Genomic DNA, 72,089 nt, shown 5'->3' on the forward strand with positions numbered 1-72,089 from the left:
GGCATCCGGAGAAATAACAGGAACAGCCAAAGTAGAAAGGATCCTCTGCCGCTTGACTTTCAAGTCTTGTAAAACTTTGTGAGTATGAGCCAAAGCTTCCTCAGCAACAACTATCTCAGTGTCTATACTCTTGAATGATTGCCTTTGAAACAGCATATGAGCCAGCAGACGCAAGTGATCTAGCAGAAAAGACAAATTAAACTTGGCCTCTAGAAGGTCCTGCACCACCCCTCTCCACTCCAGAAGCTTTTCTTCAGACAAGGAATCTACAGAGGAATTCCTTAGGGAAATCAACACAGCACACAACAACTCCATCAAAATATTGCCTAGAAAAACGCCTCCCCTAAAGCCGCTGGTAAAATCCCCGTGACTCTTGAGCAGGCTCTCTAGCAGCGGCAGGCCTTCCACAGGAACAGAGAAGCGCAGGAAGCTGCCATAAGAAGACCCAAAAACATGAAAGTGGCTGGCAGGAAGACTGTTGAATTCCAAAAGATCAAAGCGAGCCAGGAAAGAGGAAAGCTTTGAATCAAGATCTGAGGCAGCCATCTTCGAGGCATTCCCCATCGCCGTGTCACCACTTCCAGAGACAGGAGGACTTGCAGCCTTTTGCTCTGGATGAAGGTCAGCAACTTCAACAGGTCTCACAATTCCTTCAGGGATAACAGGCTCAGAACCTGTAAAGCCTGTATCAGTATTCAAAAAAAAAAGAAAGAAGGAAAAGAAAAGGAAGAACAGATTTAGTTTTTTTTAAGAGAGAAAAAGAAGAACAAACCGGTTTCAGTTTCTTGGGGCAGAACCTCTTCTTCCTGATCTCCTGACATCCCCGAAGATTCTGGGAAGGAACATAAAGCAAGTTGAAGAAAAGGTGAAGGACCAATGGCAAAGTGGCTGAAGGAAGGGATAGATGCAGGGGGCTTCGCCATATAAAAAAAGGGGGGGGGGGAAGAAAAAGGAAACACGATGGGAACAGCTTGCACTCACCTTCTGAGCTCTCTGATTCTAAAGAAGAGGCAACACTGGGAGCAGATTTCTCACTGGTTTGACCTAAAGGAAAAGGAAAAAGAGGAATTCAAGAAAAACTGGAAAAGAAAGTAAAAAAATATAAGGCTATTTCAAGGAAACAAGGTTTACCTGTTTGTTTGGATAGAGGAGTGTCTCCCAAAGCACCTTTATCTGACAAGGATTGAGGAAACACAGTCCTGATAGGACTAGGAGTGCGTTCAAGATGGGGACTTTGAGATGATGGGATCCTAGAAGCTTTGGGATCCTGAGAATCCTGGGAACCTTGCATCGGTTGCCCGGTTTCCTCAGCGGGATCATCAGTAGGGGGCTCCTCACCTATAACAGGAAAAACGACAGAAAGAGCTGTGACAGTTTCCTCCCCCAGAGCCTTGTCAGTCACAGGAGGGGATACCTCCACCTAAAGGAAGAAGAAGCGGAGAAGGCAATACCAAGTAAAAAAAAGAAAAAACGCAACAGCAGGAAATGCTAACAGCACAATGTCAGAACAAAAGGGAAAGAACAAAAGAAGGGGGACACATACGTACCACGTCGTCTCCAGAAGATTGGCTCTTACCCTTCTTGTGATCAGACTTGCGCTTGGACTGCAAAGGAAATCACCACTCGTCAGCAAAATAAAAATGAGTGCAACAAGGTGAACAAAAAAAAAAGAGAGAAAAAGGAAAGAAGTCTTGCCCTTCTCTCTCTCTCTACAAATTCTCTGGAAGTCTTTTGCTTACTACGAGTACGCCCAGAGGGTCCTAAAGGAGGCTGGGATACCAAACCAGAGGATCCTAAAGAACCATGGACTGAAGCAGTCACAGGAACCTGGGGAAAAGAAGACTCTACCTTGGTCTTCTTCCGGGTCCTTGAAACTAAAGGTTCCCTGACATCCTTGCCTTCCTGAGATGCCAAGTGTGCTTGAGATTTCCCCGTTTTCCTTCTTTTCGCCTCAGAGCCTATCTCCACACCCCCTGTACTTTCACCAACATCAGCAGCTTTCATTTTCTTCGACTTAACATCCTTACCTTTAGCAGTGGCAGCACTTATTGTCTCTGTTGCACCCTTTTTGATGGGCACCCCAGAGGAAGCACCAATGATGAGACTATCACCCAGCCAGGCCTCAGGAAAATCCTGTCCATAAGCCACCCAACCTCCCCTGGAGGCATGCCACTCTGCAAACCCAGTCTTGCTGCTTGCAGCAGCAGAAACAATCCCAACAGTAGGAAGGGATAAACGTCTATTGGCTGTCGGAGCAGAAACAATGCTAGAATTCGGGACTTCCCGAACTGTACCAGTGCCAACATAGTCAACAAAAGATTTTTGCACTCTTCTCCAATAACTGGTATAGTCACTGGAAGCAAAGACTCCTCTCTGGGAGTTAGGCACTACAAACTGGGGGCTCCTCCGTGACCAATAAGAAAAGGCCTGTAGCCTCAAGAAAGGATCCAAGGAAGGAAGGGATGGCACCACATCCTTAAAAACTGGCGGAATGTCCTGATCAAAACCAAACTGTCGGAGCACCCGGTGTGCTGAATAATGAGTATACTTTGGGCCACTTGAAGAAGGCACAGGAAGCCTGGAGGGGCTAATGCAGGCAAGATAAGCCAGACTGCCCTCATCACCACGGTGCAAGTCAAAGGTATTACCTGTAGAAGATAAAAAAGAAGACAACACAGAATCACATGCAAAGCCAGGACCAAACTCACGAGAGGATCTCCAATATAAGCTCCCTGCTTGGTCAAACAACTCCACAAGATTGAGGCCACCACCTTTCAAGCTAATCCAACGAAAAATAATGGGAAATGCATCAGTAGAATTGCCACAAAGACCCTTCACTATGTCGGGGGATCCTTGGAACTTGTCCTTCACAAATTTCAAATTTCTACACTTAGCCAAAGTAGCTGCAGAACGGTCCCACATGAAAATCTGAAGAATGGCACAGTGAAGAGATGAAGTGATCACATAGCAAGAGTCACCCTCAGCCTCATCTCCATGAAGCTGGTCCAGTTGAGAATAAACATGACCCAAAAACAGAGGGGCCAAAGGATATTGGGTACCTCGAGCCAACTTGATTGCCAACGGAAAAAATGAAGACTTAACTCCGTACCCAGGGAACTCACTAAACAAAAATTTACTAAGCCAAAAGGCCAAGAAACCGGCCCACCTCACTTCCTTATCCTTTTCACGAGAGAGGGTCATCACCCATCTCCCCATCCTAGCCGGCTTACCACCAGGAGAGGCGGAGCGACCACCAAAATGACCAAATAATTTCTCTTCTACCACGAGATCCTCACCAGAAAGATCAATATCAAAGGGATTTTCTTCACCAAACACCGGGAGGAGGAAGTTATTAACCACATCCTCCAAGGTGACCGTCAATTCACCAGTAGAAAAGAAAAAAGTATGAAGGGAAGGACACCAACGACGTACCAGATGCCTGAGCCCTTTGGCGTCTCTGAAACCCTCAAGGTTTCTGGAAATAGCCACTGCCTTTAGGATGCCGGCGCGCTCCAAACGACCCACAAACTCAGCATCAGACAGTTCCTTGTCTACCCATATGGGCCAACCCTGAATCTTTCCAGGAACAAAATCAAAGAAAATAGGAACCGCCTCTCGGATTCCTTGTCTGATCTGGAGATCGAAAATCTCTCTAGGGTCAGGAACCTGGGCGGAACCAGCAAAACCCGCTTGGCTAGAAAATAGCCAAACGTGAGGGGATGGAGGAGCCTCACCATGAGATATATGAGGAAAAAATAAACTGAGAGAATACCAAGGATCCCGTAAAGGGAAGGCCGGACATTCAGCAACCTCGTGAGAATCGCTCGGAGCAGAACCAAAAGAACCTTCACCCTCAGAAGGACTGGGAGTACGCTCTCTCCTCTTTCGAGAAGAAGAAGAAGCCATGGAAACAACACACACTATGAGAAGAAAAGAGATTGAAGGTGCGAAAGGGAGGAAGACCAGAGTAACAGAGAAGAAGTGAAAAAGAAAGAGAAACACAAAGAGTGAAAAACTCAGAGAAGCAAAGTGATAAGATGAAACGGCTACAATAAAGGCGCAAATAGCAGTTGGGGAAAACAGTTTATGGAAAGACACGCCAGTTGCCAAAGAATTTAATTTGAAGTAGGGATTACAGCAGTTATTAATGAGAAATAACGGGAAACGAGGAAAGTGGGTGGAGGAGTTTTACCTCAAATACCCAACTGCCACGTCCCGTATAAAGAGGAAGCTGCAAAAAAGTAAGGGAATACAACACGCAAAAAGGAGGTGACTAGAAGCAGCAGAAAAGAGCCGGGGTCCCAAGTAAAGAGGAAGGGAACCCAGTAGAAGTTGAAAAAAAAAAAAAAAAGAAGGGGGGATACCACGAAAATCTTAGGAAACCTAAATCACTCACGCGTGGGTTTCAGGCAACCCACGAGCTCGGGGGGCTAAATGTTGAGGTCTAAAAAAAAAAAGAGAGATCACAGTAAAATAAGCCCAAGAAAGAATAAGCTAAGCCCAAAAAGAATGAGTTGAGCCCAGAAGCCAAGTCCAAAGGGATTATACGAAAGGCCCAGAGGATCCCGAAGCCCAGAAAAGAAAAGCATCCAGAAAAAAAGAAAGGATCACGGCAAAATATAAGAAGCAAGGATCCTCAGGCACCATCAATAAGCGCGGATCCTTTCAGGCACAAAGAAGAAGGAAGATCGGGACAGCTCGATAGAAAGAAGACAGAGAAAAGAAAAAAAGAAAACAAGAAAAACAAAAAGCGCGAGCGACTTCTCACGGCACAGACAGAGGAGTCCTCGGGGAACCAAGACAGGGAAGAAGGATGACAACAAACGATATTTAAAAAGGCAGGATGGGATTCCGCCCAAATAGGAAAGAAAAGGAAAAGCTGAAGGCACCAGAAGTGGGGATGCCGAGAAGGGCATACCTCAGCACTCCCAAAGAAGATAGCCAACAAGAAGCTTTCAAAAGAATCAGAACTGAGAGAAGGAAAGAATGAGAAGAAGAGGAAAAGGGACTTACCAAGACAACAGGGACAAGACGTGCTCTGTTCGCAGGAAAGCAAAACAGGGGAACCAATGGTTCCCCAGGACGCCTAGAAAACTCCATTATAAAAGGAGGGGATGGGTTGTGAAGAAAGCAGCGAGAAAAAAAAGAAAGAAACACAAGAAAGAAGAGATTCTCTAGGAAAAACTATAAGAAAATCTGTGCAGAAAGAAAATACTAAGGGAAAACAAATACTGCTTCCCGATATCCTGTAAAAGCAACTATGACACATACTCGGATCCAACGAGAATCAAACTTCGCAAGTTTTGAAGGCTGAAATAGCCATTCAAGGCTGCAATTTTTTAGCTTGATTGGACCTTGTATCACGTCCTAGTGAGCTTTCTGTAATCAAACAGATAATGCCTTAATGAAATACTGTTTCATGATTCCCAGGATCCCCACATTTTTTTTTTATCGTCTTGCTAATCCTGCTTTTTCTTTCTTTCTGAACTTACGTTGTTAATTTTTGGCACTCCTCGATATCCTTGTTTGTCATTTTTTCTGTATGTTGTCAGGAGTATTCTCTGCATTCACTTGATTCTTAAACAGCCATTTAGCTGCGGTGAGTCAAGGCCCAGTCCGCCAAATCCTTTCTTTCTCATTCAGGCTCGGGATCCTTGGGCCTGAGTATCCCGAAAAAGACAACTCTCACATGGTGTTGTGTTATTTTTCAGCACAGGCTTCTTTGCTTGGACAGGCTTTTTTACACTGGTTACCTTTAGTGGGCCCGTATTAAAGGAATCTTTTTCTGTCTTAGCATAAGTGCCCAAGCCCATTGTTGAGCCCACCTTTATTTCCTCCTCTGGGTTTGGGTCCATTCCTTTTGTATCTCTACTAGCCCGAGCCTTCACCACATCAACTTTCCCTCCTTTGAATTCAAAACTATCACCTGTACTCTTCGTATCTTCTGTCTTGGTCAGAGATCCCAAGATACCTGTTGCAGCAGTCACATTCTTCCCCAACTCCTCATTGATTTCTGCTAGTGTCTTTTCAAACATATCTCCATTACCCACTGACATTGATGTCCTCGTATTTTTCGACGTATTTTTAGTTTCGTGTTGGCTACGTTTTGCATCTTCCATCTCCGCCGTGACTTCCACCTCCATTCCACCTGCCACCTCCGTCTCATTCCTACTCTGATCTCCATCCTTCGTTGTGATGATCTCCATGGGCCTTTCACCAGAGCTGCTAGCCTTCCCTTTCTCCCTATTATTGACTTGTACCCTCTGAGGGTGTTGGAGATTATCTGGTTTCGCCCTTAACCATGCTCCATATTGCTAGTCATGTGGCTGTAGTGTGCCTCGACTTCATAGCCATATCCTACAGTCTTTTTCATCATGATTCAGTTTGCCACACCAGTAGCAAAAGATCGGCAACCGTTCATATTTAAACGATACCCATACCGATGTTGGTCCTCCAAATTTAACTAGTCTTCCTCGACACAAAGGTTGAGTGGTATCCACTTTCACACGGACCCTAATATATTTACCGAAGAGATTTGCCGTCGCTGGGATGTCCACCTCTTCAGCTTCGCCCAACATCCTGCCGATCCTCTCTCCGGTTTCCTTTGTCATTCTTCTAGCTGGGATGTCATGAAGCTGAACCCAGAAACTAACCTTATCAAAACTAATATTTTGTATCTGCTCCTCCTCACCCAACTTGTGTACTGCTAAAAGATACTTGTCAAACGACCATGGGCCATTTGTTAAAACACGAATCATGTCTGTCTCATCTTCAAATAGAAAGATTGCTTTATTTCTCGCCAAGATCACGAACCTCAAAACTTAGGTCCGTCCTCCATGCACTTTTTAGTGTATTTGCCACAGCTCCAAGGTTGACCCTCCTTTTCGTGAAGAACTTTGCCACAGCTCCAAGGTGCCCCCTCTTGCGCCCTCCCCCCCCCCCCCCGACACAAAAGACCAAAAAAAAAAAAAAAAAAATCAATTCACGATACCTTTTCTTAGTAAACTTCTCCTCCTACTACAATTCTAATATATAAAACCAATGGGTCCCATTTAATAATGATTAAAAAAAAAATCTCTACATTGAATAGGATAAGAGTCTGAACACACTACACAGTAGCTTGATGGACTTTTAAAAACAAAAATGTACAACTATAATATAAAACAATGGGTCCCACTTGGTAATGATTAAAAAAATAAATAAATAAAAAACATGTTTCATATTCATTAGTTTACTCATTAGTGACTTTGGCATTGATCTTACTAGTTGCAATAGCTACTGTTGAAATAGCTTTTTCGGCAATGAACATAATTAAAAATCGATTATGTAATCAAATAGGAGATTAATAGATGAATGATTGCTTAATCACATATATTGAGAAAAATATATTCAAGACTATTGAGTGTGAAGAAATCATGCAGCGGTTTCAAAATATGAAACATTATCGAGGGCAATTGAGTAAAATAAGCTAGGTGTAAAAAAATAAATTAAAGTTTACATTTTATATTAGATTCTGTATGACAATTACATTATAATATAGTAGTTTATTTATTTTGTTATTAATATTGATTAATTTTTTTAGATTAATTTTTTACTTTCAATCTTATCTTTTAATCTTGCCCCCCTAACCTAAATTCCTGGCTCCGCCACTGGCTCCAAGGTTGACCCTCCTAATACTATATAGTATATGTATACTAAAAGTATTGGAGAATCTAATTTCTGTAAAGATAAAGATTTTTTGATACCACATAAAGAACAACTTCACATTAGCTAACAACATGAGCCATACTAGGCCAACAGTACTGAATTGGCATATTTGTAGCCATCCCGGCTAACTGCCAAACATTAGAAAGGACAAGCTTAGGTACAAAAATCAGCTTATAAACTAATCCCATCTGCTGAAGATGTGAAAGGTCTGCCATCATAATACTTTCCTTCCAATCCGGAGTTCTCCACCTACTGCAGACTTGGACCAGCTTTTTGCAACAACTTAGCAACAAAATTTGCTGATATCCTAGGCTACTAGCTTTGATGGAAGCTTCCACTAAGGCTTCTTGAAGTGCATCAGCCACAGAGATTGCAGCACAGCTCCTGATGCCCTTGAACACTATCTCACCACCTCTGTTCTTAGCTTCAAAGGCATAAGCAGTACCAAACTTTTTCCTCCTCCTTGCACTTGCAATTTTAATGATAATCTGCCAAGTCCTTCCAGCTGAGCTTTGAGTAATGGAACAATTGTGGCTCTGAAAATGCTGAGATTCGTCTTTAATAAAGGCATTCTGGTACCTGCAATATAGATTTTGAGTCATTAGAACTACATCCAAGGGGTTAGGCTGTAAACCATCATGGACCACCAAGTTCCTATGGTACCAAATGGACCATAAGGTAGTGAACAGAATCTGCAGAAAATTCATAGTGTCAGGAGTCATCCGTTTATGTCTGAGTAACAATGAGCTAATCCATTCTTGAACTGGGATGTTGTTCAAGTTAGATGTTGATAGAGTTTTCTATATCAGTTGTTGAGACTCTTTATACAGCTTATTTGCAAGTGTTGTGTATAAGCACAGGCTTGAAAAACAGGTTCAGACATATTTTGGAGAATGACTTGCACCTCATGTTATTACACTTAGAAGCTCTATTATACACCTTTTGAGTTTTTTGCCTTCTTAAGCAATACACCTTTGGAGCTTGATCAAATAAACAATTGTGTATGTGTATCTGTGGTACAAGTGTGTGTGTGTTGGTGCTTATGAGCTCAGCTTACTTGACAGAGACTCTGAAATCACTACCCACAACCTATAGACTAGGACCAAACTCAAACATACCACATAAGTGTACAATCAAAACAGTACTCAATCCATCCCTCTAGGGAGACACCAGAAAAAAAAAGATTTTGAAGAAAATTTTATAAAATAATTTTACGGTTACTGGAAGTACATGGATGCATGGTTCAAAGTGTTTTATATTCAGAATAAAGAAATGACTAATGAGCCATTCTTGGTACAACCATTTCGATACAAGAATGCCTAAAATATGCCTCTTCCTAATTAGTTTCTTGAATGGTGGACTATTTTTGCCCCTATCCAAAAAATTCTTGACCATGTCCATGGATCTTAAATTATTGAGGCTTTTCAAAAATGGGCCTCTGGTTCATTTAATCTATCATCAATTTACAAAAATCTCCCATCTCTTTTCAAATTTTATTTGAACTTTACTCTCCCATGAATTCCCCCATTGGAATTATGTAATCATTCCAAATTCACCATTAATAAATATTAGTCTCAAGAGAAATTCATGGTAAAATGGTGGGATACATTCAAAATTGCCAGAGTACTCAATTTTATTCAACAGCCAACAACTTCCCAAGCAAACAATCTCAATTTTTAATTGAAAGATCAAATATTCAATCAGAATTTTACCAAACATTCTCCAAGAAAGTGGTAAAGTAAAAACTGAAGGGTGCCCTCTCTCAGCTCAGTGGAGAAAATGACAAAAACAGTGACCAAGAAAGTTCAAGTGCAGCACCTCGAAATTGAACCCCCGGCTAGGCTATAGATTCACATTCACAACATCCAATTTACTATTGCTGACTGAATGACTATTAGCAATTCAATCAATCAAAACATGGCCTAAAGATCAAAACTTTGTAAAAAGAAATCAAATGAATCCATTAACAAGAACTGAAATTCCAGCAAATGAATAGAGAGGACTAAACTAGCACTCCATCAAATCAAATGAACTAAATTCCAGCAAATGAAAAGAAACCCATTAACAAGAACTAGAATTCAAACAAAACAGGATAGAAAATAGTGAAAAAAAATTTGAGAACACTCACCTTAGGGAAGTGGGTTTCGCTTTTTCTTGCTTCTGGTTTTTGAGCTCAGGCTAATTCAGCTTCTCTTTCACATGTATCCCAGTTCCCAACTGCCATTCATTTCAAGTTTCAAGGAGTTTCAAATTTAAATAATCACTAATATGGGAAGAAATATTAGGAGTTTCAAAAAAAATGTTTAATAATAGTATAGATTAAAGTATTGACTCCATCAGGAATACCTTGACCAATTCTTTCATAAAAAATGGGTAGACCATCATCATCTTTTTTAATAGCCTTTTTGATGGATTCTCTAGACTCTTTCGTGAGATATTTTTCCCACCAACCACAAAGGGTTCCAAAAAAATCGGTAGTAAGAAGATCAACAATTTTAGCATAGTCAAGATTATGGTTGGTAATATAAGCATTAGCAACCATAGACATATGACCCATTTTATTAATAATTTATTGTTCAAGTAAGCCATCAATGTTCCATTCATAAAGCTTATTAGCATAAACATAAAACTAGGTTTGAAAAAATCTTTCTTCAAACTGCATATCAGGAGGGGTAGGTTTTGAATACAAGTTTTTTTGTAAAAGACATGGAATTGGGTTTTCTGACAAATCTTTTAATTTCAAGTAATTCAAAAACAATTTCAGAATCCAGAGTAGAAGATGAGGAGCCAGAATCTGAATCTTCAAAAAAAAAATCCTTTTCTATTTTCTTGGAAATGGCAAGGGCAGTACTAGTAGAAGTAGTATTCTGCTCAATTTTTATTTTTCGTAAATCAAGAAGCATTTATTCAAATTTTCCAATAGTTTTAATCTGGGTGGTCTTAAGGCTCAAGTTTTTCCTTTGACTACGTAAATCAATCAAAGGTTTCTCAGTTTTTGAAGAAGAAGTGGGTTTTTCAAAATTTTTTTTTCAATAGTCTTTTTTGTTTTAGTAGAAATAGGGGTGTTAACATCAATTATTTCAACATTTTTGAAAGGGGAGGCATTTATCTCATTCCCTTTATAGTTAATAATAAACGTATCAAGGGGCGGATGACTAGACAAAACAATAGTTTTATCTTCTTTAACAAAATTTGATTTTTTTTTTTACCTTATTCAAACTGTTTTTTGAAATATTTTTTGAAACATAATAGTTTTTAATGAAATCAAATAAACAAAATATTTTTTTGCAATTCATGCATTTTTTCTTTCCATTTTCTTTTAACACGATCTTTTTCTTTTTGTTTAAAAGTAGCATGATAGGAATTTTTTTTTCTTTGTTTTTTGCAGATTTAAACTCATCAAATAAAGCTTCCTTATCAATAACAAAGGCATTGTTTAAAACTCTTAGTTGGCTATGAATAATAGAGGTTTGAAAATCAGTGGCAGTAGAAGCTTGAAAGTCAAAAGCAGCTGGAGACCTAGATTCAATCTCTTTTTCTTCAATGACATGCTTGCCATGTTTAGAAGGATGCTTCGTTTTTCGTGGAATAATATACAGTGCTTACTTGGGAGTTATCACTTGCAACTCCTTTCAGCTTTAAATCAGGTTTTCCAAAATTCTTTTGTAAGAAATCACTGAGATCTTAATCTCATTTTGAAATGTCTTCAAAAACAGTAGATCCAGCAAAAGAATGTCTTCCTTCTTTAATCATAAGAGGTTTGTTATCATCAAAACTTAATTTAATAGTTCCGTCAAGATATTGTTGGATATGGTTAAGATTTAACTCATCAAAAACAAACTTAGTAGGCTGAGCTTCTAGTTCCAACAACCATTCTTTGGGAAGCTTAATATCTTTCCATTGAATCATTTTTAGAATTTGAACCTTAGCATCAAGAGTGGAACATTGGATTAACAAAGTTTTTTCACTAGAGTCTTTTAGTTTAGCATGAGGATTAAGAGTAGTTTTTATCAATCTATAATAAATGCAATAAATGATAGCAAGGGGTTCACTGCCTTCATCCATATCATTACCAGGCCTCAAGATATTTAAAGTTAAAGCTTTAATGATATTATGATCATCCAAAGCAAGAGTATCAAGATAGCAGTTAAAATAAACAGGACTATCAAACAGAGATGAGGTAATCATGCCAAGAATACTAGTACGAAAATCTTTAAATCTATCATCTCTTAAGCACATAAGCACAAAAACATTAATACCTTTTTGAGTAAGGGGTTTAACAACAACTTGAACCAAACCAATATGCAAATAATTGAATCTTTTAGCAAGAAAATCATTAATGCTTTTTCTATTAAATAAATAACATTTTTCATGAGTTCTTGATATAGAATATTGTTAGGACATATGTGTTTCGTATGTTAAGAACATATGTCATGATTTTATGTAATTGGCTTATCTTTTGACAAAACGCACTTTACTTGTAATTTGGTAGATCTGGGATGTTTTTAATACTTCAAAAAACAAGGTTTCAAGATCAAGTGTTGAAGTCATTAAGTCTGTCCAAGAAACAAGCTGAGAAGTGCAAATTCATTAAAGCTCGACAGTTGCATCTATCGAGCTTAAGAAAGCTGTTTTAAGCCCCGTGTGCTCGACACCTGCTCGACACCTCCTATCTGTCGAGATTTACAAAAACAGAATTTTTGATCTGTTTTCTTGGGATCCGTGAATGTGTCTTTGGGCTTTCTTTTCTCTTAACCCTAGACATATAAAAGGATTGTTTTAAGGGCCGTAAAACAGTTCACAAGTTGCACAAGCATTGAGTAAACTCTGTTCAAGCAATTAACTAGAGAAGAAGTTCTTGCCCTAGTTCATCTCTTTCTCTTGAAGAAGTTGCTGTGTATGTGCACCGTAGGGTTTTGTAACCAAGCATCTTCTTGATCTTCATCGTGTGGATGAACTGAAGAACTTTGCAGCCAACAACCTTCTTAGTTGGTGATTAAAGTCGTGTACTGGGATCTACGCAATTGGTTTGTCACGTACTTGGGAGCCGTGCATCGAAAGGGGAACTGTCACTACAGAACAAGTCCAATTCGGTATTGGGGTAAGGGTTCAACTGTAGGTTGGTAAGATACTTGGGATTCTTTCACTTGTAACTGCTTGTTGTGATAATAGTGGAGTTTCGGGAGTGGTGACCTGAAAATCACCCGGTGGGGTTTTTGCCGTTAGGTTTTCCCCATTCGTAAACAAATCACCGTGTTATTTATTTTCCACTGCATTATTAGTTTATTGGTGATTTGTTTGTGCTACCACGCGTTTGCATGATAAATTTGTTTTTATCAATTTTAGGAATGCGCCATTTCTTAAAATCAGTGAAACCAATTTTTTCAACAGAGTAATCTTCTTCATTTATAATATCAAGAGGGATACTAGATCGGAGCTAACAGAGGAATTGGATCCAAATAATCTATCCATTCTATCCTAGGTTCAACACTTACTTGTTATGTTTATTCTGATAACCATTGCATTTCATAACACATACCTTAATCAACCCTCTACCTTGCATATCCTAACGCTTTCCTAGCTGAATAGGCCTTACTATTTGACTTAGGGAATTCACTTTCCGACAAGGATGGCGCCAACAGAGATAAGAACAAAGACACAACGAAGAAAGCATCAAAAGATTGTTTTTAATTATTACAATTCGAAATGTTTTTAGTCTAACGTAACTAATATAACATAAAGTTATAAAAGCTACTGTTGTAATTTATTAAACTAGTAACAATCAAGGAATCTCATAAAAAATATATATATATTACATTTTTCTACCCTAAATAATATGTCACTTAATGCTTTGTCCCCTAAACACACACGTGCAGGCACACAAACAAGTTGAATTAAAATTATCACTTGAAATCACAATTTCAATTCAAACTGTATTTTATGGTTGTGTGAAATAGATGAATGTAATACTCTTAAAATAATTTATTTTCTACCCATACCAACTACAACCCATGGCCTAACCCAGTGCAATCACCAACTCTAACCTAGCAACAACACACATTGATGGCCAAAGCACAAAACCAAATCCATCTCCAACAAAACTGAAACCGGTAACATGACCACCACAAAACCAAAGCCACCTCATGGACAACCCTAAGGCCACTACCATGACAACCTCAAAATTGCTGCTACGACAAACACTGACAATCCACCCTAGCCACGACGCCAACCACCAAAACCAAGCCTAGCAACACCAGTTCCAACAAGCCACCCCAGCCACAGTAACCATTGTCGCCACTACTAACCACCCAAATATGAAATAATGACCTAAATACGACAATGACAAGTGACAACAGACCAATGATGAGAGAGCTGAGGAGTGATAGCGAAGAAGTAAGAGAGAGAGAAGAGTGAATAAACAAATGGGAAAAATGATATAGATGTTACTATAGTAACATTTATATTTTGATGTATTTGTAGCATGTTGTAAAATATTTTGAAAAATGGTTCAAAAGATGGAGGGTTTTTATGTATTTTTGTGAATGGTGTTCTCTATTTTTTTGTGAATGGTGTTATCTATTTACATTTTTTTAAAGGACTTTTGCATGTTCTTAATTAGCTTAGCTAGGATAAAACAGCTATGATCATCACATTCTTTTATTTTCCACGGAAGGTCAACAATGCTTTATAAAAATATAATAAAAAATAGAAAGGTCTATGTGGCATGGACCCATGGCCATGTGCGCTTAAAGCGGTGAGTTTTTTTTTTTTTTGGTGGTTATTCTTTGTCTTTAGCGTTTGGCAAGAATAAAGAACAAGACAGAGACACCCACGTTGGATGAGCAAGATTGGTGAAGTTTTGGAATAGGAAAAGTATTGTCTTATAGTAGCTGAGAAAGAGTGCCTGAGACCACTTAGCAAACAATGAAGATCCAAGAAATTATAAAAGCATGCCTTATGGCTAGTCCTGATGACCACCAGCTCCACCTCCAATCCAGAATCCGAATATTTCAATCACCATGCGTTTGGGCGTTGGGGACGTGGGTCAGTCTTTGCTTGTGTTTGTCTCATTTATATTTTTTATGCTTGCGCAAATTTAGCGGTTTATTCATATCCAGTAGTCAGTAGAATATACTCAAAATAGACCTATGACTAGTCGTCACGACGCCAAGCAGTTCACGTAACAATAACAAAACAAAATGTGTCGAAGCAAATCGGTTGGAGCGGAATCATGAATGGGTGGAAAGGGGGATAAAAGTTGAAAGTTGAATATGCAAAATACAGATCATGTAGGCTTTTTTCGTAATCCCAAAATCCAATAATTATCAAGATTGGATTTTGGTTTTGGAGTGGAATACACTTTTTGCAAATCTTATACTAATAGTACAATATAAATATATAATTATCCTAAACTAATAAATAAAAGTATTCTAGGTAGTATTAATTAAAGTTCACTTAACAACAATAATTTATATATTCATTGTATTCAGAAATGATAAATGATTTTCAAGATTTAATTTTAGCAACAATAATTAGTATGTTCATTATATAAAGAAACAATATGTCTAATAAACTTATAGTTCATCTTTTATTTTCATGCTAGTCCATCCTATGGAAAAATTTGAAATAAGCTCATAGATTACAATATTTATCTCTTACCCAAGATTCATCTTTTCCCTGACTCCATAAAAAAATATCATGGAGCTGCTACCGTGACTATGGTCTTAAAAAGGTATAATTTTTTTCAAGTTACACCAAGTGAACTTGTATAAACGAGCGGATTTTATTAAAAGAAAGAGTTTTCATAATGTAAGGTTGAATTTAATCAACCATCTTGTTGGTTTTATTCTGTGTCAAATTTGCTTGTATTTCAGCAATTAGTAACCCTGTATTTAGGTGGGTTTGTTGTAAGGGTAGTGAATGAGATAGAGTGTTGAATGTTCAAGAGTGTACAAGAAAACAGAGTCTCGCGGCTAGATCTCGCGAGTGACTCGCAGCTGCAAGCCGCCAGAAGTAGCACACGTGCCAAGCATGCCAGAAGTTGAAGCGCCATGCTAGTTGGAGTACTACAGGACAAAATAAGACAACTGGCCGTTCTGTTATTTCGTGGCTGGATCTCGCGACTCAGTCAAGCCGCGAGCCAGCCCTGTTTTGAAAAACCTGACATTTCACATTCCATTCTCACCCTAGTATAAATACCCCTCATACCCGCGAAAGAATGAGAGCTTCCAGAGAGAATTTTGAGAGAGAAAACCTAGAGTAAAATAAGATTGATTCATCAACAATTTTTACATAAGAAACTCTTCAAATTCCTCAACTCTCTTCCTCTCCATTGTTAAATCCTTGAGAGGCATTTTACCAAAACATTTTCTCACCATATCCATTACTGTGAGAGGGCTGTTTGGTGTTCTGTGAAACAGTTTGGAAGGAACCAATTTACATTGGTTGATGCTATGGTCAAGTAGTGGAATCTGGGAAGCTAGAAAAGAAATAGGTTCGGCGTAACCTCATTAGAGCAAAAAGCTTGAAGGGCTTAGGTACATTGGGTAGATTAGGTTTGGAGGGTCTATTGCTGTTCATGTATCCCACCTACATTTTCTAGTGGATTGTTTGCCGATTGGAGGGCGGCGGAGAGGTTTTACGCCGAGGGCTTCGGTTTTCTCTTCGATAACACATCGTATGTTATCCTTGTGTTTGCATCTCTCTTCCTTTTATCTTTGCCTTTTATTTTCTGCTGTGGATGTGATTTTAATTGGCATAGATTGTTTACCAATTCTGTATTAAGCTTTTGTTCATGTTCTGCACATTAATTGTTTGATATAAAGCTTGAATTGGTAATTTGTAAATTGGGGGTCTAAACGTTCAAAGGTGTTTTTACACTATTTGAACTTTCAATTGGTATCAGAGCGGGTACACTTTTGTTGGTTTCATTACCATAGTGTGATCCTTGACCCTTTTTAATATGAACCGGTCTCAATCCCTAAATGTACCTCCATATTTTGATGGTAGTAATTATGCTTTTTGGAAGGTTCGTATGAGAGCATTTTTATGTTCCATTGAAGAATTTGTTTAGGATGCGGTTGAGATAGGCTGGACCAGACCTGAGGCAGCCAAATCCACATGGGATAAGGCAGCACTCGCCACATCTAATGCTAATAGTAAAGCACTCAATGCTATTTTCTATGGTGTGTCTCCAGATGAATTTCACAGGATCTCTCACATTACCATTGCCAAAGAAGCATGGGAGATATTGGAGACCACTTACGAAGGCATGAAGAAAGTAAAAGACACCAAGCTGCAAATGCTGACCACTCGGTTTGAGGAGCTCAAAATGAGTGAGGATAAGTCATTTGACTCTTTCTATAGCAAGCTGAATGAGGTGGTTGTCAGCAAGTTCAATTTGGGGGAGAAAATGGGAGATTCTAAAATAGTAAGGAAGATCCTTCGATCATTGCCGAAAAGCTTTCGTGCCAAAGTAACAGCAATTGAAGAGAGTAAGGACCTTGATGATATCAACGTCCAGGAGCTGGTTGGTTCTCTTCAGACTTATGAAATGTCGCTGCCAAATCAACGGAGGAGCAAATCTCTTGCTCTTAAGACCATTAATGAGAAGGTATAAGTCCATGACTCATCGGATGAAGATGTGGTTGACAAGGATGTTGCATACCTTGTGAAAAATTTCCGAAAATTCTTGAAATTCAAGAATAATGGTAAATTTTGGGACAAAGGAAAATTTCAAAGTTCAGGAAGGGAGAAAAGGGAATTTAAAAAGAAAGATGGAAAAGAATCCCAATCTACACAAGGTGTCACTTGTTCTGAATGCAACGGGCATGGACACTTTAAGAAAGAATGTCCAAATTATTTGAAATCAAAAGGCAAGGTGTATGCCACGACACTGAGTGACTCGGATTCATCCAACTCTGATTCTGAGGAAAGCTGTGACGGAGAAGGGAATTACTCTGCTTTTATGACTATTGCTCATGTTGATTCTTCAGACGAGTTGAATTTGCTTGTACAAGAGCTTGGAGTACATAGTGATGAAGAATCATTTTGAGCTGTTGAGGAATCAGATGCAGAAGAAGATGAAAACACAGCCAATCTTTAAGACAATTATAACTCACTCCTGGAGAGGTCGGGTGAGTACACAAGGGTGGCAAAGGCAGTTGTGAGAAAGATGAAGAAGGCAGAGGAGGACTATAAAAGTCTCCTAATTCGCTATAGGGAAGCCAAGTGTGAGATAGAAACACTGAATGGTGAGCTGTTAAAAGCCTACACAAAAGTGAAATTTCTTGAGCAAGAGGTTTTGCAAGCAAATGCTAAGATACAGAGGGTCTCCACCAAGAAGCTAGATGATGTTATTTCATCTCAAAAGCATTTTTCAGACAAATCCGAGTTGGGATATACCGAAGGGAGTAACTCGTCTGGTAATATCACAAAAGAAGTGAAGTTTATAAAGACCAAAGAGCCAGTTGAAGTTGGCCCTACTACTGAGAAGCCCAAGATAGAGGAGAAGAGGAATGTGGAGAATGAACGGTTGTTGAATCCCTATAATCAATCTGTAGGCAGATCTGAATCCCGAGCCAAGTCTCGTCCACGACCACAAAGAGATCCTAGATCAAATTATGTGTGTCATCACTGCAGACTTCAAGGGCATACTCGACCAAATTGTCAAAAGCTGAGAGCAATGAATAGTGCAACTCCTCAAAGGTCACGATGACCTAGAAATAATAGGAGAAATTGGGCTGGTGAACCATCAAGAAATCAAAACGGTGATCCCGAAATGATGGACGTGATGAAGATGATTGGTGCATTCACCAACTGCTTGGAAAGCTTCACACGAAGGCTTGAAAGCCCTAACTCCCGTACCCAATCCTATAAGGAAATCACCCTAAACGCAAGTAACGTGTGGGTGAAAAAGGGTACTCATGCATAAGCATTACAACATGTCCATGCATCAATACTTCCTATGCTTTATGACTGTGTTTGGTTGTTTGCTTATTGATTATGTTGGTGGCTGTTTGTTTGTCTGTTTGTGCATACTTTTGTTCTTTTTTGTTTTTGATCAATCTTTTTCTTCTTATGTGTCAAAAATCCAAAAACCACATAAAAATAGAAAATCAAAAAGTTTGATTGACATTGTTGAAGTTTTGTCTCAAAACTTATTTTGCCTTGTACATTTGTGCTAATGGCTTTGTGCATTTACGAGTATAACTTGTTTCTTTGCACTCTTATCACTGTGGAAGAAATCTTGAAATCTATGTGACTATTGTAAATAGATCTTCAAACTTGTCATGAATGATTAGTGAATGGTTATGTTGATCTTAAGACATGCATAGACTTATGCCTATATATCTTCCCACTCTTTATTTTTGTTTTTGCTAAAAAGTGCTCACCAAATGTAAATTTCCAAATGAAAAAAGATATTGAACTACAAAAGCCTGTCGTACATACTAGTATTTGACTAGGAAAAAGGGAAAGCGACCAAAAATTTATGTGAATGATTATTCAAAAAGCCAAAGACTATCTCATCAAGGTGAAATATCAAATATCACTCTCACAATGAGAGGTGATTGTTTTAAAAGGACCAAAAAGATCAAATGTTATGATTGAAAGTGGAGTCAAATGTAAAGTTCCAAGTTATGTTATCAAGTCTTGTGGGAGGTCATATATGCATACTTCTATAATTGAGATGGGTCACATGATCTAGTGCTAATTGTGTATGCCTTGGTTGAATTGATCATTGAAGTTTCACATTAGACTAAGGACTATCTCATTGTTGATATCCACACACAACACACAAGTTTATGTTCAATGAATGCCATATTCATTTGTGTGATTGTATTTGATAAAATGTGTTTTCACATGCTCAATCTTTGTTAATTCAAACACAAAAGATTTTTGAGTGTTTAAGATGTTTTTGGAAAAGTATTTTGTTCTTCAAAAAACTGAAAATTTCAAAAAACAGTATTGCCCTGTTTTGGCGACTTAGTCGCGGGTAAGTCAAGTCACATGCCACAGTCGCGAGCTCGTTGGTCAATTTTGGCGACTTGTTTGCGAGTGGAAGGTCCAGTCGTGAGGGGTACACAGAGATTTTCGCGACTCAGCTCGCGACTCCCTCGCGAGTAAGACTTCCAGTCGCGAAAAACACTTAGAAAATTTTTCAAAACTTTTGACTTGAAGTGTTTTGGCAGGTGTATTTGGCGACTATCTGGCGACTTATCTAAGCTACGAAAAACGCGTGTTTTGCACAGTGAGGGAAATTTTTTTAAAATCTTTTTCAATTTTCCCTCGAACTTTTTGTGACTGTTCACTTTCTCTCTCAACTATTCTTACCCAAACACTCTGTGTCTCCATTTTCGAACTCCATTGTTGCTTCATTTTCGTCTCAAAATCATCAAGAAAAGGTATGGGTTTTCTTTCTCACACTCAGTATTTCTTGTTTTTGAGCTTTTTCCCCTTGAATATTTGCTTTGTTTTTCTGATTTGAGTTGGGTTTGTGTTTTGGCTATTGTTCTCTGTTCGTGCTTTGCTAGTAGAAGCTCTTGATTTTTAAGAACTTGTTTAGGTTGCTAGATTTGTTTTTCATCATGTGTCTTTCTCTTTACTTAGAGTTTGTTATCTGTCTTTTACCCATCTTGTCTAATCTCATTTTGATATGTTGTTTCAAAATGATTCATGTTTTGTTAGTTGGGTTTTATTGATTATATTTTGTGTTTGTTTATCTAGTGTGTGCATCTGTCTTGTGTTCTCTGGATCTTTTCATGCTCATCAAAATATATGTCTCATTGACATATGTTTGTCCTTTGGGTGATGTCAGTCTCTGCTACATTTGTACTCTTCTGCAAAATGTTAGTTGTTCTTGATTATATTCCTTTGGGTGCATTCATCTGTTTTGTTGGTTTAGATTATGTGGTCTTTCCTTTAGTATTGTCTTTATCACTAACAAAATACTGAGTTGTTCTACACATGTATTGTACTTTATTGTTGTGGCTTTTTCTGATTGTTCACAGATGGCTCATTCTTTCCCAAAGAAGAAAACTCCTGCCAAAAAAGCAGAAAAGAGAATGAAAATGGACCCGAATCTGTTTAGGTCTATTTCCCATTTTGAGAGATACAAGGATTTCTTCTTAAAGGCAGGAATCATACAAGAAAGGTTTGTGGATTTTGGGGATTTAAGAGACACCTTTATCCCTAGTTGTTTTGAGGGGAGAGGATGGGAAAGACTGCTAAGTGATTTCCCAGCTGTATGTGAACCTCTGGTTAGGGAGTTTTACTCCAATGCTGTGATCAGGGAAGATGAGCTGAGCTGCTGGGTTAGAGGTACAGAATTCACCTTAGATGCACATGACATTGATAATGTGCTAGGTCTTGAGGGGCTAGAAGATCATGAGTTTGTCAATTATAAGGATAGGATGCTGTCTATTGAAACTGTACAACAGAGGATAGGTGGACAAAGAGAAGGGAAATGCCTGAATACCACAACCTTTCCAGTGGACATGAGGTGTCTCACTATTATCATGATGTTTAACCTGTATCCCATAAGGAAGTTGATTAGAATTAACAATGCGAGAGCAATTTTTCTGATGGAGCTCAAGGAAAAGACCTTCATTGATATCAACTCCCACATATTTGATACTATTGTGGATGAGACTAGAACCACTTCTAGGCCTAAACTGATCTTCCCTAGTCTGCTCATGAGGATTTTCAGAAAGAAGGGTGTTGCAATCCCTCGAGACATCAGTCCCATGTCTACACCTTCAGCAATTAACAAACAAACCTTCAAAAGGATAAGTGTTTGTCTTCTAGGTAAAGAAGATGAAGGTGATGAAGGAGAGGGTGTCCCAATGGAGACTGAGGCAGAGGCAGCAGGCCAGGCATCAACTTCAACACCTAGAAGGAATGGCAAGAGGATTAGAGCATCAACTTCTTTAGCTATACCTCCAGATGCATTTCAGGTCATCCTGGAAAGACTTGATGGACTAAGAAAGGTCCAGCCAGTGTAGTCTGAGAGGATGGCAACCATGCAGGATCAGCTTGATATTCTCTCTGCAAAATTTGACAACTTCACCACACATCATGGGCAGTGACCCTTTGGCCATTTCGGTCAACAAGGGGGAGAAATTTTTGAGAAGCAGACCTTGAGAGGGAGCACTATGTTGAGGGGGAGCAGTAAAAAACACTTGCTTATTTTGTTTATGTTTTGGATAATTTGTTGTTATTATGGGTTTGATACACTATGGCTTTGGTTTTTGTTTGTTTCTAACTCATAACACATGGATGGTTATTGAAACTTGGTTTACTCTCTCTCTCTATATATATAAATATATATATTGTTGATGTTTTTCAGTATATATTGTATTTTGTACCCATGTCGCTTTTGTAAGCTTTTAGGGTTTCTTGTAGGTTTTATGGTTTGTACCATGCTTTATGCAGCCTCTATGTTTTTGTTAAATCAGTACTTCTATCTAAATGTCATGCATTTTCTTGGTAAGTACTATCACTCTTGTGCCCTTGTAGGATTGTTCCTAGATGCATGTACTTAGTGTATTATGCATTGGTTAAGTGTTGGGCATACAAGTAACTTGCATTGTTCTTGTTAGCTTATATGTTCAAGTGTTCATTCCAAGTGTGAATGAGCATTGTGATCACTACCTTGTAGTAATTACTTGTTTGATCAAGCCATGGTTTGTTTCTTAACTTCATCTTTGCTTGATCACTTTATGCCTGTTTCATATGCATTTCATGTTTTCTGCATACAATGATCATGGTGTATTGTTGTGTTTCAGGAGTTTCATGTTCATATGATTCAAGTGCCTCACAGTTTCTAGAATTAGGTGTGAGTGAGTTTTGCTCAACTGTTCCCAACTCACATGTTAAGTCTAGAGTCTGTTTTAGGGTTTTGTCACATAATAGCCAAAGGGGGAGATTGTAAGGTTGAATTTAAATAACCAACTTGTTGGTTTAATTTCGTGCCAAATTTGCTTGTATTTCAGCAATTAGTAACCCTATATTTAGGTGGGTTTGTTTTAAGGGTAGTGAGTGAGATAGAATGTTGAATGCTCAAGAGTGTGCAAGAAAACAGAGTCTCGCGGCTGGATCTCGCGGGTGACTCGTGGCTACAAGCCGCCAGAAGCAGCACACGTGCCAAGCATGCTAGAAGTTGAAGCGTCATGCTAGCTGGAGTACTATAGGACAAAATAGGACAACTGGCCGTTCTGTTATCTCGTGGCTGGATCTCGCAACTCAGTCAAGCCGCGAGCCAGCCCTGTTTTGAAAAACCTGACGTTTCACATTCCATTCTCACCCTAATATAAATACCCCTTATACCCACGAAAGAATGAGAGCTTCCAGAGAGAATTTTGAAAGAAAAACCCTAGAGTAAAACAAGATTAATTCATCAACAATCTTTACATAAGAAACTCTTCAAATTCCTTAACTCTTTTCCTCTCCATTGTTAAATCCTTGAGAGGCATTTTACCAAAACCTTTTCTCACCATATCCATTACTGTGAGAGGGCTGTTTGGTGTTCTGGGAAACAGTTAGGAATGAACCAATTTACATTGGTTGATGTTATGGTCAAGTAGCGGAATCCGGGAAGCTAGAAAAGAAATAGGTTCGGTGCAACCTCGTTGGAGCAAGAAGCTTGGAGGGCTTAGGTACACTGGGTAGATTAAGCTTGGAGGGTCTATTGCTATTCATGTATCCCGACTACATTTTCTAGTGGATTGTTTACCGCTTAGAGGGCGGCGAAGAGGTTTTACGCCGAGAGCTTCGGTTTCCTCTTCGATAACACATCGTGTGTTGTCCTTGTATTTGCATCTCTCTTCCCTTTATCTTTGTCTTTTATTTTCTGCTGTGGATGTGATTTTAATTGGCATAGATTGTTTACCAATTCTGTATTTAGCTTTTGTTCATGTTTCGTGAAAGTTCAAATATGTGTATAAACACTCTTGAACGTTTAGACCCCCAATTTACAAATTAACCAATTCAAGCTTTATGTCAAACAACTAGTGTGTAGAAAATGAACATAAACTATAATATAGAATTGGAAAAACTATCTAAGCCAAATGAAAATCACAACCCACAACAGATAATAAAAGGCAAAGATAAAAGGGAAGGAAAATGCAAACACAAAGACAACACGCGATGTGTTATCGAAGATGAAACCGAAGCCCTCGACGTAAAACCTCTCCGCCACCCTCCAAGCGGTAAACAATCCACTAGAAAATGTAGTTGGAATACATAGACAGCAATAGACCCTCCAAGCTTAATCTTCCCAATGCACCTAAGCCCTCCAAGCTTCTTGTTCCAACGAGGTTGCGCCAAACTTTTTTCTTTTCTAGCTTCCCGGATTCCGCTACTAGACCGTAGCATCAACCAATGTAGATTGGTTCCTTCCTAACTGCTTCCCAAAAACACCAAATAGCCCTCTTACAGTGATGAATATGGTGAGAACAAGGTTTTGGTAAAATGCCTCTCAAGGGTTTGACAATGGAGAGAAAAAGAGTTGAGGAATTTGAAGAGACTCTAATGTATAGATTGTAGGTGAATCAATCTTGTTTTACTCTAGGGTTTCTCTCTCAAAATTCTCTCTGGAAGCTCTCTTTCATTTATGGGTATAAAGGGTATTTATACTGGGGTGAGAGGAGAATGTGAAACGTCAGGTTTTTCAAAACAGGGGTGGCTCGCGGCTTGGCCTCGTGACGTGACTGAGTCGCGAGATAACCGTATGGCCAGTTGTCCTGTTTTGTCCTATAGTGCTCCAGTTAGCATGACTGTTCACCTTCTGGCATGCTTGGCATGTGTGCTGCATCTGGCGGCTTGCAGCCGTGAGTCACCCGCAAGATCAAGCCACGAGTCTCTGTTTTCTTGCACACTCTTGAGCAATCAACACTCTATCTCACTCATTACCCTTACAACAAACCCACCTAAATACAGGGTTACTAAATGCTGAAATACAAGAAAATTTGGCACGAAATAAAGCCAATAAGATGGTTGATTAAATTCAACCTTACATTCCACACATTAATTGTTTGATATAAAGCTTGAATCGGTAATTTGTAAATTGGGGGTCTAAACGTTCAAGGGTGTTTTTACACTATTTGAACTTTCACATAACACATACACACGAAATACAACCCAACTAGAAATCAACTAACTGAAACACCATACTATCAGGACTGCCACACAAGCCACAACTGAGAAGTTAACAACCATTACATACGGTGTACAAAACTCAATAGGAATGTTTGTGCATGTATTATTGTACATATACCCACTTTCCTATTAATAAAAATAGAAAGGTCCATGTCGCATGGGCCTATGCCCCATGTGAATTGGGTTTTTAATATTGCCAATAAGAATTGAGTTTTTGATATATTGTCAATGTGAATTGGGTTTTTGATATTACCAATGTTAATTGGGTTTTTGACAAATAAATTGTCATTGGTTTAAACCATTGCTTTTGATTATAGATTTGAATTCCATTGATAAAATAGCATTGTCATGGACTTGAATCATAGACTTTTGAAATATTGCCAAGGATAAGTAGTCTTGGGTTTTAAAAAGAATAGGATGTGTGCATTGGGCTCGTAAGGCCAGTTTGGGCTTAGCTAAATGATGATCTACAACAAAAGTGGGCTATGATGACAAAAACATTTCGTCACAATATGCCCTTATTTCGTCACGAATACATATGGTGATGAAATGGTGACAAAACAACATTCGTCATCTAAGCTCCGTCACCTTATGTATTGGTGACGAAAATGTTTCGTGACCAAAAAAAAAAGATAGGTGATGAAATTTTTTCGTCACCAATAAAAAATGATAGGTGATGAAAGTTTTTCGTCACCTAATGTTTTCGTCACTAAACCTTACTTTCAGTGACGAAATATTTCATCACCAAATGTATTTTTTTCCAATATCAATAGATTAGGTGAAGTAGTTTTTCGTCACCAATTGTATTTTTTTTTTTTTTTTTAATTTCAATAGATTAGGTGACGAATTATTTCATCACCAATTTTTGCTTATAGTCAGATATAGTTTATATCATGACCCAATGTAGATAATGAGATATGAAATATTTGTGGGCCAATGGAATGAGAAATATTAATGGAGGCCCAAAATAATTTATGGGTGATATTTTGGTATTTTTTGGTGAATAAATAAATGTGATTAAATAGGATTGGGATATGTGACATGAGTGAAAAAATTGTACCTCAACACCTTGTTTTCTCTTTTGAGCCAACGGCTGGGCTAGACCAAGTTTGGACCCTTTTTTTTTTTTTTTTTTTTTGTCATAGTCCATCTACAATTCCAAAGTCGTGTTTGGGAATGGAGGAGCTGCTAGTTGTCAATGTAAAGGAGTTTGGGTAGTTCAATCAGGCCAGAGAGAGATTGAATCTCATAGTGCTAGTCGGAGTTTGAAACTCTTCAAGCAAAGCCATTTGTGCAAATGGGTGGAAGTAGAGAGTTGTCTCTTGCGTGAGTCTGCCACAGATTGGTCATAGTTGTTGGATCTTGTGTATGTGTTTTCCATGGGGGAAACCATGGAGAGGCGTTGAAGAAGAAAAGGAAGGAGATGGGACTCGGGTTTTATTTTGTTTAGTTCAACAATTTCAAAATTGGAGGAGAAAGAGAGTAATTTTATTGAGTTTTGTACTTGGGAGAGAGATATTTTTTTTTTAATTATTATTATTTATTTTTAAAATATTATTGAGGTGAAAAATTGTGGGAACAGCAAATCCCATGTGACAAGCTTTAAGGAAGTCAACAAAAAGTAAATGATTTAGGTTTTATAGTGTATATATATATATATATATATATATATATATATAATTAGGTAACGTTTATATAAAAACAAAAAAATTAGCGGCAACACAAAAAATAATAATAAATGAAAAATATAAATGTATGCTGGCTTCAATCATCTGTGTCATTTTTAAACCTATTTGGACTATTATTTGATTTATTATAAAAACAATTTAAATTTGGAAAGAAAAGTGTACAGATGGGATAAGGGAAAGAAAGCTATTTAAATTTGATATGAAAAGTTTTTTCGAGTAGGGGGATAGGGAGGCATATGACAACAAATTATTAAATAGTTATTATTAAAAGAAGGGTTTTGTTAACGGGCACCTTACGGTGCTCATTAACAATAGTTTTTTGCACATCTTTTTTACTTTTTGCAATTTTTTATATTTTTGACAATTATTTAATAATTTTTTTTATCTTTTTTGGCAATTCTTTTAAACTTTTTGTCCTTGTGGGTTGAAATCAGTTGTGGACATAGCATTTGTTTTTATTAGTACTTTGACATTTTTGTGTGTTTCTTTTGTGAAATATTTTTGAAGCATGAATTTTGATTGAAGAAGAAAAATAATTTGTGTTACCTATAAAAGATGTTAAGAAAATTTGATAATAGAATCTCAATTTTGTTGATAATTTATTTATTTTTCATTAAAATTTATTTATAAATAATAAAGTGTGAAGATGATTATATAATAAATGTTCATAATATTGTTTTTAATTATTACAATTGGAAATGTTTTTTAGTCTACCGTAACTAATGTAACATAAATTTATAAAAGCTACTATTAGTTTTTATTGAACTAATACGTAACAATCAAGGGAAATTACAATCAATAAAAGTGAACTAATATTTCACTTTACGCTTTGTCCCCTAAAAACACACACTATGCGCACACACACAAGTTAAATTGAAATTGTCACTTGAAATCACAATTTCAGTTCAAACTCTGTGTTAAGGTTGTGCGAAATAGATGTGTGTAATAATATAAGCACTACTCTTAAAATAATTTATTTTCTACCCACACTAACTACAACCCATGGCCCAACCCATTGCAACCACCAACTCTAACCTAGCAACAACCCACATTGTTGGCCAAAACCCAAAACCAAATCCACCTCCAACAAAATTGAAATAGCTGACACGACCACCACAAAACCAAAACCACCTCATGGACAACCCTAAGACCGCTTCCATGACAACCCCAAAATTGCTTCCACGACAAACATTGACAATCAACCCTAGCCATGATTAACCACCAAAAACAAGCCTAGCAACACCAATGCCAACAACCCACCCTAGCTACAATAACTGTTGCCCCCATTGCCACCACCCAAATGTAAAATAATGCCCTAATGACAAGTGACAACATAGCGAAGAGGTAAGAGAGAGAAGAGTGAATAAACAAATGAAATTTTTTTTGAGAAAACATGCGGTCAGGAGCTGGCGTAAAATGCCAGATTTACACCACCAATCAGTGTTTGCCATGTCATACATTTAATGAAAAACCCATACACCCTATCACACATAATTTTATTCCTCACACACGTATCAAAGAGAGACTCTATCAGGCATGCCTAGACCTATTCCATCTACTCCTTTGCTCTTACCATCGGAACGGAACTCCACCCCGCCGATGGCGCCACCGCACCTAACCTCAAGGTTTGTTTTGATTTCTCTTTATTGTTTGATTAGTTATTTCCCCAAACTTTGTGTTTCGAAATTTTGATGGGTTTGGGTTATTTTTTGGATATCAATCTATTCATATTGGTATGGGTTTTGTTGATTTAGTATGGATTTCGCTTCTTATTTGTAGTATTTTCATGGGTTTTGGTTGGATTCTTAAGTGGTAGGTTAATTTAAAACTAAAAAAGTCTGATTGTATCAAATGAGTTTGCTGACAAAGAGAGTGTCGTTTCATGTAATTCTGAGCCTCAATGACAGAATTTTCTATTATCTACTACCTTAAATGAAAAAGTAAATCATCTTGCCAAACTTAGTTTAGAGAATCCTGTTATGATTGGCCTTGATGACAAGAAGATACAGCCTGTATTATCATCTGAAGATTTTGGATCTTTAGGATTTGATGTGAATGATGAATTTGAATAGCTTGACAAATTGACGAGCTCTCCAATTGCAGATTTTAGAGTTCCATCTCAATTAGTTCAAAGATATGTGAAAGGTTTATGCTGATATAGAGCTTGATTTTGTGAATCTTTAAGTGGCACTCTGTATCTTGCATCGGCTCCACATGAGAAGTACCCTGAAAAGCCACGAGTTTAAAATACATTCTAATAGCACATTTTATATCCTCGTTAACGATGCTCACCAGGTAAACAATCCTATGTTTGATGTTTTCTAATGGCATTAGAAGATGCTATCTAATGATGTAATTCAGAAGGGTAATGTGGGCTTCAAAGAACAACTTAGAGGATGTTTTGAATCCATCTAGAATTTCAATTATTCTATAACTGCTTATATATGTCTTACACACACTTCTCATCATTGACCTATTCCAGCAAGCATGAATTAATGATCAATCTTTTTTGAAAAATTTTACTTCTTTTCCTAGGCTGAAGTCCGTGGATTCCAGCAAGATGGCTTACACCTCCAAGCAAGAAGTTAGAAGTATGGCAAGGTTTGTCTTCCTCATAATTTATAAACTTCTACATTCAGTCGTAGAACATGAAGAAGGAAATAATTGTTTGACTAGCTCGTTTTACATAGAAGAAGCAAGAGCGGTTGGAACTCAAAAAAAGTTTCGGATAGGTTCCTTCTATTTTATATTTTAATAGTTGAAATTTGTAGTGCAAGGAAATAAAGATTTTGTTTTATAAGATTTCCTATTTTGATTATAATGTTTGTTCTTAGTAGTGTTTTTGTCCTGATTCTAGGCTTGTTATGTATATTTCTAGGTTTGTTATGCATATTCCTCAAGTAGATTGTATATTTCTAGGCTTGTTTTGTATATTTTTGAATTTGTTAGTCATAGTCTTTTTCTTTGTATAAAACTTAAGCTCACCTATTTGTTTTGATGTTATTTTAATAGGATGACAAAAATTCCTCTCAAGGCATGGATATTGTCGTTAATTGGGTACCTTTCGGTTGGCATGGAGTTTGAGACTAAGTAGCATGGATACTTCCACAATGTGGTTGATTTTGAAACTTAGTAGCATAAATAGTGAGGAATTTGCCTATGTGACTTGTAAATTTTTTGTATTCTACATTGGCTCTGATATGACACAAGCTTGTCTGAAGTTGCAAGGAGTGCATGTTGCTAATGCTGATAGAGAGCGTATTGATAATGTTGATAAAGGCACAGAGATAAGTGATGGCTGATAAGGCATGCTTGCTAAGGATAGAATGCTTGTTGGTTGCCCAGTTTTGGTCAGATTATCAAACTTGGATAATTGTTTGCATTTTTAAAAAGTGCAGACAAATGTAAATTGCAACTTTGTACAATGCATTATTGGAGAAATTTGTACCAGAGCTAAGCAAATTATCACTAGATTAGTACAAAAGGCTAACAAGTTGGAAGCTAAAATTCTACAGTTAGAGAAGGCTTATTAGTTTGGCATGTGAAAGCAAATGGCCAAGGACTTGTATTTAGAATAGGTGAATTGTAGTTTAGTTATTGTAAAAGATTGTAGTGACAATTGTTTTGAAAAAGTAGACAATTTCTTATCTTATTTAATGTAATGACAATTGTAATGGCCACTCATTATATTATATTGTAATGGAAATTGAAATTCATTTCTTGCAATGGAAATTGGCAATTAGTTGATTTGCCTTAATATTGTTCAACAGCTTGTTCAATATAACACCACATAAGCTTGTTCAATATCACCATCATATTGCTCAATAGCTTGTTAAAAAAAAACACCACATAAGATAAATAAATTTAGTCGAGTTGCTTTAATACTTAGTTGTTAACATAAAGGCTTTGTAAACTATTATCCAACAAAAAATAGGATACTTATGTCCAATATCACCATCATATAAGCTTAACCAAAGGTCCTACCTAAGATCAACATAAAATAGGTTACTTTTGTCCATTAACACCATCAAATAAGCTTATGGACAGCTGTACAAAATAGTAACCATAAAAGGTTCAAACAATCAAAGGTCCTAATATATAAAAGGTCCAACAAAACTAACACTGCTACTACCCTTCAATCTTTTCTAGCTCAATTTCCAGCTCTTCCTTTTCCAGCACCAGTTCCAATTCCTTTTCCAGCTCCAACTCCGTTTCCATACCTACCAACTCCACTACTTCCAACAACACTTGTTTGGGTTGAGACCTATAATAATAGATACATTTGACCATATGGTAAGCATGTATGCCCAACAAGATCAATGACCAAAATATTGGCAATATGCAAATAGCAAGCACAATGTGTAGTATATAGAGAGTAGAGAGAGTTATGTGTCAATTACTTGAAGTTTTATAACTTCCTGAACATTCTGTAGTGCAAAACTTTAAGGTGGTCTAGGCTGTAGAATGGCTCTCTTGAGTCTTGAACACTTCCTGAGAATAAGACATAGAACATGTCACTTGTGAACACTTCCTGGGTTTGATGTTAGTTGTGGCTTGTTATTCTTTATGTTCAGTTTGTAACTTGATTGATTATTGTACTTGCGGCGATTGATTGTAATGTCCCCAATTGTATACATCCTATATGCTTGGGTAACTATTTTTTTGGTATCAATAAAGTTCCATTACTTATCTAAAAAATGGCATAATACTAATAGTAATACCATAAAAAAATAAAAAATAAATAAAAAAGGGGAAAAATACATAAGCCCCATGTGGTTTCTATGTAAAACACAGAACCTCATTTCCATTCCTTTTCTTCTTTTTTCCTTTCCATTACTTAATCAACCTATATGGCTACCTAATGTACAACAGACACTCACAACTTGGCCATTTCAAATTAGTTTTTCATTTTGTTATAAATAAAAAGCCTATTAGGGAAGAACAAAAGAACAAACTTGAAGTGCCCCAAATAAATGTGATAGTCTTTCTTTCTTTTTTTTCTAACCCAAATTTGGTATATAGTAGAGAGTAAACAAAGAAATATTACTACTTGTATCAGAGATCTACACAAGACATGACCCAAAGAAATGTGAGTAATCATATAGAATTAAAATTCAGAGATCTACAACCACTGCCACCAGAGAAATGAAAACAACGAAAACACAATAGATATTTTAAGCAAAATGAGTCCATATTGCTGATTATCAAAAGATTTGTTATTTTTAACAAAATTAATTAATTAATTAATTAATAATTAACAAAAAACAAAAAAGGAACAGAAATGAAATTTGCATCCAAGATCTACTTCAGCAAATTGTGGTTCGTTAAAATTATGAGAAAATGTAGTAAAATTAAATTAATAGAAAGTAAGTTTCTGAGTAAATGAATCTACCACTAGTAACTAACTAACTAACTTGTTCCCTTTAAATTACATTACATTACTCCAGTATTTCAGAAACCAAACACAGCCAGCCCAACATGAATGATATGTAAGTAAGTATTAACATAAAGAATCCGGACTAGTTGGGAAAAAAAAATCACAATCAGATTTTTTTTAGGGTTTGAACCTACCACTTAAGAATCCTATCAAAACTCATGAAAACATCAAAAAACAGCAAAATTCATGCCAAATCAACCAAACCTATAATAATATGAACAGATTGATATCCAAAAAAAATTATCCCAAACCCATCAAAATCACGAAATCCAAAAATTGGAGAAATAGAAAATCATAAAAGAACAAACCTTGAGTTCGGTGCGGCGGTGCCAGCTCCAGAGACGACGTGTGCAGCGGCAGGGTGGAGCTCCGGTGCTAAGAGGAGAGGAGGAATCTGATTTAGGGTTTGTTTGAGACTATCGTGTAGTTTGATTGAGGATTGAAGGTTTGTGTGAGTTGTGATTGTGTGTATTAGAATGTATTGGCTTTTCATTAAAAAGCTGACGTGGCATTATATTATTGGTGGCGTAAAAGAGCTGGTTTACTCTAGCTTCGTACAGAATGTATTCTAAAAAAAATGATATAGATGTTGCTACAGTAACATCTATACTTAGATGTAACAATAGTATATTGTAAAATATTTTGAAAAATGATTCACCAGATGGAGAGATTTTGAAAAATGATTTTGTGTATTTTGGTCTATTTACATTTTTTAAAGGACTTTTGCATGCTCTTAATGAGCTAGCTAGGATAAAATAACTATGATCATCAGTCTTTTATTTTCCACAAAAGGTCAACGATGCTTTATAAAAATATAATAAAAAATAGAAAGGTCTGTGTCGTATGGACCCATGGCCATGTGCGCTTAAACAGTGAGTTTTTTGTTTTTTTTTTTTATGGTTAGTCTGTGTCTTTTGAGTACGACTGAGGGAGTATTTTAGGCTTTTTATTGTTTTAGCAGCGGGCCATGAGAAAATAACAAAACAAAACAAAACAAAAGAGCTTCGTGCAAAAAGAATGAAAAACAAGACAGAGACACCCACATTTTGGATGAGCAGGATTGGTGAAGTTTTGGAATAGGAAAAGTATTTTCTAACGGTAGCTTAGAGTGACTGAGACCACTTACCAAACAATGGTGGTCCAAGAAATTATAAAAGCATAATGCCCAAGTGTATGCGTGTTTTTTACATTTTTTGGATCACTGATTTATAGATCTAAAATGTAAAAATAAACATTCAAGGGAGTCATAATTTCTCTCTAGAAATTAAAAATTAAGGCATTAAAACTCTTCTTATTAAAAATAAAAAATAAAAAACAACATTAACTCTCTACTCTCTAGCTCATCATCTCTATCCAGTTTATGTAAAGAAATTTGAGGTTAGCTCCACAAATTTGTGTTTCGTGTTCTAAAGTGATTTGCCCTTAGATGTATCAGTTGGGTATACAATTTAACAATTGTATAATTAGAGGTTGTTATTCATGTGATGCTGATGCCTTCAGTACTTGCTGCTCGTCATTGGTGATGCCACAATTCGCTGGTGGCAAGTAATGAGAAAGGCATATCAAACACTCACAACATAAAATATGCAACAAACAGATGATATGGATAGTGGTGGAGAGTTTAAGTCTTGAAGATGATGGTGGAGTGTGGAGAATTAATTTAAGTAAAATTAGTTGACATGGCAAATAATATCACTATATTAATGATATGATAAGTTGTGGTATGCTCACCGTTATATTTTAATAAGAATTTATGATCATCGGTGGCACTATGTATAGTTCAGGATTGGAGTTTAAATGAACCCTCTGAGTTGCCAATTTATTTTTTATATATATAATATTTTTTTAATGTTTTTTATTTAACTCCTTTAATAAAAATTTGAACACCTTGACCTCAAATTTATTTTTAAGCCTAGCTTAAATAAGTTTAAATATGATTCTCTTAACAATATTTTGGTCTTTTTTTTAAAAAAAAAATCCCAACAACAAATCAATTTTATCTAAAATATGGGGGAGTAAAAAATAGTAAGTCCAACAATAATAGCAAAATTTGTTCATCTTAAACCTCAAAAAATGTTCATTTAGATCTTAACAATTTTTAGTATAAAAATTACATTGTCTCTAAACAAATATGTAGAACATTATACATTTTTATGCAAAAGTGATATTATACACTTTTGCAAATCTTACATTGATAGTATCTAATCTACAATATAAACATATAATTGTCCTAAACTAATAAATAAAAGTATTTTAGGTAGTATTAATTAAAGTTCACTTAACAACAATAATTTATATATTCATTGTATTTAGAAATGATAAATGATTTTCAAGATTTAATTTTAACAACAATAATTAGTATGTTCATTATATAAAGAAATAATATGTCTAATAAACTTATAGTTCATCTTTTATTTTCATGCTAGTCCATCTTATGGAAAATTTTTGAAATAAGATCGTAGATTACAGTATTTATCTCTTATCCAAGATTCATATTTTCACCGACTCCCTAGAAAAATATCATGGAGCTCCTACTATGACTATGGTCTTAAAAAGGTGTAATTTTTTTTCAAGTGACACCAAGTGAACTTGTATGAACGAACGGATTTCATTAAAAAAAAAAGAGTTTACAGAACACATGCACACAAAATACAACCCAACTGGAAATCAACTCACTGAAACACCACACTATCAAGACTGCCACACAAGCCACGACTGAGAAGTTAACAACCATCTCAATTAGTTCAGAGATATGTGAAAGGTTTATGCTGATGTAAAGCTTGATTTTGTGAATCTTTAAGTGGCACTCTGTATCTTGCATCGACTTCACATGAGAGGTACCTTGGAAAGCCTCAAGAGTTTAAAATACATTCTCATAGCTCATTTTATATCCCCATTAATGATGCTCACTAGGTAAACAATCCTATGTTTGATGTTTTCTAATGGCATTAGAAGATGCTATCTAATGATGTAATTCAGAAGGGTAATGCAAAGAACAACTTAGAGGATGTTCTGAATCCATCTAGAATTTCAATTATTCTATAACTGCTTATATATGTCTTACACACACTTCTCATCATTGACCTATTCTAGCAAGCATGAATTAATGATCAATCTTTTTTGACAAATTTTACTTCTTTTCCCAGGCTGAAGTTTGTGGATTCCAGCAGGATGGCTTACACCTCCAAGCAAGAAGTCAGAAGTATGGCAAGGTTTGTCTTCCTCATAATTTATAAACTTCTACATTCAGTCGTAGAACGTGAAGAAGGAAATAATTGTTTGACTAGCTCGTTTTACATAGAAGAAGCAAGAGCGGTTGTAACTCAAAAAAAGTTTCGGATAGGTTCCTTCTATTTTATATCTTAATAGTTGAAATTTGTAGTGCAAGGAAACAAAGATTTTGTTTTATAAGATTTCCTATTTTGATTATAATGTTTGTTCTTAGCAGTGTTTTTGTCCTGATTCTAGGCTTGTTATGTATATTTCTAGGTTTGTTATGCATATTCCTCAAGTAGATTGTGTATTTGTAGGCTTGTTTTGTATATTTTTGAATTTGTTAGCCATAGCCTTTTTCTTTGTATAAAACTTAAGCTCACCTATTTGTTTTGATGTTATTTTAATAGGATGACAAAAATTCCTCTCAGGGCATGGATACTGTGGTTGATTGGGTACCTTTCGGTTGGCATGGAGTTTGAGACTAAGTAGCATGGATACTTCCACAATGTGGTTGATTTTGAAACTTAGTAGCATAAATAGTGAGGAATTTGGCTATGTGACTTATAAATTTTTTGTATTCTACATTGGCTCTGATATGACACAAGCTTGTCTGAAGTTGCAAGGAGTGCATGTTGCTAATGCTAATAGAGAGCGTATTGATAATGTTGATAAGGGCGCAGAGAGAAGTGATGGCTGATAAGGCATGCCTGCTAAGGATAGAATGCTTGTTGGTTGCCCAGTTTTGGTCAGATTTTGGTCAGATTATCAAACTTGAATAATTGTCTACATATTTTAAAATTGCAGACAAGTGTAAATTAAAACTTTGTACAATGGATTATTGGAGAAATTTGTACCAGAGCTAAGAAAATTATCACTGGATTAGTACGAAAGGCTAACAAGTTGGAAGCTAAAATTCTGCAGTTAGAGAAGGCTAATTAGTTTGGCATGTGAAAGCAAATGGCCAAGGACTTGTATTTAGGATAGGTGAATTGTAGTTTAGTTATTGTAAAATATTGTAGTGACAATTGTTTTGAAAAATTTGACAGTTTCTTATCTTATTTAATGTAATGACAATTGTAATGGCCACTCGTTATATTATATTGTAATGGAAATTGAAATGCATTTCTTGCAATGGAAATTGACATTTAGTTTTTTTTTTTTTTTTTTTTTTTTTTTTTTTTTTTTTTGAGAATTAAAATTGACACTTAGTTGATTTGCCTTTATATTGTTCAACATAACACCACATAAGCATGTTCAGTATCACCATCATATTGCTAAATAGCTTGTTAAAAAAAAAAAAAAAACACATAAGATAAATAAATTTAGTCGAGTTGCTTTAATACTTAGTTGTTAACATAAAGGTTTTGTAAACTATTATCCAACAAAAAATAGGATACTTATGTCCAGTATCACCATCATATAAGCTTAACCAAAGGTCCTACCTAAGATCAACATAAAATAGGTTACTTTTGTCCATTAACACCATCAAATAAGCTTATGAACAGTTGTACAAAATAGTAACCATAAAAGGTTCAAACAATCAAAGGTCCTAATATATAAAAGGTCCTACAAAACTAACACTGCTACTACCCTTCAATCTTTTCTAGCTCAATTTCCAGCTCTTCCTTTTCCAGCACTAGTTCCAATTCCTTTTCCATATCTACCAACTCCACTACTTCCAACAACACTTGTTTGGGTTGAGACCTATAATAATAGATACATTTGACCATATGGTAAGCATGTATGCCCAACAAGATCAATGACCAAAATATTGGCAATATGGAAATAGGAAGAACAATGTGTAGTATATAGAGAGTAGAGAGAGTTATGTGTCAATTACTTGAGGTTTTATAACTTCCTGAACATTATGTAGTGCAAAACTTTGAGGTGGTCCAGGCTGTAGAATGGCTCTCTTGAGTCTTGAACACTTCCTAAGAATAAGACACAGAACATGTCAGTTGTGAACACTTCCTAAGTTGGATGTTAGTTGTGGCTTGTTATTCTTTATGTTCAGTTTGAAACTTGATTGATTATTGTACTTGGGGCGATTGATTGTAATGTCCCCAATTGTATACATCCTATATGCTTGGGTAACTATTTTTTTGGTATCAATAAAGTTCCATTACTTATCCAAAAGAACAAACTTGAAGTGCCCCAAAATGTGATAGTCTTTCTTTCTTTCTTTTCTAAGCCAAATTTGGTATACAGTAGAGAGTAAACAAAGAAATATTACTACTTGTATCAGAGATCTACACAAGACATGACCCAAAGAAATGTGTGTAATCATATAGAATTAAAACTCAGAGATCTACAGCCACTGCCACCAGAGAAATGAAAACAACGGAAACACAATAGATATTTTAAGCAAAATGAGTCCATATAGTTGATTATCAAAAGATCTGTTATTTTTAACAAAATTAATTAATTAATAATTAACAAAAAAAAGGAACAGAAATGAAATTTGGATCCAAGATCTACTATAGCAAATTGTGGTCTGTTAAAATTCTGAGAAAATGCAGTAAAATTAAATTAATAAAAAAGTAAGTTTCTGAGTAAATGAATCTACTGTAAGGTTGAATTTAATCAACCATCTTGTTGACTTTATTCCGTGCCAAATTTGCTTGTATTTCAGCATTTAGTAACCCTGTATTTAGGTGGGTTTTGTTGTAAGGGTAGTGAGTGAGATAGAGTGATTGAATGTTTAAGAGTGTGCAAGAAAACAGAGCCTCGCAGCTTGATCTCGCGGGTGACTCGCGGCTGCAAGCCGCCAGAAGCAGCACACGTGCCAAGCATGTCAGAAGTCGAAGCGTCATGCTAGCTGGAGCACTACAGGACAAAATAGGACAACTGGTCGTTCTGTTATCGCGCGGCTGGAACTCGCGACTCAGTCAAGCCGCGAGCCACCCCTGTTTTGAAAAACCTGACATTTCACATTCTTCTCTCAACCCAGTATAAATATCCCTTATACCCACAAATGAAAGAGAGCTTCCAAAGAGAATTTTGAGAGAGAAACCCTAGAGTAAAAAAGATTGTTTCATCTACAATCTTTACATAAGAGTCTCTTCAAATTCTTCAACTCTCTTCCTCTCTATTGTCAAATCCTTGAGAGGCATTTTACCAAAACCTTTTTCTCACCATATCTATTACTGTGAGAGGGCTGTTTGGTGTTCTGGGAAGCAGTTAGGAAGGAACCAATCTACATTGGTTGTTGCTATGGTCAAGTAGTAGAATTCGGGAAGCTAGAAAAGGAATAGGTTCGGCACAACCTCGTTGGAGTAAGAAGCTTGGAGGGCTTAGGTGCACTGGGTAGATTAGGCTTAGAAGGTCTATTGCTGTCCATGTATCCCAACTACATTTTCTAGTGGATTGTTTACCGCTTAGAGGGCGGCGGAGAGGTTTTACGCTGAGGGCTTCGGTTTCCTCTTCGATAACACATCGCATGTTGTCTTTGTGTTTGCATCTTCCTTCCCTTTTATCTTTGCCTTTTATTATCTGCTGTGAGTTGTGATTTTAATTTGGCTTAGATTGTTTTTCCAATTCTATTTTATAGCTTGTGTTCATTTTCCGCACACTAGTTATTTGACATAAAGGTTGAATTGGTTAATTTGTAAATTGGGGGTCTAAATGTTCAAGAGTGTTGTTACACTATTTGAACTTTCATCTATCACTAGTAACTAACTAACTAACTTGTTCCCTTTAAATTACATTACATTACTCCAATATTTCAAAAACCAAACCCAGCCAGCCCAACATGAATGATATGTAAGTAAGTATTAACATAAAGTATCCAGACTAGCTGGGGGAAAAAAAAAATCACAATTAGATTTTTTTTAGGGTTTGAACCTACCACTTAAGAATCCAATCAAAACTCATGAAAACACCAAAAAACAGCAAAATTCATGCCAAATCAACCAAACCTATACTAATATGAATAGATTGATATCCAAAAAAGTTATCCCAAACCCATCAAAATCACGAAATCCAAAAATTGGAGAAATAGAAAATCATAAAAGAGCAAACCTTGAGTTCGGTGCGGCGGCGCCAGCTCCAGAGACGACGTGTGCAGCGGCGAGGTGGAACTCCGATGCTAAGAGGAGAGGAGGAATCTGATTTGGGGTTTATTTGAGACTATCGTGTAGTTTGATTGAGGATTGAAGGTTTATGTGAGCTGTGATTGAGTGTATTAGAATGTATTGCCTTTTCATTAAAAAGCTGATGTGGCACTATATTATTGGTGGTGTAAAAGAGTTGGTTTATGCCAGCTCCGGACGGAAGGTATTCTAATAAAAAATGATATAGATGTTGCTACAGTAACATCTATATTTAGATGTAAAATATTTTGAAAAATGATTCACCAGATGGAGAGATTTTTGTGTATTTTGGTGAATGGTGTATTTTGGTGAAAAATATTTTAAAGGACTTTTGCATGCACTTAATGAGCTAGCTAGGATAAAATAACTATGGTCATCAGTCTTTTATTTTCCACAAAAGGTCAAAGATGCTTTATAAAAATATAATAAAAAATAGAAAGGTCTGTGTGGTATGGACCCATGGCCATGTGCGCTTAAACAGTGAGTTTTTTGTTTTTTTTTTTATGGTTAGTCTGTGTCTTTTGAGTACGACTGAGGGAGTATTTTAGGCTTTTTATTGTTTTAGCAGCGGGCCATGAGAAAATAACAAAACAAAACAAAACAAAAGAGCTTCGTGCAAAAAGAATGAAAAACAAGACAGAGACACCCACATTTTGGATGAGCAGGATTGGTGAAGTTTTGGAATAGGAAAAGTATTTTCTAACGGTAGCTTAGAGTGACTGAGACCACTTACCAAACAATGGTGGTCCAAGAAATTATAAAAGCATAATGCCCAAGTGTATGCGTGTTTTTTACATTTTTTGGATCACTGATTTATAGATCTAAAATGTAAAAATAAACATTCAAGGGAGTCATAATTTCTCTCTAGAAATTAAAAATTAAGGCATTAAAACTCTTCTTATTAAAAATAAAAAATAAAAAACAACATTAACTAGCTCATCATCTCTATCCAGTTTATGTAAAGAAATTTGAGGTTAGCTCCACAAATTTGTGTTTCGTGTTCTAAAGTGATTTGCCCTTAGATGTATCAGTTGGGTATACAATTTAACAATTGTATAATTAGAGGTTGTTATTTTTTGTCATGTGATGCTGATGCCTTCAGTACTTGCTGCTCGTCATTGGTGATGCCACAATTCACTGGTGGCAACTAATGAGAAAGGCATATCAAACACTCACAACATAAAATATGCAACAAACAGATGATATGGATAGTGGTGGGGAGTTTAAGTCTTGAAGATGATGGTGGAGTGTGGAGAATTAATTTAAGTAAAATTAGTTGACATGGCAACCTCACTATCAGGACTGCCACACAAGCCACAACTGAGAAGTTAACAACCATTACGTACGGTCTAGAAAATTCAACTGGAAAGTGGATGCATGCATGTATTATTGTACTAGCACCGACTTTCCTATTAATAAAAATAAAAAGGTCCATGTCGCAAGGGCCCATGGCTCTTTTTTATTTTTTTATTTTTGGGTTATTTTTGTTTTCGGAAAAAATAACAAAATAAAACAAAAGAGGTTCATGCAAAAAATTAAAATAAGGTTGGTGAAGTCTGAGACTGCCTAAGACTATCTACCAAACGATGGTGATCCAAGCAACTATAAAAAGCATGGCTTTGTGGGTATTTCAGAGCAGACGGAGCTTCACCTCCAACTACAACATCCAAATATTTCAACCATGTTTGCCCTGTTCTTCATGTTGTTTACCACCATCATCGCACCACTAATTCCAACCCTCTCTTCACAACCACCACCACTAATTCCAACCCTCTCTTCACAACCACCACCGCCAATTCCAACCCTCTCTTCAGAACCACCACCACCACCCTTCCCCACATTTCCGTCCCTTACTCCGCGTCCAAGAACTCCAGCGCCAGCACTTGAGTTTCCTCCAATCCCACCTTTCCCCCAATTTCCCCCTTTCACTCCATCACCACCAAATGACAACAAATGTGCTACATGTCAAGAACAATCAGTACCAGTGTCGGTCGTGCTGGAGATTACCTTCGCAATAACAATGTCAATCGCCTTAACCGTCACAGTGACGGTTTCCATTAGCCGGCGAAAGGGGGAAAAAGGGGACAAAGGGGACCAAGGGGACAAAGGGGACAAAGGGCCGAAAGGGGACAAAGGGGACTGTTGTTATTGCTGCAAGGGCTACAAGGGCTGCGAGTGCCGCATTAGCTGCCAGGAAATGATAACAGTAATTTTTTTCCTATCTGTTTGGATTTTTATATTTTTTTCCCCCCAGTTTTTACCATTTGGTTCTGAGAATACTGTTGTTCTTTAAACCCAAAATCCGCTCTACACAAAAAATACAGTGGCTGGGTCTGACGGGTCAGGCTGAAGCTAAAAATAAAAAAAGATGGGGGCGTTGACGTTATGCAGTCCCAAGACACCCCATCACCAAGACCGCAAAATAAAGTAGAAATGAAAAGCACAAACCTTATCTTTACCCTGCTTCTTCTGCGTTTTCCAGTTTCCCTTCTTCTCCAATCTTCTGTGTTTTCTTTCTGCAATTATTCTTCTTATTTCTTTGGGTTTCCTTTCTTCCTCTATCACTGGTACCCAAAACGGCAAAACCAAAAAAATAATAATTTTAACAATTATTGAAATAGTATAATGTGAATTAATAATTTTTCTATTTATTATTATTTTTTTAACAATTAACAATATTCCATTCATATAAAAAGTACATTTGAAAGATGGTTTTTATTTTTACTTTTTGGAACTATTTTATTTATTTTTTCCATTTATACTAATTTATTATATTTATTTATATATATTTTAAATAACTTTTAAATTAATCATAACATCATCATGATTCGACCTCAGTTAGACCTCTATCCAACCTCAAAAATCTTAAACCCCTTCGTTTTTCGGTTCTTTGAACAGTCTGGGTTTTAAAACCATTATATGGGTTTGACAAGGTGTGTAGAAGTTGGATGATCTTTTGTGTTGTTAAGTAGGTTCTTTCCTGGGAATTTCTATTCAATTCGTATATGCTATGAGGTCCTTCTAAGGAGAAATTATTAAGACCTAGGTCCCAAGTAGTCCCAACCAATAATAAAAAGCCACACATTTAAAACAACTCTGACTTAACTTCTTAAATGAAAAAACAAAACAAAACCACATAAATTTAACTCTAGTTAAAAAAAAAAAAATTAATTGGAAAAACACAAATAAATTTAATTTATAAACAGGCAAGATTCAAAAGCTTTAAATAAATTTGAAATCCAAAAGCTCAATCTCATCAGTTTGTATTTAGTTTTAGCGACCTTAGTCTTTCCATAAAGGTCTTTTTCTCTCAAAACTCTAGATTAGTTTCCTTCTTCTACTCCATAACCATCACTAATCTATCTCAAACTTTATGGCAAAGAATATGGCCAACGAGTATAGGTGCTTACGCAGTCCATAGATGTGTATTTAAAAAGAATGATGAAAATGGAGGCATGATGAATTTTCGTAAAAGCTGCAGAGCAATTTTTTCTTTTTCATCAAGATTTTATTCTTGTGTGTGTGTGTGTGTGTGTTTTTTCCCCCCCAAATAACTATTTAACCACTGACTTTCTTTTTGAATTTATTTTTACATTAATAGTGTGACCATAGGGGTTGGCCTTAGTAACTGATGTGCATGTGCGAATATTGTGGAATCAGCTATCACCTAATAGCAAAGATTGATGTCAAAGTTTTGAATTGAAGATTGCAAATGTTATATTCGGTCGTGGATTTGATGTGAGCTTTGAACATTGGTTCTAATGTGATCTACTTGTGTAGTTTGGAATAGTTGTTTTAATTTGGGATTGTAATATTTTGGCGTATAAATAAGGTTAGTGGTATTTGTAGAAGTTTGGAGGTTAGTATTTGCAAATGATTTGTGTTTCAGGGATTAATTTTGTTTTAGTGTTTGGATATCATTGTAAATTGTGTTTGTTTTGATAATAAAATTTCTCCTTTATCCAAACAAATAGGTTTGTCAATGGCATGTGTTGTCTGTAAAATGCTTTTAATAGGGCAGTTTGTTGTGCTTGGCCATATCCTTGGCTATATTCGAAAAGTGACTATTATTGAATAAATGAATTGTATTGAATGTGGACCCAGCAAAACTCTTGTATGCGCTCGGCACATGAGATATCTTTTCAGGATTTGGGAATTAAATATAGTTTGTGTTGTAAATGAATGAGCTCTTGCAAAAATCAACATTTTTTTTATCTCTTTCTAGATAAAATGTTGGCCTTTTCCTTTTAAACAATTATTGTTTTACATTGATAGTGTAATATAAACTAATAATTTATTACATAATGCCAACTAGGAGATTTAGAACTCACTTGGGATAAATCTTAGATTTATTTTTTACTATATAAATGGTTAAATATGTATTGAGGTTTTTAGAAAGTTAAATATTACTCATTTGCTTCTCTTTGGCATTGTCAGATATCTACAAGTTTGTTATTAGATGATATGTCAGTATTTCAAGGACTCTAATCATTCTCCTTTTCCCTCTCTCTCTTAGTTGATTACCCTCTTGTTTGTTTTTTTGTAAGATAGTCTTTCATTCAACAGGCAAAAATGTTGCATCCGCCACTAGTAATATACCAATTTTGCATTATTTAGGAAGACCTAAACAACTAAACTTAACAAAGATGCCAAGGACTTGGGGTCAATGGTGCTTTCCCTGCACCTTATGTTAGGCTTTCTTGGATAATCCTTGCATTATTTGATAAGAGCTAGCTAGACTAACAATAGTTGAAGACTTCGTGTCTTTCCACTTTCTACCAACCACGACGACTTTTGCCAACTTTGTTTTTTGGCAAATTAACCTATATGCTAAATGCGATTCCAGCTTTTAAACATGGTTTTGAAACCCCAACCATTCATTGAACCATAAAAGGGAGAGATTTAAGGTATTTGAGATCAAATCGAGGTTGAACTGGGGTCGAACTGTAATGACATCATAATTAATTTAATAATTATTTAAAATATAAATAATTATATTTAGTAAAAAAAACTTAAAAAGACCCCCCCCCCTTTTTTTGGTACTTCCTTGGCCTTTCCAAGGCTGTATTCAATGGAAGTATCAAGTTCGTTTATGTGATTAATATTCCCATGTTATTAATAGTATCATTTCTGATTGAACATAGTTTAATTGTCAATTCCAATCTCAAATTATCACTGTAAGGGCAGAACATTGCCTTTAACTTAGATAAACGTTTACTCGAGTGTTAACTCAGCAGCGTAATATTCTTATGCAATTGGTAACAAAAAGAAAAACTAACCTTTCTACGGTCAGCAAAATAATAACTGAACTTGAAGATAAACCAATATACCTGAAATATTCAGTCCAAAGAGCTGCGTATGACCAAGGTTCCACTCCCAATTGTAATCAGGTGTGAGTAGTTGGCTATAGAGATTTGACATAGTTAGGCCTTAGTTCACCACTTAACCATATAAGTAGCGTCATCCCACTAAGTATCAGTGGACAGGGGAGCCCCATAAGACTAAAACTCAATTTGTTATTTAGAGGGGTAGGTAGTATTAACTCATCCAAAATATATGGTTTGAGGATTCAGACATGACCAAAGTTCTGTTTAACCCTTAACGAAATATGTAGTATTAATTTATCCAAGATATGTGATCCAAAGAACCAGGCATGACCAAGGTTCTGTTTAATACTTAATGAAATATGTAGCATTAATTTACCCAAGGTATGTGGTTCGAGGAACCCGTCATGACCGAGGTTCTGTTTAATACTTAATGAAATATGTGATATTAATTTACCCAAGGTATGTAGTCTAAGAAACTAGGCATGACCAAGATTCTATTTAACATTTAACGGAATATGGAATATTAATTTACCTAAGGTATGTGATCCGAGAAACCAAACATGACCGAGATTCTGTTTAATACTTAACAAAATATGGAGTATTAATTTACCCAAGGTATGTGGTCCGAAAAACCAGGCAGGACCTATGTTCTGTTTAATACTTAACGAAATATGGAGTATTAATTTACCCAAGGTATGTATTCCAAGGAACCAGGCATGACCGAGGTTCTGTTTAACACTTAACAAAGTATGGAGTATTAATTTACCCAAGGTATGTGGTCTGAAAAACCAGATAGGACCTAGGTTTTATTTAATACTTAACAAAATATGGAGTATTAATTTACCCAAGGTATGTATTTCGAGGAACCAGGCATGACCGAGATTCTGTTTAATACTTAATGAAATATGTGGTATTAATTTACTTAAGGTATGTGGTCCGAGGAACCAGGCATGATCGAACTTCTGTTTAATACTTAATGAAATATGTACTATTGGAAAGCAACACACATAGTTAAAGAAATGAAAAAGGGCCAGATTTCCTTTTCATTAATAATAGTACTTTTGCAGGTTATTTACATTCCACAAGTGTGGTACAACATTTCCATCTAAGTCTTCTAAATAGTAAGCCCATATACTAGCCACTGAGGTGATGCGATAGGGCCCCTCTTAATTTGGTATGAGCTTTCCCCAAGATGGGTTCTTCGCAGTTCCTACTACTTTCCTTAACACCAAGTCACCCAGTATCAGTGGTCTCTCCTTCACACTTGTATCATACCTTTGTTTAAGCTTTTGTTGATAATGCGCCAATTGTACTGTAGCAGCTTCTCTTTGCTCATCAATCAGATCTAAGCTTTTCTCTAATAGCCGATCATTATTGTTCGGAGTGAATAAGCTTGTCCTTAATGTTGGAAACTCAGTCTCTAAAGGAATTGCTACCTCAGACCCATATGTCATCGAAAAAGGTGTTTCTTCGGTTGACCAACGAGGAGTAGTCTGACATGTCCAAAGAACATGCGGTAATTCTTCCACCCACCTTCCTTTTGATTCATCTAACCTCTTCTTGAGCTCATTCCCTATGACTTTATTGACCGCTTCAGCTTGTCCATTTCCTTGTGGATAAGCTAGAGTTGAATATTGGATCCTGATGTCTAATTCACAACAATATCTCCTAAAAGCTTTATTATCAAATTGAAGCTCATTATCCGAGATGAGAGTATGAGGGATGCCAAACCAAGTAACTATGTTTTTCCAAACAAACTTCTTGGCATCTACGTCTTTGATATTAGATGATGGCTCAACTTCCACCCACTTTGTAAAGTAATCAGTTCTTACCAGAAGCCATGTTTGATTTCCTGTGGCCTTAGGAAATGGTCCTACAATATCTTGGCCTCATTAAGTAAATGGCCAGGGGTTGGACAAAGGATTGAGTACACCTCCAGGTTAATGAATGTTCGGAGTAAATCTCTAACACTGGTCACACTTTTTTGCATATTCTTGGGCATCTCTCTACATATTCGGCCACCGATGCCCCTGAGTAAAAGCTCTATGGGATAAGGATTTGCCCCCAGTGTGACTTCTGCATATCCCTTCACGTAATTCTTCTAGAAGCAATTCCACTGCCTAAAGGTGAACACAAAGCAAATAAGGTTTAGAGAAAGAAAGTTTGTACAACTTCTTCTCCTCGGAAAACCAAAAGTGAGGAGCTTTCCACCTTATCTTCTCTACCTTCCCCCTATCAAGAGGTAAGGCACCATCCTTAAGGAATAAGACCAACTGATCCATCCAACAAGGTCTAACCTTGATCTGGTGAACCAGAACTTTCTCCTTTTGGTCCTCAGCAGGCTTATGCAAATCTTCAACAAGTATTACCCAAGGTAGATATGTGCCAGAAGAGGTCACAAGGGTTGCTAAAGAGTCAGCATATGTATTCCTACATCTAGGAATTTGTTGTATGGTGAAGAACTCAAAATCTGACTGCAAGCACTGAACTCGACCTAAATACCCTTGCATTCTTAAATCCTTGGCCTCTAATTCTCCTCTTACTTGCCCCACGATGAGCTGGGAATCCGAGAACACTTCGACAACTTTTCCTGCCATTTTCAAAACCATAGCTAGCCCTATCAGTAGAGCTTCATACTCAGTTTCATTGTTCGTGGCTGAGAAGCCTAATCTTAAAGATTTTTCAATAGTGATTCCATCCGGGGACACTATTACCAGCCCCACCCCGGATCCCTTTTGATTTGCTGCTCCATCAATGTACAATATCTAGGGTGTAAGCCCCTGTGGAGAAATTGTCAGAGCTAGCTTTCCCACTAATCTATGCTCTTCAACCTCTACCCCCGTTGGAGGCTTAGTGAACTCAACCACTAAATCTACAAGAACTTGTCCTTTAACTAAAGAACGTGGCATGTACATTATATCAAAGGCCCCCAAGATTGTCCCCCATTTGGCAACTCTCCCTGTATAATCAACTTTTTGCAATAAAGACTGCAAGGGGAGTTGAGTTAGAACTACAATGGTGTGTGCCTAAAAGTAATGGGTGTTAGGACATATGTGTTTCATATGTTAAGAACAGATGTTATGATTTTATGTAATTGGCTTATCCTTTGACAAAACGCACTTTACTTGTATTTGGATAGATTTAGGTTGATTTAAATACTTCAAGAAACTTTGTTTCAAGATAAAGTATTAAAACTTTTAAGTCTGTTCAAGAAAACAAGTTCAGAGTGCAAAATTATTAAAACTCGATAGCTGGCTCGACAACTGTATCTATCGAGCTTAAGGAAGTTGTTCTTCATTCGGTGTGCTTGACACCTGCTCGACACCTGCTCGACACCTGCTATCTATCGAGATTTAAGATTGTCATAATTCCAATCTGATTTTCTTGGGATCCATGAATGTGTCTTTGGGCTTTCTTTTCTCCTAACCATAGACATATAAAAAGATCAGTTTAAGGGCCGTTAAAGTGTTCACAAGTTGCACAAGTTTTGAGCAAACTCTGTTCAAGCAAAGTGTGACAGGAGACGAAGTTCTTGCTCTAGTTCATCTCTTTCTCTTGAAGAAGTTGCTGTATATGTGCACCGTAGGGTTTTGTGATCAAGCATCTTCTTGATCTTTATCATGTGGATGAACTGAAGAACTTTGCAACCAACAACCTTCTTAGTTGGTGATTGAAGTCGCGTACTGGGATCTGCACAATTGGTTAGTCACATATTTGGGAGTCATGCATCTAAAAGGAAAACTGTCACTACAGAACAAGTCCAATTGGATATTGGGGTAAGGGTTCAACTGTAGGTTTGTAAGGTACTTGGATTCCTTTACTTGTAACCATTTGTTGTGATAATAGTGGAGTTTCAGGAGTGGTGACCTGAAAATCACCTGGTGGGGGTTTTGCTGTTAGATTTTCCCCATTCGTAAACAAATCATCATGTTATTTATTTTCTGCTACATAATTAGTTTATTAGTGATTTGTTTATGCTACCACACATTTGCATGATAAATTGATTAATTAATAACTTGACTAATTAATTAATTAATTTATATCACAATGGGTCATTTAGTTTGTGGCCTATCAATAGGGAAGCTTCCTCATAGCGTGCACCACTACCAAGATGGCCTTTTCCAAAAGCAAGCAGCAAATTTCAACTTCGTGCAGAGATTTACTCGCATAATAGATTGATCTTTGTACTCCTTCCTCCACTCTCACTAGTACTAAGCTGACTGCATGTGAAGCCATAACAATGTAAGCGAAGAGGACTTCTTCCCTTTTGGGTCTCGACATAATGGGTGGCCAAGAAAGATAATCCTTCAGTTGTTGGAAGGCAAGAGCACACTCCTCATTCCATTCGAACCCCTTCTATTTGTGCAACAGCTAGAAAAATGGCCTACATCTATTTGTTGACCTAGATATAAATCTGTTAAAGGCAGCTATCATCCCTGTTAGTTTTTGCACTTCCTTCGGATTCTGAGGTGGTTGTAGATCATTAATCACTTTGATTTAATCAAGATTAACCTCAATTCCATGCTGCGTGACCATATAACCCAAAAACTTGCCCGAGTTAACACCAAAAGAACACATAGAAGTATTAAGGCATAACTTGTGCCTCCTCAACACTTTAAAAATATCTCCTAGTCCTTCAAATGCTCAGCAACCACCGTACTCTTCACAACCATATCATCAATATAAACCTCTATATTCTTACCTAGTTGGGACTCAAACATTCTTGTCATCATCCTTTGATAGGTAGATCCAACATTCTTCAATTTGAAAGGCATCACCTTATAATGATAATTCCCAATAGGTGTAAGAAAAGCAATCTTCTCCTGGTCGGCCAGAGCTAGTGGAATTTGATGGTACCCCTGAAAGGCATCCAAAAATCTCATCTGAGAATGTTCAATGGTAGCATTTACTAATTGGTCTATTTAGGGTATTGGGAAGGGATTCTTAAGGCAAGCTTTGTTTAAATCTGTGAAATCTACACACACCCTCCACTTCCCACTCTTCTTCACTACTATTGTATTGGCCAACCATTATCGGTAAAAAGACTTCCTTTATTGCCCTTGCACACTTGAGCTTCGTTACCTCTTCTTTAACAGCCTCAGTGTGTTCCTTGGATGAGTGCCTAGATGGTTGCTTCTTTGAGACAACGGTTGGATTGACATTAAGGAGATGACATATAAAATCAGGGTCCACTCCAAGAGCTTCATAAGCTCTCCAAGAAAAGATGTCCATGTTTTCGCGTAAGAAAGGCAGTAGCTCTTCCTTTTCTTGAAGAGGCAGTTGTACCCTTACTTGAAAAAACTTCTCTACGTCAGTACATATCATCACCCTTTCCAACCCTTCACATTTGGCTTCCTCGCCCACGACGCGTGAGGGAGTTTCCACATTCATTGGTTACTACAAAGCCCTATCCGAGGACATTAAGGGTTCGCCCCCAGATTGGTGCCTGATAGCAGTGACCAAGCATTACCTTGCCACGGCCTGGCTCCCAACAAGTTCTTCAAATTGCTCCCCAAAGGGGTACTTCACCTTCAGATGTAGAGTTGAAGACACAGCCTTCATGGCATGAAGCCATGGTCTCGCCAAAATGGCTGTATAAGGTGAATATGCCTCCACCACAATGAAATTCACTTCCACTACTCTAGAACCCATCTGAACAGGCAACTTAACCATACCCTTAAGGACAACCATCTTCCTATCGAATCCCACCAAGGGTGAATCGTAACTGTCCAGATCCTCTAGCTTAAGCCCTAGTCTCTTGTATAGATCAGGGTACATGATCTCTGCCCCATTATCCTGATCTACTAAGACTCTCTTCACATCATAGCCCCCAATTTGAATCGTTACTACCAACGCATCATCGTGGGGTTGATGAGTTCCAGTCTTATCTTCATCCAAGAAACTAAGAGTTGGTCGGGCCTACATCCTTCCTCACTTAGCCTTAGGGGTGAGAATTTCTCTGTGCAAGTTTGATACAAACATCACCTCGGATTGATATATACTTGTTCGACCTGGAGCTGCCATAATCACATTGATTGTCCCCAAGGATGGCTGCAGATAGTTCTCCCGATGAGGGGTTGGCCCAATCTTTCCTCCTTACATAGATGACTAAGACAAGAACTGCTTTAATTTCTTGGCCTTGACCAATTGCTCTAGAAAATCTCATAAGGTTTTGCAGTCTTCTATAGTGTGCCCACGATCTTGATGATACTAACAATGCAAACTTTGATTGCACTGAGATGGATGTCCTCCCATTTTATTTGGACATTTAAAATATAGATCATTCTTTATTTTTTCTAGTATCTGATGCACAGGCTCCCTAAAAACTGTATTAACTACTTGCATGGTGGACTGTCCTCCAGACCCTAGAAAATACCTTCTCACCATACTACTGTTGTACTTATCCACCTTGTAATCTCTTCGGTCAGGAGTATTCACTTTGGCCTTCCCTTCCCCTTACTGCTGGTCTTCCTCGACTCGCTTGTACTCATCAATACGATCCATCAACTAGCGCATGCTGCATGCAGGCTTTCTAGTTAAAGATTTCCTCAGCTCATGGTCTATAGGGAGTCCGAACTTGAACGTCCTTATGGCCACATCTTTGAAATCTCCATCTATCTCATTAAACATCTCCCAATACCCTTGAGGTAAATTAATTAATTAATTATCCGAGTTAATTAATTAATCCAACTTAACATGCAATCACGTAGTAGCACAAACAAATCATCAAATAAACTAAGTGCAGCAAAAATTAAATTTGATACGGTGATTTGTTTACGAATGGGGAAAACCTACAAGACAAAACCCTACCGGATGATTTTAAGGTCACCACTATCAAGAATCCTCTATTATCAAAACAAGTGGTTACAAGGAAAAAGAATCTCAGTACCTAATACCAACTTACAGTTAAACCCTTACCCCAATACCCAATTGGACTTGTAATGTAGCAGCAATCTCTCCGTTTAATGCACGAATCACAGTACGTGACTAACACTCCAACTTGAGAAAGATGTTGGCTACAAAGTTCTTCAGTTCATCAACATGAAGATCAAAAGCTTCTTAGTCACAAAACCCTAGGCTTACAAACGCAGCAGTTTCCACAAGAGAAAGATGAACTTAGAGCAATATGTCTCCGGCCACAATATGCATATGTGCTTGGAATGACTTGGGCAACCTTGAGACGGCTCTAAAATAATTCTTATATATGTCTAGGGTTGTGAGAAAAGAAACCCTACACAAATACTCAAGGATATGCGTGTAATCATATCTGGAAATCCTGATTTCATAATTCTCGACAGATACAGTTGCTGTCGAGCTTCTATCGAGCTTCAACACTAAATCTCCATAGATTGGATTCTATCGAGCTTTAATAAGCAGTACATCTTCACTTGTTTCATGGTCAGACTTTTATGGCTTCAATACTAGACTTGAACATCAGTTCCTTGAAGTACTAAACCATCCTAAATCTACCCAAATACAAGTAAAGTGTTTTTTGTCAAAGAATTAGCCAATTACAACAAAAATTGTCCTAAGAAGTGCGAGGAACAAAATGGATCATATAAGAAGATCTGTCTCACTCATGTAGAGATGTTCCCCGCTTCACCAAAAGATTGGCATGCACATGAATTTGCTTTTCTCCATATATGCCTAGGATGGACTTGCCATTGTCAACTTAGAAGAGACCTACAATCCAAAACCAATTCAACTTCCCTTTATTATTGTACATGACTAGATATACAATTGTGAATGTAACTACTGTGACTTAAATAATGCTTCTAAGTGCAGAATTGTCACAAAGTAATAACTCGGTAAATCCGATGTCAAAACTACTGGAAAAAGGGAATTGATTAGCAAATCACAAAAGAATAAAACTAAAATAATAAAGTTTAATTGAAGAGATTTTTGATGGTTTAGTAAAATTAATTAAAATTGAGAGAAGATAATAATATATTAAGGCACTCACAAGAAAAATGGAATTGATTAGCAAATCACAAGAGAATAAAACTAAAATAATAAAGTTTAATTGAAGAGATTTTTTATGGTTTAGTAAAATTAATTTAAATTGAAAGAAGATAACAATATATTAAGGCACTAAGGTTTATGGATCTATACACAACACATCTATTGGTGGTTTTAACAATATTTATTTTATAACTCAACCAAAATTCATACGAAGGATGATTTTAGTTGGATGATTTAACAATAAAAACTCAAGAATGAATTGTTTAAGGTAGTTTCATGAAAATTGATTGATTTTAGGCAAAACAAAACTAGTGAATTAGTTCTCAGGGAATACTAAGCATTTAACCTACCCAGAGTCTATGAATATTCAAAGAATTATATAGAAATAGACACTTTTCTTGATGAGTAAATAAGTCAAAAACAAAAAAGCATAAGCATTAAAACCAATAAATAATTTTTAAGAACATACCAATAAATGGTTGGGTTTCACCCCCTTGCCTTAACAAGTCTTCTAGCAAGTTATAAAACAAATAAAACTTAAAAAAAAAAAAAAAACCCTAAATTATGTTCTACGGCAGCTCCCTCCTGAATTTTGCCCTAAAGAGCTTTTAAATAGGTCAAAAAATCCTATTACAAGTTGAATTTCCGTTTGGAGAAAATCCCAAGTTTTTAGGTTCCACTTAACCAATGTTTTCAGCCCATTTAACTTCAGAATTCGGACTTTTTGTAAACTATAAAGTTGTAACCCTTTAAGTTAACTTTCGAGACCAACTCGAATCATCTCAATTGGACGTCTAAGCCGAATGTTATGCTCCAAATACTAATTGGTATGCAAGCTGTAATCCTAATCCAAATTGGATTTAGATTCGGTACAAATTTCTTTTGATTCCTTGCTCCAATTGGACTCGAATTTAATTGGGTTGGCCTTCTTTGACTTCATCATGGCCCTTGTAATAGCAAAGTCCATTACCTTTCTTCTTTGCACAAATCCACTTATTTAATTTCATTATCCTACAAAAGACAAATTCACACATTAAAATTCATTTAACCACAAAATTGATTATTCAGAATTATTCCAAAACCAACTATAAAATTCAAGAATTAACTCAAAATAAATATGATAATACTTTCTAATAATGACATAAATATGAAAAATTAAGCTATTATCAGTAACTTTTTTTTTAATAAAAAAATAGACTTTTTTTTCAAAGGGAAAAAGATGAAATATTTAGTAATTAGATTTTTTTTGTGTGCTTCTTTTGTGATATATATATATATATATATATATATATATATAGTTTTGATTGAAGAATTTTTTTTATAAAAAAAGTGTTACCTTTTAAAAGATATTTAGAAAATTTGATGGTAGGATGTATCTCAATAATAATTTATTGTTGTGTGGTTGACTACTGTTGGTCAATGGTAGTTTACATAGCCCTAGTAGTAATAGGACTCTACTTTGGTGTATGACATGCACTAGAAAACCAAGTCCTTGGTTCAGGACTTGCAGTAGTAGCCGCCGACCTTTGCCTATTATAGATTATATTATATTATGTGATGTAGGCACATAATTGTGTTGAGAGAAAGATGTAGCAGCACAATAGGCTTAGTAAATACAATAGGGTGTGCTTTATTTTTTATGAGAGAGACTTTGGGGTTTAGGTCTTGTGAGTGTTTGCATGCCACTATTATAATATCTTTATTTTATAGTGGAATTTTCTTTGTTATCACTGATGGATGTAGGCAAATTTTCAAACCATGTAACTTCTCTGTGTTTATTTTTCTTCTCTCTTCTTTAGTCTTACGTAAGTGAATTTATTTTCACAAAAAATTGGTATCAGAGTAGCAAGTTGGTTGATCTAATAAAGGTTAATACTTCTATTGCCAAGGTAGACATAGTTAAGTTCGATATGTCTATTTTTCTTCTCTTATTTAATCTTACGTAAGTGGGTTTATTTTCACAAAAATTGGTATCAAAGCTCTAGGTTTGTTGATCTAATGGAGGTTAATGCTTCTATTTTCAAGGTAGACATAATCAAGATTGGTAACTTCAGGTTATAGCAAAGAATCCTAAAAGAAATGTTGGTGCAACAAAGCTTGGTGAAGGCTTTGTATGGAAAACAAAGAAACTAGAGAAGATGATTGATGACATGTGGGAAGAACTTGAGATGAAGACAGTGAGTACAATTCGACTATGTCCAACAGATGAGCTTATGTATGATGTCATGGATGAGGTGTCAATTGCTGCTATATGGTTGAAGTTGAAGAGCCAATACATGTCCAAGTCCCTCAAAAATAAATTGAATATTAAGTGGAAACTTTATGGGCTTAAGATGGTTGAGGGTGCAGATATGGCGTAGCACATCAACACGTTTAACCAACTTATTACTGACATGTTGAGGATCAATATAAAATTCAATGATGAAGATAACGCGATGATGGTTTTGACCTCAATCCTGACTTCCTACGAACATTTGGTTACAATCCTATGTTGGGGGAAGGAGACTTTGGAATTTAAAGAGATCTCAGGAGTCTTGAAGGATCACTACCATCGTAAATAAAATCCGAGTAAGAGTTTTGGTGAAGGGCTCATGGTAAAGGGTACTCAAGATCATGGAAGGGAGAAAGACAAGAATAATGGTTCTACTAGGGGACATAGTATACCCAAATACAAGAGTAAGATAGTGAAGTGATATAAATGCGAAAAGAAGGGCCCAATACATTGAGACTGTCTAGAGTGGAAAAGAGACAAGGATAAAAACAAGGAAGGGTCCTCAAGATCTACTAATGAAGTGGAAGTAGATGCAAATTTAGATGGAGACTTGTGTTTTGTTTCATCAAATCTAACTGTTTGATCGATTCTTAGGTTCTAGATTCAACATATTTGTTCCATGTGACTCCACAGGGATTGGTTCGACACTTACAGATTATTTAATTGTGGTTCCGTTCTAATGGAAAAAAATGTTGCTTGCGAAGTTGTTAGAATAAGAACAATTAAGTTAAGATGTTTAATAATGTCATGAGAACATTATAGGATGTAAGCATGTTCTAGATCTCAAAATGGCTTTATCTATAAGTCTATCTATCAGTTTAAAAATGAGATAATGAAGATATCAAAAGGTGCTATGGTTATGAATTATGATGAAGAGACAAAAGGTAGATGATAATATCTACAGATTTTTTGGCTGCACCATTGTAGCTCAAGTTGCTATAATTACTAAATTTGAGCAAGATGATACACTCTTGTGGCATAAGTGATTAGGGTATATAGGTGAGCACAAGGATGGATCCCGTCCATTTTTTTAATAGTTATTATATATTTCATTTTTATACTTGAGCCTCCCTTCCAAAACCTTAGGCTTCCTTCTCCTCAATAAGCCTAGTTAGCCTCACCCAAATAGCAATTATCCATCTCAAAAACTTAACAAAAATAATAAAAACATTCACAATGGAGATTATATTTTAGCAAAAAAAATATTTTACCACCAAAGAACCAAAAATTCATGTGTTATTAGAGAAACTAAAGCTAAATTCTTTGCAATTATAGTAAACTGGTATAAATACCAGTTGGCTGTAACAAGTTGTTAAAAATAAAATACAATATTTTATTAAGATTATATATCTTTCTTCAATTAAAAAACTCAAATTCTCTCTCTTCCTTCGCTATTTTAATGAGTTGTTTATATTATTTTAAATGAAGTAATAAAAAAATAGAACATTTGATATTATATGTATTGTAAATTGAGATGGTAAAATAGATAAAATACATTTTTGAGGTGTTAAAAACTAAATTTTTTAGCACCACCATGTGAATGCTCTAATTTCAACAACAACAAAACACCCTAGCCAGCCTAGTATTAAAAAAAAATGATTTTGTTTTTGGTGTGTATTTGTTAGTAATGATTGCATTTTAATGTATTTAGAAACAACGATTTTGAGTATATATATATATATATTTTTTTTTTAATACTAGATGATGCCTATTTAGAGGTTTTTTTTTTTTTTTTTTTTTTTTTTTTTTTTTTTTTTTTTTCAACCTTCACTGGCTTAAAATCCTGAGTCCATCCCTAGGTGAGCATGGTATGAGGGAATTGCAGAAAAGAAATCTGTTGGTTGGAGTTAAGTCATGTAAATTAGATTTCTGTAAATACTACCTTTTGGGAAAGTAGTGTAAAGTGCAATTTGAAACTTCCACACACAATACAAAGGAAATTCTGGATTATTTTCATTATGATATTTTGGAACTGGCGAAGATTATCTCTAAAGATGGATCTCGGTATTATATGAGTTTCATTGATTACTATTCTTGGAAAGTTTGAGTTTACTTTTTGAAGAGCAAGTCTAATGCATTTGCAAAGTTCAAGAAGTGTAACATTGAAGTGGAAAACCAAACTAGAAGGAAGGTCATGTGTCTTAAATCTGATAATGGCACTTAGTACACAAATAAAGATTTTTTGACGTTTTGTGAAAAGTATGGCATCAGAAGGCACTTATGGTACCAAGAATGTCTCAACAAAATGGAAGAGCTGAGAGGCTTGATAGAACATTGGTGAAATATCTAGGTGTATAAGACTAAATGCTGAGCTTTCTAAGGTCTTTTGGGTTGAAGTTGTGAATATGGTGTTCTTTATTCTTAATGGAAAAATCTTAATTTACATTGAGAGAAAGAAGTAGCCACAAAATAGACTTTAGCAAATACAATAGGGTTGTTCTTTATTCTTTGTGAGAGAGAGCCAAGTATATATTTGGTGTTTGAAACTTGTGAGAATGTTTGTGCGCTACTATTGTAATCTCCTTATTTTATAGTGAAATTTTCTCTATCGCCGCCTATGTACATAGGCAAATTGTTAAATCACGTAAATTTCTTGTGTTTTTTTCTTTTCTTTTCTCTTCTTTAATCTTTTTCCCAACATTTATTCTTTTCCATTAAAATATATATATATATATATATATATATTAAAGTGTGAAGATGATTATATAAAAAAATTTCATTATATTATTTTCAATTATTACTGTTGCCACAGCATACACTGACAACTCACCCAAACCATGATAACCACCAAAACTAAACCCAACAACAGCAGCACTAACAATCCACCCCAGCAAAAAACAACCGTGACTACCACCTAGATCTAAAATGACGACCTAGAATGATGACCTTAATTTGAGGAGTGAGAGAGAAGAAGTCTGAGGAAGAGAAGAGTGGATAAATAAAGAGGAAAAATGATTTAGATGTTGCTACAGTAACATTTATATTTAGATGTAATTGCAGCATGTCGTAAAATACTTTGAAAAATGGCTCACCGAATGTAGGGTTTTTGTGAATAGTGTACCCCTATTTGCATTTTTAAGGATTTTTGCATGTTCTTAACTAGCTAGGATAAAATAAATATGATTATCAAAGACTTTTATCTTCCACGAAGAGTCTACTATGCTTTATAGAAATATAATAAAAATAGAAAGGTCCGTGTGGGCATTAAGCAGTGAGCTTTGTTTTTTTAGGTTGTTTTTTTTTTTTTTTCGGAGTAAGACTCGAAGGTATATTAAGCTTTTTATTGTTTTAGCAGCCGAGCATAAAAACAAAAATGCAAAAACAAAAACAAAAACAAAAGAGCTTCTTGCAAAAATAAATAAAACACTAGTGTAAAACATGACGGAGAAGTCAACATGGGAAGAGCAAGGCTGGTGAAGTCTAGATCTGAGACTATCTACCCACATGGGAAGAGCAAGGTTGGTGAAGTCTGAGACTGCCTGAGACTATCTACCAAACGACGGTGATCCAAGCAACTATATAAAAAAATAAAAATAAAAATACTAAAAAAGCATGGCTTTGACTTTATGGCTATTTCAGAGCAGACGACCTTCAGCTCCAACTCCAAAATCCAACAACCATGTTTGCCCTGTTGTTCATGTTGTTTACCACCATCATTGCACCACTAATTCCAACCCTCTCTTCACAACCACCACCACCCTGGCCCCCATTTCCCTCCCTTACTCCACCACCGCCAGCATTTCAGTTTCCTCCAATCCCACCTTTTCGCCCTTTCACTTCATCACTTCATCACGACAACATATGGCCTCCAACTACAACCAGTATCCGTGCCCCTCGTGCTGGGGAGTATCTTGGCTCTAACTACATTAACCGGCATCCTCGCGGTGATGATTTACCATCGTCAACGCAACCAGCCTCAGGTACAGGCAGTGCAACCGCCGCTTCCGATCGAGGACCCTGTAACTGTGCACGGATGGAGCCGCGTAATTGTGTACTCGATCACATAGTGATATACGACGTCTGGTGAAGGTAATTTTTTTTTTTTCCTATCAGTTGGATTCTTCTTTTTAATTTTTCCTAGTTTTTACCATTTGATCCGATCTGAGTATTTGGGCGATAAATGTTCTGTAATGGCTTTTTTTTTTTTTTTTTCTTCTTTTTTGGGAATTTAGTTTTGGAGCGCTTGCATTTGGGCTAAATGATTCTTATCTCTGTTTTATACGGGGTTTGACAGTGTGTGCAGAAGTTGGAGGCCTTTTGTGTTGCAAGTGGCTACTTTCCGAAGAATTAATATGACCTAAGGGAGGACAGCTTAGCTGTTCCTCCAAAGTAGTCCAAACCAGTAATAATAGGCGTTTAAAACAACTCTTACACAACTTCCTAAATAACAAAACGAAACAAACCATGCAATTAGATTTAAAAATAGTGCCACGACTTTTCCAATAAATTTTAGTTGGCAGTTTATTGTTGATTATAATCTGAACTCCATCATTAAAATTAATTTTTTGCCCACCAATAACATTAAGTAACAACCTATCATTCAAGATATAACATTTCTCTAGACAAGGATTTAACTCTAGTTAAAAAGACCTAACTGATTTGAAATCCAAAAGCTCAAACTCATCGTTTGGTATTTAGTTTTATTAGTGACCTTTGTCTTTCAAGAGAGGTTTTTCTATCTCAAAACTCTAGATTAATTTCTTAACCCACAACCATCACTCAGTCTTAGACTTTTATGCCCGACGAGTATAGGTGCTTATGCGGTTCATAGATGTGTGTTTCAAAAGAATGATGAAAATGAAGGCGTAATCAATCTACGTCAAAGGTGCAGAGCAATTTTATCTTTTTCATCAACATTTTATTCCTCTGTGGGTGTGTGTGTGTGTGTGTTTTTTTTTTTTCAAATAACTGTTTAACCGCTAACTTTCTTTCTGAATTTATATTTACATTAACAACATTGAAGAAATTGCAAACTGATGTGCATGTGCGAATACTGTGGAATCAGCTACCATCTAATAGGATTGTTGTCTTTTAAATTGAAAATTGCAATTGTTATATTTTGTTGTGGGATTGTTGTGAGCTTTGAATATTTGTTTTGATGTGATGTAGTTGTGTGGTTTGGAATAATAGTTGTTTTAATTTGGAATCGTAATGATTTGGCTTATAAAGAAGGTTGGTGGTATTTGTGGAAGTCGGTAGGTAAGTATTTGCAAATGATTTGTGTTTCAGGGGTTGATTTTGTTTTAGTGTTTAGATTTCATTGTAAATTTTGTTTGTTTTGATAGTAAAATTTCTCCTTTATCCAAACAAATAGGAAAAAGCTTGTCAAGGGAATGTGTTGCCCGTAAAATGTTTTTAACAGGGTAGTTTGTTATGTCTGGCTGTATCCTTAGCCATAATCGAAAAGTGACTCTCTCATTGTATAAAATTAGGGGTGTCAATGATTGACCCAACCCGTGAACATGATACAGGTTTTTGTGGGTTAGGATTGGGTCTTAGCAGGTTTGGATTATAAATGGATTGTCCCGAATGTTACATAATAAGAAACATGTCATAAGCAAATTAACCCGTGTGACCTACAATAGACACGTTTGACATGTTAATTTATGTATATCAACCTAAGATGACCCATTATTTAACACAACACGTTTAACTTGCATAATAAATAAATATTCATTTTATTTTAGATTTGTCAAATACCTCTTATATCCAACCTATATTTTAAACTCAAAAAGAAAAGTGAGTAATTACAAAAACTTATAAGTGATATAATTGTAAATTGAAACTTTATAAACCCTAGTCATGATCAGTCTATTGTTTGCACCAACTCTTTTAATATTGATACTTAGCATTTAGCAAGTTCTGTGAATGTTATATTTTTGTTAAACTATTTTATTTTGAAGTTGGGTTAAAGTGTATGCACTTCTTTTGAAGTGTAAAGAACTTATTTCTAGATGAGTGTTATATTTTTGTTGGACTATGTTATTTTAAACGTGAATTGAAGACTTGAAGTATATGCATTACTTTCAGGATTTAAAGAACTTATTTTTATATGAATGTCGTATTTAATATTAAGTGGGTTGAAATGAGTTGTGTCACATTTGTGTCAACCCAACATGACCAGTTTTTTAGGCATGTCAAGTGTCAAGTTGCATTAACCCACTTCATTAACAAGTTGGGTTAGGGTGAAAGAGCCATGACACGACTTTTAAATGGGTCGGGTTCAAGTCGAGCCGCGTAATTGTGTACTCGATCACATAGTGATATACGACGTCTGGTGAAGGTAATTTTTTTTTTTTCCTATCAGTTGGATTCTTCTTTTTAATTTTTCCTAGTTTTTACCATTTGATCCGATCTGAGTATTTGGGTGATAAAGGTTCTGTAAAGGCTTTTTTTTTTTTCTTTTTTCTTCTTTTTTGGGAATTTAGTTTTGGAGCGCTTGCATTTGGGCGAAATGATTCTTATCTCTGTTTTATACGGGGTTTGACAATGTGTGCAGAAGTTGGAGGCCTTTTGCGTTGCAAGTGGCTACTTTCCCAAGAATTACTATGACCTAAGGGAGGACAGCTTAGCTGTTCCTCCAAAGTAGTCCAAACCAGTAATAATAGGCGTTTAAAACAACTCTTACACAACTTCCTAAATAACAAAACGAAACAAACCATGCAATTAGATTTAAAAATAGTGCCACGACTTTTCCAATAAATTTTAGTTGGCAGTTTATTGTTGATTATAATCTGAACTCCATCATTAAAATTAATTTTTTGCCCACCAATAACATTAAGTAACAACCTATCATCCAAGATATAACATTTCTCTAGACAAGGAGTTAACTCTAGTTAAAAAGACCTAACTGATTTGAAATCCAAAAGCTCAAACTCATCATTTGGTATTTAGTTTTATCAGTGACCTTTGTCTTTCAAGAGAGGTTTTTCTATCTCAAAACTCTAGATTAATTTCTTAACCCACAACCATCAGTCAGTCTTAGACTTTTATGCCTGACGAGTATAGGTGCTTACGCGGTTCATAGACGTGTGTTTCAAAAGAATGATGAAAATGAAGGCGTGATCAATCTACGTCAAAGGTGCAGAGCAATTTTATCTTTTTCATCAACATTTTATTCCTCTGTGTGTGTGTGTGTGTTTTTTTTTTTTCAAATAACTATTTAACCACTGACTTTCTTTCTGAATTTATATTTACATTAACAGCATTGAAGAAATTGCAAACTGATGCGCATGTGCAAATATTGTGGAGTCAGCTACCATCTAATAGGATTGATGTCTTTTAAATTGAAGAATGCAATTGTTATATTTTGTTATGGGATTGTTTTGAGCTTTGAATATTTGTTTTGATGTGATGTAGTTGTGTGGTTTGGAATAACAGTTGTTTTAATTTGGAATCGTAATGATTTGGCTTATAAAGAAGGTTGGTGGTATTTGTGGAAGTCGGTAGGTAAGTATTTGCAAATGATTTGTGTTTTAGGGGTTGATTTTGTTTTAGTGTTTGGATTTCATTGTAAATTTTGTTTGTTTTGATAGTAAAATTTCTCCTTTATCCAAACAAATAGGAAAAAGCTTGTCAATGGAATGTGTTGCCCGTAAAATGTTTTTAACAAGGTAGTTTGTTATGCCTGGCTGTATCCTTAGCCATAATCAAAAAGTGACTCTCTCATTGTATAAAATTAGGGGTGTCAATGATTGACCCAACCCTTGAACATGATATGGGTTTTTGTGGGTTAGGGTTGAGTCTTAGCAGGTTTGGGTTACAAATGGATTGTCCCGAATGTTACATAATAAGAAACATGTCATAAGCAGATCAACCCGTGTGACCTGCAATAAACACGTTTGACATGTTAATTTATTTATATCAACTTAAGATGACCCATTATTTAACACAACCCGTTTAATTCACATAATAAATAAATATTTATTTTATTTTAGATTTGTCAAATACTTCTTATATCCAATCTATATTTTAAACTCAAAAAGAAAAGTGAGTAATTATAAAAACTTACAAGTGATATAATTGTAAATTGAAACTTTATAAACCCTAGTCATGATCAGTCTATTGTTTGCACAAACTCTTTTAATATTGATACTTAGCATTTAGCAAGTTCTGTGAATGTTATATTTTTGTTAAACTATTTTATTTTGAAGTTGGGTTAAAGTGTATGCACTTTTTTTGGGGTGTAAAGAACTTATTTCTAGATGGATATTATATTTTTGTTGAACTATGTTATTTTAAACGTGGATTGAAGACTTGAAGTGTATGCATTACTTTCAGGATGTAAAGAACTTATTTCTATATGAATGTCATATTTAATATTAAGTGAGTTGAAATGGGTTGTGTCACATTCGTGTCAACCCAACATGACCAGTTTTTTAGGCATGTCAAGTGTCAAGTTGCATTAACCCACTTCATTAACAAGTTGGGTTAAGGTGAATGAGTCATGACACGACTTTTAAATGGGTCGGGTTCAAGTCGAGCCATTTAGTCAAATATTCATACCTCAACATGATATAAATCCGACATGCTAATCTGAATTGACACATAGGATTGTATTGAATATAGGCTATAGGGATTGAAGTTAGTTTTTGTTATAAATGAATAAGCTCTTGCAATTCATCCAATTTTGATCGATTCAATGATATAAAGTGCTCATTCATCTCAAAATTTTAAAAATAATTATAATAACAACACTGCCATAGCAATGAAAACACCATATATAGCAATAAAGTCATACATAAATAATAAGGCTAGCGAATGATTTGGCACTACAAATATTACACTTGCTTCACTAACCCGTTATACAATGAGTATGATTCAAAAATACCTATGAAAGAAATTAATTTACCCTACCCAATTATCCACCACAAAAAAAAAAAAAAAAAAAAAAAAATCACAAAAAAAATTGCTTACAAGCATTATTTGAAGGAAAAGCACTTTTCATTAGTATTAGTTCCATACAATTAGATGAGCAATAATGTCTGTTAATATTAGCTTTGTTATAAACCATATAATATATGTTTAAATAGATGTAGAAGAGGGAAGCATAAAATAAGGGCGTAAGAGCATAAAAATTACATGATTCAGTTTGACTGCCTATATCCATAGAAGAAATCAATAAGTATTATATCTTTATTATATAAGAGTATTGTAATACTAATTATAAAATATTTGATAAGATGCTCTCTTCTTCTTGAGTGTAAAATTTATTATTTTGACAAGACTTATGCGGCAAAAAATCCCAATACAATATGTATAGGAGATCAGGCCGGAATTTGGGGAATTAGAATCTCAAGTGTTTGAAAAACCAGTACAATTTGGAGACAGATCAAGTTGAGCCTGCTTCATTAATTAGCTATCACCTTCGCCAAATAAATCTAAACACGTGGTGGTATGGATTTCTATGGTGATATTCACTCAATCACTGTCGTTATTAACAGTTGACTTAAGACTTTGTTCATTGACTTGTAGTAAGACTATAAACAAGTACAACAGTAGGACAAGAGATGATCACAGCAAATCTTCGCCCGTAAACACGTATATGTTTGACCCATGGAAAGTGGATTACCAACTTTGTCCTTCAATTTCTTAATCAAGGGGCTGGGTACTTTGGGATTAATTAGTAAGTGGGACTTTAAGTTGCTTACAATATATGGAGTTTCATTATTTGGGCAATCAGATTTTGTTATAGGACATGAAACCCTCTACGTCAACCATTTAGAATGGGAATAAGTTCAAGAATTATGACTCCTGCCATTAAATTGACATTCAACTATTATTAATAAGGTTCAGCAAGGCTTGTGTGCTATACGTGATATTACCATTACACAAGACCGGCTTTAAACTAAGGCCAATTAGGCCATTGCTTAGGACCCCCTTACTAGAGAAGACCCCAAATTTGGAGCAAATATTTTTATTTTTTATATATAAATATTTTTGAGATATTAAAACTTTTTAGTTTACATTTTTTTTTTCACTATTAAGAAGGCTCAAAGAATTAAGTAATGCTAGAGATAAAGATAAGAAAATTTTAAATAAATAGGTCTTATAAATAGACGTGTTACTAATCACAAGTAATTCAAATAAGAAAATGTTAAAAATACATAACTTTTATTTATTTAATTATTTTTATACAAGATAAAAATTCTACTCTAGCTTAATCTAAGTGTATATGTGTGCGAAACTCTCTTCTAGAAACTTAAATATCAGCCATTGCCCCCCACACCCTACAAGAATTTATACTTGTGGAGTGATCACTGCACCAAGGGTGCGTGGTGGTCTCCATAACTTTTATAATTTGATGTGACAATGAATATGATAGATGAATTTTAACAAACTATTGAACGCATTTTTAAATGAATATTTGTAATTGGTAATATATCTTTATAATTCTCATTTGTAAATTTCATAATATTTCTAGCATTTTTGTAAGTCTCATGTCATTTATCACATTCATTACAACACTAGTTTGTAGTAAAATTTGTTATAACTTTAGCATTTTCTTAACCAAAAAAAAATCATACTAAAAAGAAAAAAAGAATGGACTTTAAAAAATTATTGTATAAAACGCTAGTTAAATATTATTTAAATGATAACATAAATGCCCTATTTGAAGATTTTGCCCTAGGCCTCCGAAACGCTTGGGCTGGCCTTGCCATCACATAGTATAGTGTCGATGAACTCACACTGGTGACCTCTTTTTTCATTCAGCCAATAAATAAATAAATAAATAAATAATAATAATAATAAAGTTGAAAATTATGAATGCTTGACTTAAAGACTCATGTATTCAATTTTTTTTTTTTTTTAAATCAGCAATTTCCCTTCTTTAAGGTTGTACAAATTAACCAGAATAATTGAATAGTAAAATTGAAAGACTAGAAAATAAAGGTGTATGACTTAGGAGTCAACACGACATCTAGACCTAGCTTGGAGTCAATCTCAGGCAGGAAAATCACTAGGTTTCAACAATTAAGGTGGAATTGGAGTTAGTGCCACACCAAAGAGACCAAAAGGCTTATTTTTTTCATTAATCAAAATATTAACTATTTGCAAAAGGAGCACAATTGGTGATAATAGCTTAATTTTGCATATTTATATTATTATTATTAGGAAGCATTATCATACTATTTTGAGTTAATTCATGCATTTTATATTTGGCTTTGGAATAATGCTGAATAATCAATTTTGTGCTTAATTGAATTTTAAATGTGCGAATTTTTCTTTGTAGAAGAATGAAATTAAATATATGAATTTGTGCTAAGAAGAAAGTTAATGGACTTTACCTTTACAAGGGCCATGATGAAGTCAAAAAATGACAACCCAATTAAATTCAAGTCCAATTGAAGTAAGAAATCAAAGGAAATTTGCACTAAATTTAAGTCCAATTTGGATTAGAATTTCAACCTGCACACCAATTAGTATTTGGGGCATAACTTTCAGGTTAAATGTCCAATCAAGATTATTCAAGTTGGGCTGGAATGTTTTACAATTTTATAGTTTACCAAAAGTACAAATTTTGACGTTAAATGGGCTGAAAACGTCAATTAAGTGAAGTCTAAAAACCTGAGATTTTCTCCTAATGAGAATTCAACTTTTAATAGGATTTCTTAACCTATTTAAAGGCTTTTCAGGGCAAAATTTAGAAGGGAGCTGCTATAGAACATAATTTAGGTCTTCTTAAAATTTCTTTATAGTTTTTAGAGTTTTTTTTTTTGGTGTGTGTGTGTGTGTGTGTTATGGCTTGCTAGAAACCTTGCTAAGGCAAGGGGTGAAACTCTACTGTTTATTGTTATGTTCTTAACAATTATTTTATGATTTTAATGCTTATGTTATTATGTTTTTGATTGATTTACTTATCTAGAAAAATATTTAGTCCTATATAATTCTTTGATTTATCGTAGACTCCAAGTAAGTTAAATATTTAGTATTCCCTGCGAACTAATTCACTAGTTTTGTTTTGCTTAAATCCAATCAATTTCATGAAACTAACTTGGACAATTAATTCTTGAGTTCTTATTGTTAAATCATCCGACTAAAATCATCCTTCATATGAATTTTAGTTAAGCTATAAAATAAACATTGTTAAGACTACCAATATATGTGTTATGCGTGGATCCCTAAACCTTAACACCTTAATACATTATTATTTTCTCTCAATTTAAATTACCTTTACTAAACTATCAAAAATCTCTTCAATTAAACTTTATTGTTTAAGTTTTATTCTCTTTTGGTTTTCTAATTAATTCTTTTTTTCCTTGTAAATTCTATCTCAGATTTATCGAATTAGTGCTTCGCGACAATTCTACACTTGGGAGCATTATTTAAGTTGCAGCAATTGGTTGCTTATATCGAAGTACAATAGGTTTCAGAAATAATTCATACCAACTATCCACAAAAGTACATATGATACAATTATATGTATATTATAGGGTATAATATTTGTCATTATTTTATCAATTTATATTAAATACAGTTACCTCCATTGCAGAAAGTTTCACAAATACCGAAATAATGTATACATGTGTATAAAATTTTGAACTAGCAGCATAGAAAAATATTGTTGGAGTACTAAAACATTGAAGTGTTTCAATTGTTTTTAAGTCTTGTTTTCCCATTCCTTCTTTCCCTTTATCTTGTGTATTTTGTCTATATTATCTCCCAAAAAAAAAAGGCATTTTGGCTGTTTTCAAAATTTTACTAAGGTTGTGGGGTCTGATCATGATATTCAAAAGGTTGGAGGACCTTTGTGAAATTTTCAAGAGAGGGGTTAGTTTCAATTTTAAAAAATTTTGGGGTAAACTTTTTTTTTTCCCGAAAAATCTGCACTTCAAAAATGTAACTTGAAAAGACTGTGGCGGTCAACATATTAATTTGGAATATTTTTTAGTTAAAACTAGTCGCTAACCCGTGCGATGCACGGGATAGTTAAACAAAATTTATACACATTCACTTTTATTGGTACAATCATTTGAAAATAATTCTAACTAATACCCAAATGTTAGAGACACATTAATTTACTATTTAAAGTAGCCTTCTGAAAAATTTACACATATTATGCAACTGAGCCTTAATATCTCATCAACAATAAAAACATGAAAAAAAAATAAAAATTACAATAATTAATTCCATTATCTTTTATGCTATACTTTGTAATTGTACGGAATTAAGTCAATTCAATTTAAGTAGTTGTAATAAAATTGGTTTCTACTATTCTCTATTCTATAGAGATATGAACATATTAGATTTCTCAAACAATTACTAGTATTGCAATAAAATGATTTATTATTGAAAATAAGAAACAAAGAAAATCTGTCTATAGTTTAAGAAACACAATATACTAAAATTAAAGAGATAAAATTTTTGGAGGACAAAATATTATAGATAATTTTAGAAACAGATTATACACTTAAAAGGGTTAGTAATTTATAGCACTTACCCTCCACTATTAGTATACAGACACCAAGTGCGGTCGTCGTAACCCTTTGAAAGAACCTTCCCCAATTGGACCCTATCAAAAAAAAAAAAAAAAACACCCAATTAACAAAATTGACCCAAAAGGGTCTAAAAAACACACAAAATCAATTCAAAAAACAAAAATATGAGACAAAGTAATTACTTTCCGTTGCCAATGAAATCGTCTTTTGTATTGCTGTTCCAAATTGCAACACTTATTTCTCTAGGACCTTCAATTATGCAACCAATACTATGACTCACCATGCACTCGATATACAGATTTTTTTTGTATGCATATATCCGTTTAAAGGAAAAAAAGAAAAATCAATCAGTATATTTTTTGTGATTGTGCAAACCTTGTTGGCCCACTTGAGTCCACATGCATTACACAAAGTCCTCGGACCAGCTGGCCCACGACGCATCATCGGAGTAGACTTTGAACTAATTCCACAGTGTGTACATCTGCACAGAGCATTGGGCAAGGATTTACAAAAAGAGAACATATAACGTTGTATTTATAAACAATCTATACACACACACAAAACAAAATCAACATAACTCACTATTAATCTATATAAACCTCAAAAATATAAAGAGAAATTAAAGGGGTTGAATTTTTATGTTTGGAGAGAGAGAGTTTGCAGAAACTGTAGCTTTATATTTCTTAACTTGAGAGAGAGGTAAGATTGTTAGGGTTTTGAGGTGTTATAATGTTTTTATTTTTATTTTTTATTTTTTAAATATTGTGCTGATGTGGAAAATTGTGGTAAATATTGTGCTGACGTGGAAAATTGTGGTGCCAGTAGAGACTTCGGTTTTATATATATATATATATAGATGTGATTCTCGAAAGGCTTTGGGGCATTTTTCTGTCTTGGGCTTGACAAATTTTATTAAAGAAGGCTTTTCATTGGGCTTGGTTAAATTGTGTGGGTGAATTTTGGGATGGACTAGGTTTGATGGATTTGGATCCTTTTATTTGTGGGTTTTTGTTATGTTCAGATTGGGCTTTTGAGAGAGTGATACATATTGTATTTCGGATTGGGCATAAGTGAAGGTACAAACTGATTTGTTGGGCAATTTTGAGCGAGTGATTGATGAACTCAGGTTGGGCCTAATAATGTTTAATATAGGCTTGACTGTTCAGCTGAGGGCCCAATGTGAGTTAAGTCTGAGATTTATTCATTTCGTACTGGGCTTTTAAAGAGGGGTTAGAAAAAAAAGAAGCCTGGTGGGTTTGGATTGGGCTTATCACAGACAGACCCACATAGTCACCCTAAGAGCATTTCCATCAAAGATTTCAAAAAATTTAGCATTTAGCATCTCAAAAACTTACTTTATCTGTTTTAACAACTCATTTTACAATATAACCAACATCAAAAGTTTTACATTTTTTTCCACTTCATTAATTTTTTTTTTTTTTTTTTAAATTCTCAATCTCATCTCTTCCACTCCACACAACCCACAATCATAGCAACCACCACCCACAATCACAGTCGCCGCTGCCGCCACCACCACCACCCAACCACCAAAATCACAAACAAAAACAAACTAGTATAAACCTAGCAAACCCACAGTCACCACCAGCCACCATCACCCACCCACCTACCACCACCATACACCCCAACCCAAAATCAACCCACCACTAGCCACCACCACTAGCCACCACCACTACAAAACAACCACCAAATCACAAAACCTAGCCATCAAACAACCAATCACAAAACAATTACCAAAACCCAACCATCACAAATCATGAAAACAACCATCAAAACCCATCCATTACAAATCACCAATCAGAAAACAAAAACCCAGCCACCAAATCACAAAACAACCACCATCACAAACATAAAATCCAGGCATCACAAAATTTCACCCACCACCAAATCCGATCTACCACCAAACTATGACCCATGACCCAGACCCACCGTGACCAGGTGACCCATAGCGACCACCGAAGCACTGTAACTCACACCCATGGGAAACCGATGAGAGAGTGAGTGACAAGCAAGAGAGAGCAAGGGCGAGAGGGTTAGAGAGAGGAAGAAGTAGAAAGAACTAATGGGAAAGAAAGAAAAAAGACAGAGAAGAGAGAAACCGGTGAAAGAGTGAAGAAAATGAGAAAGAAGAGAGAGAAAAGAAAGTCTGGAGAAAGAAGAAAAAGAGAGAATACGGAGAGAGAGAAAAGATATTTTAATTGAAAACATATTAAAAAATTATTATTTTTATAAGATTTGAGCTACAGTAGACTGTTATAGATAGCAGTCCATTGTAGCTCAGCTTCTAAAATTTTTCATAATAACACCTTTGTTGTAGTGTTTTTTTTTTTGGAGTGAGATTCAATAATATAACACTTTTAGCTTTTAACATCTTTAATGGGAATGCTCTAAGATTGGCATCTGCGAAAGTATGTGATTGAGATGGGATCAAATTATTTTCTTGTATATCTAAAGTTTATATTAAGGATAATAGGATGCACAAAACCACAAAAGTCAAATTCCTAGTACGATGAAAGTAAAATAGGGAATGGGTATTGATGATGTAGAAAATCCTCAGTCAAACTCCTCATCAATACAAATGGACGAAGGCATTGGATTCATCTAGAGACAAACTTGCAATAAGATATGAAATAGAGCAAAAGAAATATACCGGTGTGGTGTGTGCTAAAGGCACTTTGATGATTAAGTTAGAATGAAATTCAGTTGAAGTATATCACAAAAGAATTCAATTTGTGAATAGTTTTTGGGATGGAAATTGTTTACCTTTCTCCCTTTGGTTTGTGTTGTTTTTATTACCCTTGTTTTCATTGTTTGAATGAATATTTGCATTTATGGGATATGGAGCCATTGGTATTAATGGTTGGTTTTTATTGTTTGCTAATGGTTATTCGTCCGTTGGTGCTCATACGTTACTCCTTAGTTGTCTTAGGCATGGAATGTCTTTTATAGCTTTGTCTGTCATTGATGTCCATACGTTACGCCTTGCATTGAATATCATTTAATTATTCCGTTGAAAGACTATTATAATTTTGTTTAATAGTTCTTATGTGATAAAATGGAAATAGAGTTTGGATAAATTGCTCATTAACTTCTCCAAAAATGCAAAATAATGTTAGCTTTCATATGAAACCATCAAGATTCATTTTCATGTTTTCTAATAAAAATTATACATTTTTCATTTTTTAATTGTGCTGTGTTTTGATGCATATGTCACTCTATTATAATGTATTACAAAATATTTTGGCATATGTAATAATTGAAAGTAAAATACAATGTGTTTCCTTGCCAATATATATATACCATCATCATCATCATCGCATTAACTATGCAACTTACCAGTTATAAATACATTTTTCAATTACCAAAACATACAAAGTCTCTTCCTCTTCTCCAACCTTTCCCTTACCTCAACACTTATGTATTGTATAAACTTTTTTCTCTTCTCCTAAATATTTTTTATATTTATATATGTTCTCTTTTAATCTATCTTAAAACCAATAAGTATAGTATTTGTAATGAATTTTTTTTTTAATTATCACTACATATATTGCGATATCTTTTAATCTCTCTTTTAATTATCACCAAAATTTAGAAATTGTGTTTGGCTTCATTTTGTTAGGTTCTTTTTTAATGATCATTGGTTTATATGCTGTGAGTTGGGCTAAATCTACAGACCTAGGGGAGATCAAACAAGATATAGTCACTACATGAATATTTTAGAAAACAAGAGTATTAATATAAAAAAAAACAAATATGGACATATATAAACAATTAT

General features: G+C 35.5%; 1 protein-coding gene and 3 long non-coding RNA genes across 4 annotated transcripts; 2 read left to right on the forward strand and 2 right to left on the reverse strand.

Moving 5' to 3' along the window:
* Positions 1–30,407: 30,407 nt before the first annotated feature.
* On the reverse strand, positions 30,408–32,658 carry LOC126720475 (uncharacterized). The gene is made up of 3 exons (XR_007653423.1): positions 32,298–32,658; positions 30,953–31,043; positions 30,408–30,816 (listed from the first exon to the last, which is right to left on the reverse strand). It is a non-coding gene; the product is annotated as an uncharacterized LOC126720475 (long non-coding RNA).
* Positions 32,659–36,526: 3,868 nt separating this feature from the next.
* On the reverse strand, positions 36,527–40,169 carry LOC126720474 (uncharacterized). The gene is made up of 3 exons (XR_007653422.1): positions 39,226–40,169; positions 37,046–37,136; positions 36,527–36,909 (listed from the first exon to the last, which is right to left on the reverse strand). It is a non-coding gene; the product is annotated as an uncharacterized LOC126720474 (long non-coding RNA).
* Positions 40,170–40,890: 721 nt separating this feature from the next.
* On the forward strand, positions 40,891–43,267 carry LOC126720476 (sulfated surface glycoprotein 185-like). The gene is made up of 2 exons (XM_050422975.1): positions 40,891–41,502; positions 42,898–43,267. The coding sequence occupies exons 1-2, from the start codon at positions 40,978–40,980 to the stop codon at positions 42,919–42,921; spliced, it is 549 nt and encodes a 182-aa protein (XP_050278932.1). The 5' UTR covers positions 40,891–40,977; the 3' UTR covers positions 42,922–43,267.
* Positions 43,268–58,266: 14,999 nt separating this feature from the next.
* LOC126724351 (uncharacterized) lies at positions 58,267–62,289 on the forward strand. Its single transcript, XR_007654940.1, has 2 exons — positions 58,267–58,886; positions 62,063–62,289. It is a non-coding gene; the product is annotated as an uncharacterized LOC126724351 (long non-coding RNA).
* The last annotated feature ends 9,800 nt before the right edge of the window (positions 62,290–72,089 follow it).

This window comes from Quercus robur, chromosome 4, assembly GCF_932294415.1.
Source record: "Quercus robur chromosome 4, dhQueRobu3.1, whole genome shotgun sequence".
Lineage (NCBI taxonomy): Eukaryota > Viridiplantae > Streptophyta > Magnoliopsida > Fagales > Fagaceae > Quercus > Quercus robur.

Excerpts from the sequence above, each read along its gene's own strand:
- LOC126720476 (XM_050422975.1), top strand. The coding sequence starts at position 40,978 with ATGTTTGCCCTGTTCTTCATGTTGTTTACCACCATCATCGCACCACTA. Across the intron at positions 41,503-42,897 it reads GCTGCCAGGAAATGATAACA|TGTGACCATAGGGGTTGGCC; the intron begins GTAATTTTTTTC and ends TTACATTAATAG.